The 70,677-nt window shown below is 48.1% G+C and overlaps 5 protein-coding genes across 5 annotated transcripts; all 5 read left to right on the top strand.

Moving 5' to 3' along the window:
- Window positions 1–2,024: 2,024 nt before the first annotated feature.
- On the top strand, window positions 2,025–2,906 carry LOC134362723 (melanoma inhibitory activity protein 2-like; the record flags this gene model as incomplete). Its single annotated transcript, XM_063077934.1, has 1 exon — window positions 2,025–2,906. A coding segment is annotated over exon 1 (882 nt), but the record flags the coding sequence as incomplete, so codon positions are not given.
- A 14,598-nt stretch (window positions 2,907–17,504) lies between these two features.
- Window positions 17,505–18,386, top strand: LOC134362725 (melanoma inhibitory activity protein 2-like; the record flags this gene model as incomplete). Its single annotated transcript, XM_063077936.1, has 1 exon — window positions 17,505–18,386. A coding segment is annotated over exon 1 (882 nt), but the record flags the coding sequence as incomplete, so codon positions are not given.
- A 14,610-nt stretch (window positions 18,387–32,996) lies between these two features.
- Window positions 32,997–33,878, top strand: LOC134362726 (melanoma inhibitory activity protein 2-like; the record flags this gene model as incomplete). The annotated part of the gene is made up of 1 exon (XM_063077937.1): window positions 32,997–33,878. A coding segment is annotated over exon 1 (882 nt), but the record flags the coding sequence as incomplete, so codon positions are not given.
- Window positions 33,879–48,476: 14,598 nt separating this feature from the next.
- LOC134362727 (melanoma inhibitory activity protein 2-like) lies at window positions 48,477–49,358 on the top strand (the record flags this gene model as incomplete). Its single annotated transcript, XM_063077938.1, has 1 exon — window positions 48,477–49,358. A coding segment is annotated over exon 1 (882 nt), but the record flags the coding sequence as incomplete, so codon positions are not given.
- Window positions 49,359–63,968: 14,610 nt separating this feature from the next.
- On the top strand, window positions 63,969–64,850 carry LOC134362728 (melanoma inhibitory activity protein 2-like; the record flags this gene model as incomplete). Its single annotated transcript, XM_063077939.1, has 1 exon — window positions 63,969–64,850. A coding segment is annotated over exon 1 (882 nt), but the record flags the coding sequence as incomplete, so codon positions are not given.
- Between the last annotated feature and the right edge of the window lie 5,827 nt (window positions 64,851–70,677).

Raw genomic sequence — 70,677 nt, 5'->3', positions numbered from 1 at the left:
CGCCTCTGAGCAGTGGGAGGGTGACTCTCCAGAGGGCAGCACTGGTTTGGGGGTGGGCTTCTCTGGTCCTACCTTTTCAGTTCATACAGTAAGGAAGGCCAGGCCTGTCTTGGGCAGTGTGATCAGCAAGTCTCCAAGCTGACGTATGAAACATGGGTGTATCATCGGTTGGGGGGGATCTTGACCGCCATGCTCGCTTTGGGATGAAAGGAACAGGCTTTATGTCCCGGCTTTGTCACTTTCTAGCCTGTGACTTGGGCAAACCCTTTTACTTTTCTGGGTCTCCTCCCTGTCATCATCCATAGAGTGAGATAAAGACACCTTCCTCCCAAGTCCACCGTGAAGACTCCAAACGCTCAGCGCGTCCGGGCTCCTGGAAGTGTGCTGGGAGCCACAGGAGCAGGGCTGTCCTGGCCTTGAAAGGCCAAGGGGCTCCTGGGGAGCTGTGCCCTGACCTGAGGCTTTCCCCCCGTTTCCCCAGGGGGCAGGGTGGGCTGGAAGCTTGGGCCAGACACCTGGGCAGCTGCCTCCCCTCTGGAACAGTCCTCCTTTTATTCCCCTGGGGACCTGAAAGTTGTAGCTAAGTGGCTGGCTAAAAAAAAAAAAAAAAGGAAAGGGCGAGCAAGTGCTTTGTCCATGCTGCAAGGCAGGAGGTGTCTCAGGGATCTGTTTCCATGGGAACCAGTGGCACAGGCTAGCTCCGATGGGCACCAAAAAGGGAAACTTGGCAGAGGTTTCAGGCACCTGAAGTGGGATTCATCCCAGGGATACAAGGATGGTTCAACATATGAAAGTCATTAAATGCGATACAATAAATGTAACGGGCATGCGGTCAGTATGAATCTGGCCATCACAGCTTGGGCATGAACGGTGACAATCAGCTTTGTATCCCATGAATATTCATAACCAATCAAATTTGAAAGAAAAAATAACTGGGTACAGGAGATCTTATTGGTGTGGTGAAAATGTTCTAAAACTGATTTGTGGTGATGGCTGCACAACTTGATAAACTTACTAGAACTCAGTGAATTGCATACCTGAAATGGGTGGATTACGTGATATATAAAATATTCCTCTGTGAAGTTTTTTTTTTAAACAAAGAGCATTTCACTGACATTCAGCAGAGCTCGAAATATGACACTCTTCTGCCACTAAATAGCTAAACAACCCTGGACAGGTAGTGTACTTACTGTAGACCTTTGTTCCATTACCTATAAAGAGAGAGTTGGGCCAGGTGAAGCCCAGAGTGTCTCATGGCTCTTTCCATTGCCACATTCTATGGCTATTTTGGCAAAGTTAGTCCAAAGAAAACACTTTTGTTCTTGGCAGATATCTAAGGAAGGATGCTCTTCTGAAAGAAATTAAAATCACAAAATTTCCTTTAAAAAATTGCCAAAAGAAAAGTTGATCCCCTAGAAGTAGAAAACAGAATAGTGGTTACTAGAGGCTGGGAAGGGTAGGGGGCGGAGGTGAAAGGCAGAGGTTACAGATACAAAGTTACAGCTCGATAGGAGGCACCATTTCTAGTGATCTATAGCTTTGTAAGGTGACTAGAGTCAGCACCCATTTATTAGATAATTTCAAATAGCTAAAAGAGAGGACTTTAAATTTTCCCAACACAAAGAAATGAAAACTATTTGAGTGATGAGTACGCTGATTACCCAGATTTGATCATCACACGTTATAAACATGGATTCAAATCCGGAGGTGGCCCGGCGGAAACCGAGCCGAGGTGGGGGGTGGCGAGGACAGCGCGTGTCACAGGCTCGTGCAGGGGCGGGCTCGGAACCGCGTGGCGGAAGTGACGTCACAAAGGGGCCTGGTTACCAGGGTGTGCGTGGGGGACGCCTGAGGCCGGTGGGCACCAGTGCTCCCCGGCTCCCCGCACGGCCGGCTGTGCCGTGTCTGCCGCTGTCGCCGGGGCCGGTTTGCGTTCCCAACAGAACGCAGAGCTGTCTCAGCTGCTGGTTGTGGCCTGGCCAGGCCGTGGCTACCGCGGCCACAGCCATAGCAGCCTCGGCGGCATGGAGGTGCCCGGGGCTGCCCCTCAGCCGTACTTGGGGCTGGTCCTGGGAGAGCTGTGCAGGACTGTGGCAGCATGGCCTGAAGACCTGAGACCGGGCCCTGGTTTTCCATGGGAACTGGTGACATGTGTGGCTCTTACTGCATTTTTGATTCTCTTGTTTTTGTGGAGAAGTGTTCGATCGGTGAGAAGCCGGCTGTATGTAGGAAGAGAGAAAAGACTTGCTGAAAAGCTTTCTGGACTAATTGAAGAAAAATGTAAACTACTTGACAAACTCAGCGTTGTTCAAGAGGAGTATGAAGGCTTAGAGTCAGCTGTGAAGGGTGCCAGCTTTGAGAAGGAGTCAACAGAAGCACAAAGCTTGGAGGCAACCTATGGAAAGCTGAGCAGGTCCAAATCTAAACTTGAGGATGAAATAGTCTCTCTAGCAATAGAATTAAAAGAACAGAAATCTAAACATTGTGAGCAAGACGAATTGGTGGCAGATATTTCAAAAAGGATACAGTCCCTAGAAGATGAATCGAAATCCATCCAGTCACAAGTAGCTGAAGCCAAACTAATCTGCAAAATATTTCAAATGAATGAAGAACGTCTGAAGGTGGCAATAAAAGATGCCTTGAATGAAAATTCCCAACTTCGGGAAAGCCAGAAACAGCTTTTACAAGAAGCGGAAGTATTGAAAGAACAAGTGAGTGAACTTCATAAACAGAAAATAACATTTGAAGACTCCAGAGTCCACGCAGAACAAGTTCTGAGTGAGAAAGAAAATCACATCAAGTCTCTGACTGAACGCTTGCTCAAGATGAAAGACTGGGCTGCTGTGCTTGGAGAAGACATGATGGCTGATGACTTGGAATTGGAGATGAAGAGTGAATCACAAAATGGTGCTCGCTTAGATGATCCACCAGAAGGAGCTTTGAAGAAACTGATTCACGCTGCTAGGTTACATGCTTCTTTCAAAACCCTAGAAGGAGAAAGAAACCAAATTTACACTCAGTTGTCTGAAGTAGATAAAAGAAAGGAAGAGCTTACAGAGCATATTACAGATCTCCAGACTGAACGAGCATCTTTACAGTCAGAAAACACACAGTTGGAAAGTGAAAATCAGAAGCTTCGGCAGAAACTTCAAGTAATGACTGAACTGTATCAAGAAAATGGAATGAAACTCCACAGGAAATTAATAGTAGAGGAAAAGGACCGGTTAGAGAAGGAGGAGGAACTTTCCAAAGTAGAAGAGAAGATGAGCCATGCGGCTGAGGAACTGGAGACCTACAGAAGGCGAGCCGGAGATGTGGAAGGAGAATTGGAGAGAAGCGTTCGTTCTTATCAAGGGCAGTTGACGGCCTATGAGAAAGAAGCGCATGGCAGCTGGGTGGCAGCTGAGACTGCTGAAAGACACCTCAGGTATTTAAGGAAAGTAAATGTTTACAAGAGAGAAAAATTAGCTGAAAAAGAGTTTAAATTTGAACTTTTCAAAAAAGATCCTTCTGCACTTGATGTTCCAAATACAGCATTTGGCGGAGAGCATTCCCCATGTGGTGCCTCACCAGTGGGTCGACCTTCATCCGAAACGAGAGCTTTTCTCTCTCCACTCGGACTCGCACCTTTGACTCCAGGGCGAGGAGGAGGAAGAGGCTCAAGAGGCCCAGAGAATACTCTGGACCATCAGATGACCAATGAAAGAGGAGAATCGGGCTGTGATAGGTTAACCGATTCTCATGGAGCACCTTCTGCGTTCCTGTCACCTCCATGGGAACAGCACCAGAGGATGGTGATCCCTCCACCAGGCCACCCATGTTCTGATCCAGCTCTTCTTCCACAAAGGGAAGACAGACTTGATTCTAATCCTGGTGGACCGTCTGGACCAGCAGAACTCAAAAGTTTTAATATGCCTTCTGTGGATAAAGTGGATGGGCCACAGTCTTCACAAACGGAATCCAGTAGAAATGATACCAAAGACGACCTTGGTAATGTAAATGTGCCTCATTCATCTGGACCTGCTGAAAGTGAAGCAACTGGCCCTGGCTTTGCTCCTCCACCTTTTCCTGCAATCAGAGGTCCATTGTTTCCAGTGGATATGAGGGGTCCATTCATGAGAAGAGAACCTCCTTTTCCTCCACCTCCTCCAGGAAGCATGTATGGAGCTCCTCGAAATTATTTTCTACCAAGGGTTTTCCCTGTCCGGCCACCACCTCCATCTGGGTTCCTGTCACCTCCACGGGAACAGCACCGGAGGACGGTGATCCCTCCACCAGGCCAACCATGTTCTGATCCAGCTCTTCTTCCACGAAGTCAAGACGGATTCGATTCTAATCCTGGTGGACCGTCTGGACCAGCAGATCTCAGAAGTTTTAATATGCCTTCTCTGGATAAAGTGGATGGGCCACAGTCTTCACAAAAGGAATCCGGTAGAAATGATACCAAAGACGACCTTGGTAATGTAAATGTGCCTCATTCATCTGTGCCTGCTGAAAGTGAAGCAACTGGCCCTGGCTTTGCTCCTCCACCTTTTCCTGCAATCAGAGGTCCATTGTTTCCAGTGGATATGAGGGGTCCATTCATGAGGAGAGAACCTCCTTTTCCTCCACCTCCTCCAGGAAGCATGTATGGAGCTCCTCGAAATTATTTTCTACCAAGGGTTTTCCCTGTCCGGCCACCACCTCCATCTGGGTTCCTGTCACCTCCACGGGAACAGCACCGGAGGACGGTGATCCCTCCACCAGGCCAACCATGTTCTGATCCAGCTCTTCTTCCACAAAGGGAAGACAGACTTGATTCTAATCCTGGTGGACCATCTGGACCAGCAGAACTCAAAAGTTTTAATATGCCTTCTGTGGATAAAGTGGATGGGCCAAAGTCTTCACAAACGGAATCCAGTAGCGATGATACCAAAGACGACCTTGGTAATGTAAATGTGCCTCATTCATCTGTGCCTGCTGAAAGTGAAGCAACTGGCCCTGGCTTTGCTCCTCCACCTTTTCCTGCAATCAGAGGTCCATTGTTTCCAGTGGATATGAGGGGTCCATTCATGAGGAGAGAACCTCCTTTTCCTCCACCTCCTCCAGGAAGCATGTATGGAGCTCCTCGAAATTATTTTCTACCAGGTGTTTTCCCCGTCCAGCCACCACCTCCATTTGCAATGAGAAATGTCTTTTCACTGAGGGGTTTTCCTCCTTATGTTCCTCTAAGAGCTGGATTTGAACCTCCATCCCCACCTTCTGAAAGTAGGGGTGAGTTCCCTTCAGGGTCGATTCCGCTCTCAAATGAGTCTACTCCTGAAATCCAGAACCACAGCAAGAAACCTGATGATATTTTTGGTCTCTCTTCATAAATAGTTTTGACTTATCTTTTATTTTCAGTTTAAGGAACTACCTACTTTTTTTGCTCAAATTGAAGCTTGATGGAATTATAATTCTCAGGATACTAGTTTTTAAATAAAGATGATTTACATATGAATTTTATGAGTAAATTGTTTCCGTTTTATTTTATCCTAGATTGTATAATTATTTAAATTTGATTAACTAATCCACTATTGCATAAACAATAATGGGAATTTTATTTAGGTAATCTTGCAGTTGGGGATGTTTTAAACTCCAAGGGCTGTGTCTTTTTGCCAAGAACTGTATTTACTGTCGTTGTAGACAAATGTGAAAGTAACTTTATGCTTAATTAAGTTTTCATTGATTTAAAGACTTGTTTGGTCTTGATAATAATAATAAAATCAGCTAGTTTTTTAAGTAAAACAATCACAATGTACCCCATAAATATGTACAATTGTTAGGTGTCAGTTAAACAAAATAATACATTTTTTAAGATACCAAAAAAAATTTGTGGATCTAAGACCCTTCAAGACCCTCTATTTATAAAAACTTGCTGTCGATGGATATTTTTATGCTCTTAAAACATGAAATCTAAGCCTCTATACATACCGCAATGGAAAAGTCTGTGGTGAGAAGATATGATAAGAAGATGAAGCATATTATTAACCAGTGTTTATGTGTTTCATAGTCCTTTACTATCTAGGAAGAAACTTGTAAGGAGGGCATAGTGATGCTTGTACGGTTCTAATTTAAACTTTTTATGAATAGAAAAGAGTGAGCACTGTATACAGGTAGAAAGCCATATGAAATCCTGCATATACAGGTATCTGAGGACTTCAAAATGTTTGTGGAAAAATAGCATTGAAAGGTAATATGAATCTTCCCTGAGCTTTTTGAAGTGCTTTCGTACATGGAGATGTGTTTATTATATGTTTATGCATGTGTGTGTATGATTGACCGTTAACATTTTTCTGATGATAAAAATAATACATTACTGCTAATTTTTGCTTGAAATATCTGAAGAATATGCACCAAGCAATCTTTAGGTTAAAATTAAGGATGATTTCCATGTGACCGTAACATTAAGAGTTTTAATCCATGAGAAAAAAAAAAATCATTCTACACTATAGAGCCTATGTGGGTGGTATGCATTAACTAAATAAATGAGATTTTCTTCTCATTTTTTGCATTTTTTTTTTGTGAAATAGGGGAAAATTCTCTAGAAAATTCTTTGATACTTCTTATCTAGAAAATAATTTGGTAAGTGTCATATTTATGCCTTAGAAAAAAGACAATATGTGGCATTCCACTCTGGTGGTTTGTACTCTGTCATTGCAGCTAAGCTGGGAATTAATTACATTTTCCACAATTCCCTTCCTTCTATTCTTCCAGATTAGAATTGGCCAAGAAAGAAACTTGCACCATATTTGAAAAGTGGAAATGAGGCTGTGGCCATAACCATCTACAGATCTTTTCTCAGGCAGATTCAGAGATAGACAGAAGAAGAGGTCCCTGGCAGGTGTCAGCTTGTCATCACTCTCTTGTGCTCCACATCTAGCTTTATTCCCTCAGATATTAAAGGGATTTGACAAATGCAGAATAATGTTACTCTTCTAACTAGTTTTTTGTTTTCTTTTGGAAAACAGTTATTTTTATAAGATATACTTAGGGGATTTATTTGTGCTATTTTCAAAGGAATTAATAAATACTTGAAAATTTTTCTGTTACAATTTTTAATATGATAAATATCAATAGATATAACTCACCCACGTAAAAGTTCTTTGGGGACCGCAATAATTTTGAGTGCAAAGAGTCCATAAGACCAACAAGTCTGAGAACTGCTGCTGTAAGTCATACTGAGTTCTTTTCACATCCCTTTATACACACGTCAGCTCCTGCATTTCCCAGTCTAACCTCTGCCTTTTCGATATGGATAAGTGCAATCTAAAATATTGAACAGGATTCTAATATCCAAACTACTGATTTGAGCCCAGTAGAGGGCACCTCCTTGTAAATTGCGCCACTTCGTGGGGACAAAGGGAAAGACGGGCCCAGGGTGGAGAGCCAGCGCTGCTGCACTTATCTCCAGTGATCTCTTTTTCCCTAGCTGTGCTCGTGTTTGCTCATCCATAGAACGCAGGTAACATCTTTGCTGCGGGTTGTTGTGAAGCTTAAATGAGAAACTGTTGAGTAGGCATTCAGCAAACACTGGTCGTGGTATGACACCAAAAACACCAAAAAAAAAAAAAAAAGAAAAAAAAAAGAAAAAGACAAACATCCCCAAATCCCATTACCCTGACACTTTTCCGTTTTTTCTAGTTCTTGCTTATTTATTTCATATTTTTAGAGTTGTAATGATAGCGTAGGCAATATCTCATGTTTTTTTCCCCCAAATAGTTAAAGATTCTGATACCTATCTATTTGAAAGTTCGTATGGTGCTACCAGATTTAATCTTATTACATGTTAGAAGATAGTGATCTTGATTTCTGGGTGTTTTAACATCCTGCTCATATAAAATGCCCCGTGGAGGACCAGAAATAAAACGGCTCTATTCACTGATTCACTGAGGCAACATTAGGCCTCCTTGTGGCTCGTCCCCATCTCCACCCCCGACAGGCCTTTGAAGTTAAGGTCGGTGTTGTGGGGGGCTGCGGCTTGTGGTGGTGCTGTTCCCTGAGTGCTGTGTGTGTACAGTGGGCAGCCTGGACAGGGTCAGGCACTCCCAGGACATAAGAGCCCAGGAAACAGTTCTCTTTCAAAAGAAACGAGGTTGTGCCATTTCCTGTGTGCACAACGGCCGCGCTCCTCAGAGCGGGGGTCATCCCTAGGATGCTGGCCGTCAGCCTCTCAGAGCCATGTGGGCACAGCCCAGGTTCCCCTTCTGAGGAGCAGCTTCCACTCTCTCCCCAGGACTAGCTTTCCAGGCTGCGTCCTCACTCTTCACTCTGTTACAGAATCCCCCAGCCTCTGGGGACGCCCTGGGTTGCAGAGGGCCATCCCTGCCCTCTTGTGCATATGATGGATGGTGTGGTGTTCGTCGTAACAGGAGGAGGGTTGTGGGCAACTTGAGGCTCCTCACTGGGATTTTCAGGGAAGATCGATAAGCAATATCTTAAATAAGATAAGCTTTTCAAATATTTTTTGAGCATGTTCATTGGCAAAGCGAATCGCTGTCCTGAGGGACTGGCTGGCAGTGGCTTTGCTCTTGTATAGAGGCACACGTCCTCGGCCAGACAACTTAAAAAGCCCCTCTAGGTGTTCCTTTCTCTCCAGAACCCTCTCCTGCCGTTCCATAAGGCTCCCTTCTCTGACTTTCAGGTGCCGCTCCCGGCTGATGCCCTCTCTCCCCTCTCTCCTCCTTCCCTCCCTTTCCTTCCCGGGAGCCATGCAAATTTCTCTTCTTTTTTTTTTTTATATGATTAGTTTTCCCCTTTGTCTTATTTACACATGCAAGGGTTCCATGAACACGTTCTCATGTGAAGAGTCAAATAATATGGAAAACTTGAAAGTTTCCTCAAGTGTTCCCTCTTCCAACCACTTTTTAAAAAATTATGGTAAAATACATGTAACATAAAATGTGCCATCTTAAGCATTCCTAAGTGTGTATTTACAGTCACACTCTTGTGCAACCATCGCCACCATCAGGCTCCAGAGCTGCCAGGGCTGCGGGGAGCATCGGGGCCTGGGAAGGTGTCCTTCCAGCCACCGGGCCCGGCCCCCTGCCACAGCCCCTCCTCCAGGCAGAGGAGGCTCATGGCCTCGCCCTGAAGAGCCACACACTCTGAGGAGCTCCAGGGCCAGGAAGTTCTCCCACATGTCTGCCCCAGTCCTTCTTGCTGCAGAACATCCCTGTCCCCTGGGGGGCTTCTGAGGTGGGAGCATCAGGGCTCCGGGTTTGTTCCTGTGTTGGGGCTGAGAGTCTGTGCCATAGGCTCACTGACTTTTGTCCTGTGATGTTGCAGCTCCACCAGCTCTGAGGAGACTCAGCTCTTCCACATCCCCCGGGTCGCCTCCGTGAAGCTGTAGGGTCCATTGGGTGAGTTTCCCACCTTCGTAATTCCTCGGGGCTGGGACATTGAGGGGGTGGGGAGGGAGAGGGCTGGGATTGGGGGTTTTCAGGGCCCAGGAGGGCAGGCAGGTTTGGGGACCTTGCGGGGTCTGGGTTCTGTGAGCAGCCCGCCCAGCAGTGGCACTGGCAGGTGGAGCCCAGCTCTCTCCTCCCTCCGCCTCACCTGCTTTGTTTTTAATCCATAACAGGGCAAGGTGAACCCTGGGGCTGTCTGTCCTCCCCTGACTCAGCCTGAGGATTTCTGTAGCTCTTGCCTCAGAGCCCAGGCTGGCGTCCAGGCCTGGATCGTCCCCTGACTTCACCTTACCTGGCCCCATCTTGCCCATTCCCTTCTCACCCCCTTTCCACTCATGCCCCACCCACCCTTCATTCATTCTCAAAACCATACTTCTGTTGTGCTGCAGGGCCAACAGGTTCCTCTAGGTGTCCACCGCTTACCCTCCTTGTGCGATGCATCCGCACGAGGAAGAGCTTGGGCTCCCTTGGGTGGGACAGAGGCCCTGTCCGACCCTGCTCTGTCCCCATCTGCCCTGCCCCTGTTCCCGCCTCCCTCTGCCCCTCTCCAAGCTCGTTGCTCCCGTCCTCATCCAGCCCCCGACTGGCTACAATTTCTCTCCTATACCCTCCCCAGCCCTTTGCTTTCTCCCTCCCTGGAAGTCCTTTTCTCCCTTGTCTCCTCTTTACCTCATCCCCAATGCTACCTTGCTGGCCCCCAGGGACCCCTCCTGCCCAACCAAACTAATCAGGTAAAGCCACCAAGCAGGCAGAGGCCACCATGGCCCATGTCTGGGCTGGCTGCGGGCTCTGTCTCATGGCCCCAGCCCTTCACTGCCCCAAGGCGTGGACCCTCCACAAGCCCCAGTGTGGATTTGTTGGCCCCCGGTGGGGTGAGGAAGGCCTGTCTGAAGGCTGAGCCTTCCTGTCTGCCTGTACTCGGGTTAGAAACGGTAGTGCTGGCCCTCAGCTCCTCTCTGGCCACTGGCTCCCAAGGGAAGGACTCGGGACCTGGGCCATAGTGGCCCCTACCCAGCTTTCTCAGGAGGGATCTGGTGGCCAGAACAGGATTTTGCACTATTCTCTCTATCCTGTGCATGTGGCCTAGGGTCCTCCCTAGCCTATCTCTGTGTCATCCCTGCATACTGGACCCTGAGTTCCGGAAGTGAAGAAGAGGAAGAGAAGCGAGACCTCAGATCCATTAAAGTCTTCTCACTGCCCTAAGCCTTGGCCTTGGGTCCTTGAAACCAGGTCTCCCAGCCTGGGGCCCTGTACACAGTTGGTCTTAATGAGTGTTTGTGGAGAGGAGAATTCCAAGGCCTCCTCTGACTCTAGGCATCCAGGGATTATTCCAGCAACCAGCAGATGGGGAGTGGGGCCCACCTGGGAGCATGCCGCCGGGAGCAGGCAGACCTGGATTCACAGCCTGGCTGTGACGCTTGTTAGCTGGGGCACCTTGAACGTGTTATGTGGGTTCCCTAAACCTCAGCTTCTTCATTTATAAGAGGGGGAGAATAGTCATAGCCTGCTATAGGTTGTGACAAAGCATGGGAAGTCCTTGGCAGGGGCCTGGCAGAGAACAAACGCTCGGCTGATGGGAGCTATAATCTGTGCCATCGCTGTCTGGGCCAGGGACAGAGCTGGGTCTGGGTGGGCACAAGGGAAGAGGGAGATGGGTTCTTGTTCAAAGGCAGAAAGCACTTTAAGATTCTGGTCTGCTGGGTCTCAGGGAGTGTCTATGTTTAATTGCACCTTATAAGCCAGTAACAGATTTTCTACTAGGATTAGAAATGGTGCACATGCAATGTATTGTCACTGCTGCAAGCACATTCTCAGACGAGTGTCCTTGAATGCAAAACACTTGCCTCCTTTTGTCTTTTCCCAGGGGTTTCTTTGCTTGTTACTCATCTGTTGCCCTGTGCAGGGAAAGTAGCGCCCGGCATTTTAAATTGCAATTGATGAGATTAAAACGAATGAAAAAGAAACAACTAAAAAAATCATTTCCAGTTCTCTATCAAAGTTGCCTATCTCATCTTTTATATATTTGAGCATATTAAACATAGTTATTTTAAAGTTCAGTAACTCCCTTCTATGGAGTCCCCATGAATCTGTTTCTAGTGTCTGTTGTTTCTCTTGGTTATGTTTATTAGTTCTGTCTCTTCTCCTCACATACCTGGTTATTTTTGATTGAGTACCACGTATTGTATCGGAAAACCTGGAGAAATAACTTGAGGCCTAGGATGAACTTATCTTCCTCTGTGAGGATTATGTTTACATGCAGCAGGTGCTTAGGATCTAGCACACTAGGATCACTTTAATCCACTTGCAGGAAATGAGATGATTCGCAGTGCCTTGAGGGCTGATCTACCTCTGATTCATTCATACTCCTAGGGCGAAGCCCTCTGGGGTCCAAACACAAAGCATGAAAGATTTGCCAGGCACACCCTCCTCTTGGTGGACCTAGTTTTTAGCCCCACAAGTTGCTGAAAGCCCTGCTCAGCATCTTTACAGTGTCTTCGGGAATCAGCAGACCCTCTAGGGAGAAAGTAGCCCCAGAAGCCAGGCACATGTTTCTGGGTTTCCTTCTTTCGCAGATCTTGGCCTGTGATTCCTCACTGCCCTGTTTGCTTCCTGATACCCTCAGTCAGACTTAAATATATATATATATATATATATGTGTGTATATATATATATGTATATAAATATATGTATATATATATATTTTAAAAAAATAAATATATGTCACTTAAAAAGCTGCTCAGAATGAATGTATGTGTATACACACAAACACATACACACACACACACACACACACACACACACACACACATTTGAGCAGCTTTTTAAGTTGTCCTCAGCTAGGAATTTGGTCCAAGTGATCTGGTCCATCATTGTCAGAAATAGTGGTCCTAAAAAATTGACTTTGATCTTCCCCACCCTGTGAATGGGAAAAGGCTGCCACTTTTGGAATTTAGTATCCAGGAACATTGGCCCAGCCAATTGAACACTGGCTTTACAAAGGAGGTTCGTTTGGAGAGCATCACTGTGGGCACTGGTCACCTGGGGAGGGGGTGGCACTCGGCAGTGGATAAAGAAACAGAAATAGCCACAGAGAAAAATAGATTGCCTCTTTCTCTGGTTTTAAAATCCTGGAATTCTACAATGCTAATGCTACTGTATATGTGAAGCAGAGCCCCTTCAAGGTCACAATCTCAGACGTCTCTGAAGGGGGTGAATTATCATCTGTGGTTGAGCAGATGAAGTTCCAGGAAGTTACACGGCTGGTTCAAGTTCTCATAAGTTGAAGCTCCGCCAGACTTTGGATTCAGGTCCCCTGGTCCTAGTGGCCCTGAAGGTTTCCTCCTGGTGGCACTGCCAGTCCCCATTCCCTGTGGGTGTGTGGGAGCAGGCCCTGTCTCCAAGGAGATTTGAACCAAGTGTCCTTGCTGTCTCTGTGGCAGGAGAAGTGACAGACTGGGGACCCTGGGAGTTGTGCCAGACGCTCCAGCCTTGCCACCCAGCAAAATGCCCCATGGAAGATTCTGCCAAAGAAATGCCAGATGGGCCAAGGCATCCGAGGTCTCAGGTGACTGGCCAGGGTAGCTCCAGCTGGCCGAGTTGTGCTAAGGGAGGGTCGCCTGGTGGGCGAGAGCCTGCCCATGCTACCCGAAGGGACAAGCAGTGTGAGTTAACATTTATTTATCGAGCTATGAGTATCAACCAGGAACCGTGTTAAACGCTTTACAAGGATCAACCGAGAGACAGGACTTGTTGCTTATCTACCTGATGGCTGAGAAACTAGGATGCAGAGACTGGATGTGGGCTGCATAGCAAAGGCAATACTTACCCAAAGGAATCAACGTACGATGGTGGCATTTCAGGACATAACTGAGTTCTCTGGAGTCAGCCTGAGGCCCTGCGCTGGGTGGTTGTGGCCAGTGTCCCTCCCTACCCTCTGGGCCTCCCCTCTTACCTCCTAGCACCCTGTCTCTCTGAGCCTAAATGCCAGGGACCAAACCAGGAGGCTGGCAGCCAGCCTGGTCCACACCACGGGCCCCTTCTCCATGGTCCCAAATCCTTCCTTGCACTTTCTGGACAAGCATGGAGCAGTTAGCGTCCAACCTTCTTACAAACACTGGTGACCACAGCACCATGTGGGGAGGGAGGCCGGCAGTGAGATGACCCCGCCCAGCCCCTGACCTCTGCCCACATTGATGCCGCATTTAGAGAAGAGATGGCCTGAACCCTCACCCACACCAAGGGTACCAAGGAGTCAGGTGTTGAGGTTAGAGGAGGGGATTTCAGGGAGGTGAGCTGAGACCAGAGGGTGAGATGAGATGCCCTCCTTCACATCAAGCCAGAGGAAGAGGGCTTTAGGCTTTGAGGTGTCCTCCGCAGGTGGAGAAATCCAGTGGACTGATGCCTCACCCCCACCCCCACCCCAAAGTCTAGAGGGCAAGAGACAGGCTGGCTGCTTTGACGGCGGAGCTGAGGAGAGGGCTGACGGCCCAGGTGCGGGCCTCGTGTGAGAGAGTCGGCGTGGAATCTCACAGGCCCAGTCCCAGGAGGCAGCCTGGACAGTGAACAGACGCAGGCCAAGAGAAGGTGGGGCTGCCACTACCCGTCAGGGGCTCCTTGGTTCTCTGAGGCCCACACAAAATATCCTAGTCAGGGGGACAGTGGGAACAATGGCCGGGCTCTGAAGACCCTCGGAGATGCCGATGAGAGAAAGAGGTGTAGCTTTCAACCTCCGCCAGACCCAGAGCACAGTTCAGCTGGGGGCTGACCACGCCTGCTGCCCGGCCGAGGCTTCCCACCCCACCAGGCCGGAGCTGCGGGAGCGGCCTCCACTTCAAAGCCAGGGACTTGACGATGACGTCAGGCCCTTTTTATCGTTGGGCCTGGACGTGAGCCGAGCGGTGCTGTGTGACGTGAAGTGGTGGAGACCACGTGTATTTCCCTACCAAGAAGCAGCCTGGGCCTGTCAGGTTTCCATCTGGCCGTGGGAGGACTGGCCAGCAGAAGAGGTTTCAAGGGCCAGAGGTGGACACAAATAAAGCTGCTGTAAGTGGTTTCCAGTTCCACAGCTGTGCTGGCTCAGTGTCCTGGTGACATCCCCGAGTTCTGTGGCATCCAGAGGAGGCTTTGTGGGGCAACAGGTGTTTATTGAGCTTCTTTAAAGAGCGGGCACCGCGTGCAAGGTGAGACGCACCCCCTCCCAGAGGGGCCTTGCTCACAGGCAGGGGCTCTTGGTGGGGCAGGGCCCAAACCCTGAGGGGGAATTTCTCTCTCTCTGGCCCTCAGCCAGGCCCAACAGTAGAAAGGGCCTGAGGAAAAGATACGGAAGGGCTCCACCTGCCAGCTTGGGGTCCTGGGTAGGAGGGATTTGAACTTGGGCCTGGAGTGGAGGGGGTCATGAGGAAGGTCCAGAAGACCCCAAGACTTGTGGGTGGGGCTTGCCAAGCCCCTCCCCTGCCTAGGATGAGAGTAAGAGACCCTGGTCAGCTAACGCGTCTCGTTACCGCCGCCTCCAGTGTGAAGTGCTCAGTTATTGCAACATAAGGAAACGCAGGCTTCATCCAGGCTTGAAATGATTCCTTCCCTTTCCACTTCCAAACTGCCCTGGCCTCGGGCTCCTGCCACCGTGGGAGGAAAACCACAGTTCCAACCCATCAGGCTCAAGCTCGTAGCTAACAGGGCAAGCACTCCTGCAGCCTTCCTCCCCTTTTCTGGGTCTGATAGCTGCGAAAGACTCTTGCAAAACTGACTCTCTCTTGGGGACTTTGCTAATGGCCATGTGCCCACAGCACGGCCACCGCTGAGGCCGATGCAAGGAGCCTACTCAGGCGTCCTCGATCCCCATTCCCTCCTGCCCGGAAAGGGACCCAGTGGCAGGGGGAGGGTCATGGCAGGGGGCAGGCACGTTCACATCTGTGTTGTATGAGGGGAACCCTCCAGGCTGGCTGCTGCAGTGGGAGGTTCCCAAGGCCCCAGGGCCGGGGGGGGGGGGGCGCCCAGTGGGCAGGGCAGTCGTCCTGACCTTGGTTGCACAGCTTGTTAACTTCGAAGAAAGCGCCTCTGAGCAGTGGGAGGGTGACTCTCCAGAGGGCAGCACTGGTTTGGGGGTGGGCTTCTCTGGTCCTACCTTTTCAGTTCATACAGTAAGGAAGGCCAGGCCTGTCTTGGGCAGTGTGATCAGCAAGTCTCCAAGCTGACGTATGAAACATGGGTGTATCATCGGTTGGGGGGGATCTTGACCGCCATGCTCGCTTTGGGATGAAAGGAACAGGCTTTATGTCCCGGCTTTGTCACTTTCTAGCCTGTGACTTGGGCAAACCCTTTTACTTTTCTGGGTCTCCTCCCTGTCATCATCCATAGAGTGAGATAAAGACACCTTCCTCCCAAGTCCACCGTGAAGACTCCAAACGCTCAGCGCGTCCGGGCTCCTGGAAGTGTGCTGGGAGCCACAGGAGCAGGGCTGTCCTGGCCTTGAAAGGCCAAGGGGCTCCTGGGGAGCTGTGCCCTGACCTGAGGCTTTCCCCCCGTTTCCCCAGGGGGCAGGGTGGGCTGGAAGCTTGGGCCAGACACCTGGGCAGCTGCCTCCCCTCTGGAACAGTCCTCCTTTTATTCCCCTGGGGACCTGAAAGTTGTAGCTAAGTGGCTGGCTAAAAAAAAAAAAAAAAGGAAAGGGCGAGCAAGTGCTTTGTCCATGCTGCAAGGCAGGAGGTGTCTCAGGGATCTGTTTCCATGGGAACCAGTGGCACAGGCTAGCTCCGATGGGCACCAAAAAGGGAAACTTGGCAGAGGTTTCAGGCACCTGAAGTGGGATTCATCCCAGGGATACAAGGATGGTTCAACATATGAAAGTCATTAAATGCGATACAATAAATGTAACGGGCATGCGGTCAGTATGAATCTGGCCATCACAGCTTGGGCATGAACGGTGACAATCAGCTTTGTATCCCATGAATATTCATAACCAATCAAATTTGAAAGAAAAAATAACTGGGTACAGGAGATCTTATTGGTGTGGTGAAAATGTTCTAAAACTGATTTGTGGTGATGGCTGCACAACTTGATAAACTTACTAGAACTCAGTGAATTGCATACCTGAAATGGGTGGATTACGTGATATATAAAATATTCCTCTGTGAAGTTTTTTTTTTAAACAAAGAGCATTTCACTGACATTCAGCAGAGCTCGAAATATGACACTCTTCTGCCACTAAATAGCTAAACAACCCTGGACAGGTAGTGTACTTACTGTAGACCTTTGTTCCATTACCTATAAAGAGAGAGTTGGGCCAGGTGAAGCCCAGAGTGTCTCATGGCTCTTTCCATTGCCACATTCTATGGCTATTTTGGCAAAGTTAGTCCAAAGAAAACACTTTTGTTCTTGGCAGATATCTAAGGAAGGATGCTCTTCTGAAAGAAATTAAAATCACAAAATTTCCTTTAAAAAATTGCCAAAAGAAAAGTTGATCCCCTAGAAGTAGAAAACAGAATAGTGGTTACTAGAGGCTGGGAAGGGTAGGGGGCGGAGGTGAAAGGCAGAGGTTACAGATACAAAGTTACAGCTCGATAGGAGGCACCATTTCTAGTGATCTATAGCTTTGTAAGGTGACTAGAGTCAGCACCCATTTATTAGATAATTTCAAATAGCTAAAAGAGAGGACTTTAAATTTTCCCAACACAAAGAAATGAAAACTATTTGAGTGATGAGTACGCTGATTACCCAGATTTGATCATCACACGTTATAAACATGGATTCAAATCCGGAGGTGGCCCGGCGGAAACCGAGCCGAGGTGGGGGGTGGCGAGGACAGCGCGTGTCACAGGCTCGTGCAGGGGCGGGCTCGGAACCGCGTGGCGGAAGTGACGTCACAAAGGGGCCTGGTTACCAGGGTGTGCGTGGGGGACGCCTGAGGCCGGTGGGCACCAGTGCTCCCCGGCTCCCCGCACGGCCGGCTGTGCCGTGTCTGCCGCTGTCGCCGGGGCCGGTTTGCGTTCCCAACAGAACGCAGAGCTGTCTCAGCTGCTGGTTGTGGCCTGGCCAGGCCGTGGCTACCGCGGCCACAGCCATAGCAGCCTCGGCGGCATGGAGGTGCCCGGGGCTGCCCCTCAGCCGTACTTGGGGCTGGTCCTGGGAGAGCTGTGCAGGACTGTGGCAGCATGGCCTGAAGACCTGAGACCGGGCCCTGGTTTTCCATGGGAACTGGTGACATGTGTGGCTCTTACTGCATTTTTGATTCTCTTGTTTTTGTGGAGAAGTGTTCGATCGGTGAGAAGCCGGCTGTATGTAGGAAGAGAGAAAAGACTTGCTGAAAAGCTTTCTGGACTAATTGAAGAAAAATGTAAACTACTTGACAAACTCAGCGTTGTTCAAGAGGAGTATGAAGGCTTAGAGTCAGCTGTGAAGGGTGCCAGCTTTGAGAAGGAGTCAACAGAAGCACAAAGCTTGGAGGCAACCTATGGAAAGCTGAGCAGGTCCAAATCTAAACTTGAGGATGAAATAGTCTCTCTAGCAATAGAATTAAAAGAACAGAAATCTAAACATTGTGAGCAAGACGAATTGGTGGCAGATATTTCAAAAAGGATACAGTCCCTAGAAGATGAATCGAAATCCATCCAGTCACAAGTAGCTGAAGCCAAACTAATCTGCAAAATATTTCAAATGAATGAAGAACGTCTGAAGGTGGCAATAAAAGATGCCTTGAATGAAAATTCCCAACTTCGGGAAAGCCAGAAACAGCTTTTACAAGAAGCGGAAGTATTGAAAGAACAAGTGAGTGAACTTCATAAACAGAAAATAACATTTGAAGACTCCAGAGTCCACGCAGAACAAGTTCTGAGTGAGAAAGAAAATCACATCAAGTCTCTGACTGAACGCTTGCTCAAGATGAAAGACTGGGCTGCTGTGCTTGGAGAAGACATGATGGCTGATGACTTGGAATTGGAGATGAAGAGTGAATCACAAAATGGTGCTCGCTTAGATGATCCACCAGAAGGAGCTTTGAAGAAACTGATTCACGCTGCTAGGTTACATGCTTCTTTCAAAACCCTAGAAGGAGAAAGAAACCAAATTTACACTCAGTTGTCTGAAGTAGATAAAAGAAAGGAAGAGCTTACAGAGCATATTACAGATCTCCAGACTGAACGAGCATCTTTACAGTCAGAAAACACACAGTTGGAAAGTGAAAATCAGAAGCTTCGGCAGAAACTTCAAGTAATGACTGAACTGTATCAAGAAAATGGAATGAAACTCCACAGGAAATTAATAGTAGAGGAAAAGGACCGGTTAGAGAAGGAGGAGGAACTTTCCAAAGTAGAAGAGAAGATGAGCCATGCGGCTGAGGAACTGGAGACCTACAGAAGGCGAGCCGGAGATGTGGAAGGAGAATTGGAGAGAAGCGTTCGTTCTTATCAAGGGCAGTTGACGGCCTATGAGAAAGAAGCGCATGGCAGCTGGGTGGCAGCTGAGACTGCTGAAAGACACCTCAGGTATTTAAGGAAAGTAAATGTTTACAAGAGAGAAAAATTAGCTGAAAAAGAGTTTAAATTTGAACTTTTCAAAAAAGATCCTTCTGCACTTGATGTTCCAAATACAGCATTTGGCGGAGAGCATTCCCCATGTGGTGCCTCACCAGTGGGTCGACCTTCATCCGAAACGAGAGCTTTTCTCTCTCCACTCGGACTCGCACCTTTGACTCCAGGGCGAGGAGGAGGAAGAGGCTCAAGAGGCCCAGAGAATACTCTGGACCATCAGATGACCAATGAAAGAGGAGAATCGGGCTGTGATAGGTTAACCGATTCTCATGGAGCACCTTCTGCGTTCCTGTCACCTCCATGGGAACAGCACCAGAGGATGGTGATCCCTCCACCAGGCCACCCATGTTCTGATCCAGCTCTTCTTCCACAAAGGGAAGACAGACTTGATTCTAATCCTGGTGGACCGTCTGGACCAGCAGAACTCAAAAGTTTTAATATGCCTTCTGTGGATAAAGTGGATGGGCCACAGGCTTCACAAACGGAATCCAGTAGAAATGATACCAAAGACGACCTTGGTAATGTAAATGTGCCTCATTCATCTGGACCTGCTGAAAGTGAAGCAACTGGCCCTGGCTTTGCTCCTCCACCTTTTCCTGCAATCAGAGGTCCATTGTTTCCAGTGGATATGAGGGGTCCATTCATGAGAAGAGAACCTCCTTTTCCTCCACCTCCTCCAGGAAGCATGTATGGAGCTCCTCGAAATTATTTTCTACCAAGGGTTTTCCCTGTCCGGCCACCACCTCCATCTGGGTTCCTGTCACCTCCACGGGAACAGCACCGGAGGACGGTGATCCCTCCACCAGGCCAACCATGTTCTGATCCAGCTCTTCTTCCACGAAGTCAAGACGGATTCGATTCTAATCCTGGTGGACCGTCTGGACCAGCAGATCTCAGAAGTTTTAATATGCCTTCTCTGGATAAAGTGGATGGGCCACAGTCTTCACAAAAGGAATCCGGTAGAAATGATACCAAAGACGACCTTGGTAATGTAAATGTGCCTCATTCATCTGTGCCTGCTGAAAGTGAAGCAACTGGCCCTGGCTTTGCTCCTCCACCTTTTCCTGCAATCAGAGGTCCATTGTTTCCAGTGGATATGAGGGGTCCATTCATGAGAAGAGAACCTCCTTTTCCTCCACCTCCTCCAGGAAGCATGTATGGAGCTCCTCGAAATTATTTTCTACCAAGGGTTTTCCCTGTCCGGACACCACCTCCATCTGGGTTCCTGTCACCTCCACGGGAACAGCACCGGAGGACGGTGATCCCTCCACCAGGCCAACCATGTTCTGATCCAGCTCTTCTTCCACAAAGGGAAGACAGACTTGATTCTAATCCTGGTGGACCGTCTGGACCAGCAGAACTCAAAAGTTTTAATATGCCTTCTGTGGATAAAGTGGATGGGCCAAAGTCTTCACAAACGGAATCCGGTAGAAATGATACCAAAGACGACCTTGGTAATGTAAATGTGCCTCATTCATCTGTGCCTGCTGAAAGTGAAGCAACTGGCCCTGGCTTTGCTCCTCCACCTTTTCCTGCAATCAGAGGTCCATTGTTTCCAGTGGATATGAGGGGTCCATTCATGAGGAGAGAACCTCCTTTTCCTCCACCTCCTCCAGGAAGCATGTATGGAGCTCCTCGAAATTATTTTCTACCAGGTGTTTTCCCCGTCCAGCCACCACCTCCATTTGCAATGAGAAATGTCTTTTCACTGAGGGGTTTTCCTCCTTATGTTCCTCTAAGAGCTGGATTTGAACCTCCATCCCCACCTTCTGAAAGTAGGGCTGAGTTCCCTTCAGGGTCGATTCCGCTCTCAAATGAGTCTGCTCCTGAAATCCAGAACCACAGCAAGAAACCTGATGATATTTTTGGTCTCTCTTCATAAATAGTTTTGACTTATCTTTTATTTTCAGTTTAAGGAACTACCTACTTTTTTTGCTCAAATTGAAGCTTGATGGAATTATAATTCTCAGGATACTAGTTTTTAAATAAAGATGATTTACATATGAATTTTATGAGTAAATTGTTTCCGTTTTATTTTATCCTAGATTGTATAATTATTTAAATTTGATTAACTAATCCACTATTGCATAAACAATAATGGGAATTTTATTTAGGTAATCTTGCAGTTGGGGATGTTTTAAACTCCAAGGGCTGTGTCTTTTTGCCAAGAACTGTATTTACTGTCGTTGTAGACAAATGTGAAAGTAACTTTATGCTTAATTAAGTTTTCATTGATTTAAAGACTTGTTTGGTCTTGATAATAATAATAAAATCAGCTAGTTTTTTAAGTAAAACAATCACAATGTACCCCATAAATATGTACAATTGTTAGGTGTCAGTTAAACAAAATAATACATTTTTTAAGATACCAAAAAAAATTTGTGGATCTAAGACCCTTCAAGACCCTCTATTTATAAAAACTTGCTGTCGATGGATATTTTTATGCTCTTAAAACATGAAATCTAAGCCTCTATACATACCGCAATGGAAAAGTCTGTGGTGAGAAGATATGATAAGAAGATGAAGCATATTATTAACCAGTGTTTATGTGTTTCATAGTCCTTTACTATCTAGGAAGAAACCTGTAAGGAGGGCATAGTGATGCTTCTACGGTTCTAATTTAAACTTTTTATGAATAGAAAAGAGTGAGCACTGTATACAGGTAGAAAGCCATATGAAATCCTGCATATACAGGTATCTGAGGACTTCAAAATGTTTGTGGAAAAATAGCATTGAAAGGTAATATGAATCTTCCCTGAGCTTTTTGAAGTGCCCTCGTACATGGAGATGTGTTTATTATATGTTTATGCATGTGTGTGTATGATTGACAGTTAACATTTTTCTGATGATAAAAATAATACATTACTGCTAATTTTTGCTTGAAATATCTGAAGAATATGCACCAAGCAATGTTTAGGTTAAAATTAAGGATGATTTCCATGTGACCGTAACGTTAAGAGTTTTAATCCTTGAGAAAAAAAAAATCATTCTACACTATAGAGCCTATGTGGGTGGTATGCATTAACTAAATAAATGAGATTTTCTTCTCATTTTTTGCATTTTTTTTGTAAAATAGGGGAAAATTCTCTAGAAAATTCTTTGATACTTCTTATCTAGAAAATAATTTGGTAAGTGTCATATTTATGCCTTAGAAAAAAGACAATATGTGGCATTCCACTCTGGTGGTTTGTACTCTGTCATTGCAGCTAAGCTGGGAATTAATTACATTTTCCACAATTCCCTTCCTTCTATTCTTCCAGATTAGAATTGGCCAAGAAAGAAACTTGCACCATATTTGAAAAGTGGAAATGAGGCTGTGGCCATAACCATCTACAGATCTTTTCTCAGGCAGATTCAGAGATAGACAGAAGAAGAGGTCCCTGGCAGGTGTCAGCTTGTCATCACTCTCTTGTGCTCCACATCTAGCTTTATTCCCTCAGATATTAAAGGGATTTGACAAATGCAGAATAATGTTACTCTTCTAACTAGTTTTTTGTTTTCTTTTGGAAAACAGTTATTTTTATAAGATATACTTAGGGGATTTATTTGTGCTATTTTCAAAGGAATTAATAAATACTTGAAAATTTTTCTGTTACAATTTTTAATATGATAAATATCAATAGATATAACTCACCCACGTAAAAGTTCTTTGGGGACCGCAATAATTTTGAGTGCAAAGAGTCCATAAGACCAACAAGTCTGAGAACTGCTGCTGTAAGTCATACTGAGTTCTTTTCACATCCCTTTATACACACGTCAGCTCCTGCATTTCCCAGTCTAACCTCTGCCTTTTCGATATGGATAAGTGCAATCTAAAATATTGAACAGGATTCTAATATCCAAACTACTGATTTGAGCCCAGTAGAGGGCACCTCCTTGTAAATTGCGCCACTTCGTGGGGACAAAGGGAAAGACGGGCCCAGGGTGGAGAGCCAGCGCTGCTGCACTTATCTCCAGTGATCTCTTTTTCCCTAGCTGTGCTCGTGTTTGCTCATCCATAGAACGCAGGTAACATCTTTGCTGCGGGTTGTTGTGAAGCTTAAATGAGAAACTGTTGAGTAGGCATTCAGCAAACACTGGTCGTGGTATGACACCAAAAACACCAAAAAAAAAAAAAAAAAAAAAAAAAGGAAAAAGACAAACATCCCCAAATCCCATTACCCTGACACTTTTCCGTTTTTTCTAGTTCTTGCTTATTTATTTCATATTTTTAGAGTTGTAATGATAGCGTAGGCAATATCTCATGTTTTTTTCCCCCAAATAGTTAAAGATTCTGATACCTATCTATTTGAAAGTTCGTATGGTGCTACCAGATTTAATCTTATTACATGTTAGAAGATAGTGATCTTGATTTCTGGGTGTTTTAACATCCTGCTCATATAAAATGCCCCGTGGAGGACCAGAAATAAAACGGCTCTATTCACTGATTCACTGAGGCAACATTAGGCCTCCTTGTGGCTCGTCCCCATCTCCACCCCCGACAGGCCTTTGAAGTTAAGGTCGGTGTTGTGGGGGGCTGCGGCTTGTGGTGGTGCTGTTCCCTGAGTGCTGTGTGTGTACAGTGGGCAGCCTGGACAGGGTCAGGCACTCCCAGGACATAAGAGCCCAGGAAACAGTTCTCTTTCAAAAGAAACGAGGTTGTGCCATTTCCTGTGTGCACAACGGCCGCGCTCCTCAGAGCGGGGGTCATCCCTAGGATGCTGGCCGTCAGCCTCTCAGAGCCATGTGGGCACAGCCCAGGTTCCCCTTCTGAGGAGCAGCTTCCACTCTCTCCCCAGGACTAGCTTTCCAGGCTGCGTCCTCACTCTTCACTCTGTTACAGAATCCCCCAGCCTCTGGGGACGCCCTGGGTTGCAGAGGGCCATCCCTGCCCTCTTGTGCATATGATGGATGGTGTGGTGTTCGTCGTAACAGGAGGAGGGTTGTGGGCAACTTGAGGCTCCTCGCTGGAATTTTCAGGGAATATTGAAAAGCAATATCTGAAATGAGATAAGCTTTTCAAATATTTTTTGAGCATGTTCATTGGCAAACAGAAGCGCTGTCCTGAGGGTCTGGCTGGCAGTGGCTTTGCTCTTGTATAGAGGCACACGTCCTCGGCCAGACAACTTAAAAAGCCCCTCTAGGTGTTCCTTTCTCTCCAGAACCCTCTCCTGCCCTTCCATAAGGCTCCCTTCTCTGACTTTCAGGTGCCGCTCCCGGCTGATGCCCTCTCTCCCCTCTCTCCTCCTTCCCTCCCTTTCCTTCCCGGGAGCCATGCAAATTTCTCTTCTTTTTTTTTTTTAATATGATTAGTTTTCCCCTTTGTCTTATTTACACATGCAAGGGTTTCATGAACACGTTCTCATGTGAAGAGTCAAATAATATGGAAAACTTGAAAGTTTCCTCAAGTGTTCCCTCTTCCAACCACTTTTTAAAAAATTATGGTAAAATACATGTAACATAAAATGTGCCATCTTAAGCATTCCTAAGTGTGTATTTACAGTCACACTCTTGTGCAACCATCGCCACCATCAGGCTCCAGAGCTGCCAGGGCTGCGGGGAGCATCGGGGCCTGGGAAGGTGTCCTTCCAGCCACCGGGCCCGGCCCCCTGCCACAGCCCCTCCTCCAGGCAGAGGAGGCTCATGGCCTCGCCCTGAAGAGCCACACACTCTGAGGAGCTCCAGGGCCAGGAAGTTCTCCCACATGTCTGCCCCAGTCCTTCTTGCTGCAGAACATCCCTGTCCCCTGGGGGGCTTCTGAGGTGGGAGCATCAGGGCTCCGGGTTTGTTCCTGTGTTGGGGCTGAGAGTCTGTGCCATAGGCTCACTGACTTTTGTCCTGTGATGTTGCAGCTCCACCAGCTCTGAGGAGACTCAGCTCTTCCACATCCCCCGGGTCGCCTCCGTGAAGCTGTAGGGTCCATTGGGTGAGTTTCCCACCTTCGTAATTCCTCGGGGCTGGGACATTGAGGGGGTGGGGAGGGAGAGGGCTGGGATTGGGGGTTTTCAGGGCCCAGGAGGGCAGGCAGGTTTGGGGACCTTGCGGGGTCTGGGTTCTGTGAGCAGCCCGCCCAGCAGTGGCACTGGCAGGTGGAGCCCAGCTCTCTCCTCCCTCCGCCTCACCTGCTTTGTTTTTAATCCATAACAGGGCAAGGTGAACCCTGGGGCTGTCTGTCCTCCCCTGACTCAGCCTGAGGATTTCTGTAGCTCTTGCCTCAGAGCCCAGGCTGGCGTCCAGGCCTGGATCGTCCCCTGACTTCACCTTACCTGGCCCCATCTTGCCCATTCCCTTCTCACCCCCTTTCCACTCATGCCCCACCCACCCTTCATTCATTCTCAAAACCATACTTCTGTTGTGCTGCAGGGCCAACAGGTTCCTCTAGGTGTCCACCGCTTACCCTCCTTGTGCGATGCATCCGCACGAGGAAGAGCTTGGGCTCCCTTGGGTGGGACAGAGGCCCTGTCCGACCCTGCTCTGTCCCCATCTGCCCTGCCCCTGTTCCCGCCTCCCTCTGCCCCTCTCCAAGCTCGTTGCTCCCGTCCTCATCCAGCCCCCGACTGGCTACAATTTCTCTCCTATACCCTCCCCAGCCCTTTGCTTTCTCCCTCCCTGGAAGTCCTTTTCTCCCTTGTCTCCTCTTTACCTCATCCCCAATGCTACCTTGCTGGCCCCCAGGGACCCCTCCTGCCCAACCAAACTAATCAGGTAAAGCCACCAAGCAGGCAGAGGCCACCATGGCCCATGTCTGGGCTGGCTGCGGGCTCTGTCTCATGGCCCCAGCCCTTCACTGCCCCAAGGCGTGGACCCTCCACAAGCCCCAGTGTGGATTTGTTGGCCCCCGGTGGGGTGAGGAAGGCCTGTCTGAAGGCTGAGCCTTCCTGTCTGCCTGTACTCGGGTTAGAAACGGTAGTGCTGGCCCTCAGCTCCTCTCTGGCCACTGGCTCCCAAGGGAAGGACTCGGGACCTGGGCCATAGTGGCCCCTACCCAGCTTTCTCAGGAGGGATCTGGTGGCCAGAACAGGATTTTGCACTATTCTCTCTATCCTGTGCATGTGGCCTAGGGTCCTCCCTAGCCTATCTCTGTGTCATCCCTGCATACTGGACCCTGAGTTCCGGAAGTGAAGAAGAGGAAGAGAAGCGAGACCTCAGATCCATTAAAGTCTTCTCACTGCCCTAAGCCTTGGCCTTGGGTCCTTGAAACCAGGTCTCCCAGCCTGGGGCCCTGTACACAGTTGGTCTTAATGAGTGTTTGTGGAGAGGAGAATTCCAAGGCCTCCTCTGACTCTAGGCATCCAGGGATTATTCCAGCAACCAGCAGATGGGGAGTGGGGCCCACCTGGGAGCATGCCGCCGGGAGCAGGCAGACCTGGATTCACAGCCTGGCTGTGACGCTTGTTAGCTGGGGCACCTTGAACGTGTTATGTGGGTTCCCTAAACCTCAGCTTCTTCATTTATAAGAGGGGGAGAATAGTCATAGCCTGCTATAGGTTGTGACAAAGCATGGGAAGTCCTTGGCAGGGGCCTGGCAGAGAACAAACGCTCGGCTGATGGGAGCTATAATCTGTGCCATCGCTGTCTGGGCCAGGGACAGAGCTGGGTCTGGGTGGGCACAAGGGAAGAGGGAGATGGGTTCTTGTTCAAAGGCAGAAAGCACTTTAAGATTCTGGTCTGCTGGGTCTCAGGGAGTGTCTATGTTTAATTGCACCTTATAAGCCAGTAACAGATTTTCTACTAGGATTAGAAATGGTGCACATGCAATGTATTGTCACTGCTGCAAGCACATTCTCAGACGAGTGTCCTTGAATGCAAAACACTTGCCTCCTTTTGTCTTTTCCCAGGGGTTTCTTTGCTTGTTACTCATCTGTTGCCCTGTGCAGGGAAAGTAGCGCCCGGCATTTTAAATTGCAATTGATGAGATTAAAACGAATGAAAAAGAAACAACTAAAAAAATCATTTCCAGTTCTCTATCAAAGTTGCCTATCTCATCTTTTATATATTTGAGCATATTAAACATAGTTATTTTAAAGTTCAGTAACTCCCTTCTATGGAGTCCCCATGAATCTGTTTCTAGTGTCTGTTGTTTCTCTTGGTTATGTTTATTAGTTCTGTCTCTTCTCCTCACATACCTGGTTATTTTTGATTGAGTACCACGTATTGTATCGGAAAACCTGGAGAAATAACTTGAGGCCTAGGATGAACTTATCTTCCTCTGTGAGGATTATGTTTACATGCAGCAGGTGCTTAGGATCTAGCACACTAGGATCACTTTAATCCACTTGCAGGAAATGAGATGATTCGCAGTGCCTTGAGGGCTGATCTACCTCTGATTCATTCATACTCCTAGGGCGAAGCCCTCTGGGGTCCAAACACAAAGCATGAAAGATTTGCCAGGCACACCCTCCTCTTGGTGGACCTAGTTTTTAGCCCCACAAGTTGCTGAAAGCCCTGCTCAGCATCTTTACAGTGTCTTCGGGAATCAGCAGACCCTCTAGGGAGAAAGTAGCCCCAGAAGCCAGGCACATGTTTCTGGGTTTCCTTCTTTCGCAGATCTTGGCCTGTGATTCCTCACTGCCCTGTTTGCTTCCTGATACCCTCAGTCAGACTTAAATATATATATATATATATATATGTGTGTATATATATATATGTATATAAATATATGTATATATATATATTTTAAAAAAATAAATATATGTCACTTAAAAAGCTGCTCAGAATGAATGTATGTGTATACACACAAACACATACACACACACACACACACACACACACACACACACACACACACACACACACACACATTTGAGCAGCTTTTTAAGTTGTCCTCAGCTAGGAATTTGGTCCAAGTGATCTGGTCCATCATTGTCAGAAATAGTGGTCCTAAAAAATTGACTTTGATCTTCCCCACCCTGTGAATGGGAAAAGGCTGCCACTTTTGGAATTTAGTATCCAGGAACATTGGCCCAGCCAATTGAACACTGGCTTTACAAAGGAGGTTCGTTTGGAGAGCATCACTGTGGGCACTGGTCACCTGGGGAGGGGGTGGCACTCGGCAGTGGATAAAGAAACAGAAATAGCCACAGAGAAAAATAGATTGCCTCTTTCTCTGGTTTTAAAATCCTGGAATTCTACAATGCTAATGCTACTGTATATGTGAAGCAGAGCCCCTTCAAGGTCACAATCTCAGACGTCTCTGAAGGGGGTGAATTATCATCTGTGGTTGAGCAGATGAAGTTCCAGGAAGTTACACGGCTGGTTCAAGTTCTCATAAGTTGAAGCTCCGCCAGACTTTGGATTCAGGTCCCCTGGTCCTAGTGGCCCTGAAGGTTTCCTCCTGGTGGCACTGCCAGTCCCCATTCCCTGTGGGTGTGTGGGAGCAGGCCCTGTCTCCAAGGAGATTTGAACCAAGTGTCCTTGCTGTCTCTGTGGCAGGAGAAGTGACAGACTGGGGACCCTGGGAGTTGTGCCAGACGCTCCAGCCTTGCCACCCAGCAAAATGCCCCATGGAAGATTCTGCCAAAGAAATGCCAGATGGGCCAAGGCATCCGAGGTCTCAGGTGACTGGCCAGGGTAGCTCCAGCTGGCCGAGTTGTGCTAAGGGAGGGTCGCCTGGTGGGCGAGAGCCTGCCCATGCTACCCGAAGGGACAAGCAGTGTGAGTTAACATTTATTTATCGAGCTATGAGTATCAACCAGGAACCGTGTTAAACGCTTTACAAGGATCAACCGAGAGACAGGACTTGTTGCTTATCTACCTGATGGCTGAGAAACTAGGATGCAGAGACTGGATGTGGGCTGCATAGCAAAGGCAATACTTACCCAAAGGAATCAACGTACGATGGTGGCATTTCAGGACATAACTGAGTTCTCTGGAGTCAGCCTGAGGCCCTGCGCTGGGTGGTTGTGGCCAGTGTCCCTCCCTACCCTCTGGGCCTCCCCTCTTACCTACTAGCACCCTGTCTCTCTGAGCCTAAATGCCAGGGACCAAACCAGGAGGCTGGCAGCCAGCCTGGTCCACACCACGGGCCCCTTCTCCATGGTCCCAAATCCTTCCTTGCACTTTCTGGACAAGCATGGAGCAGTTAGCGTCCAACCTTCTTACAAACACTGGTGACCACAGCACCATGTGGGGAGGGAGGCCGGCAGTGAGATGACCCCGCCCAGCCCCTGACCTCTGCCCACATTGATGCCGCATTTAGAGAAGAGATGGCCTGAACCCTCACCCACACCAAGGGTACCAAGGAGTCAGGTGTTGAGGTTAGAGGAGGGGATTTCAGGGAGGTGAGCTGAGACCAGAGGGTGAGATGAGATGCCCTCCTTCACATCAAGCCAGAGGAAGAGGGCTTTAGGCTTTGAGGTGTCCTCCGCAGGTGGAGAAATCCAGTGGACTGATGCCTCACCCCCACCCCCACCCCAAAGTCTAGAGGGCAAGAGACAGGCTGGCTGCTTTGACGGCGGAGCTGAGGAGAGGGCTGACGGCCCAGGTGCGGGCCTCGTGTGAGAGAGTCGGCGTGGAATCTCACAGGCCCAGTCCCAGGAGGCAGCCTGGACAGTGAACAGACGCAGGCCAAGAGAAGGTGGGGCTGCCACTATCCGTCAGGGGCTCCTTGGTTCTCTGAGGCCCACACAAAATATCCTAGTCAGGGGGACAGTGGGAACAATGGCCGGGCTCTGAAGACCCTCGGAGATGCCGATGAGAGAAAGAGGTGTAGCTTTCAACCTCCGCCAGACCCAGAGCACAGTTCAGCTGGGGGCTGACCACGCCTGCTGCCCGGCCGAGGCTTCCCACCCCACCAGGCCGGAGCTGCGGGAGCGGCCTCCACTTCAAAGCCAGGGACTTGACGATGACGTCAGGCCCTTTTTATCGTTGGGCCTGGACGTGAGCCGAGCGGTGCTGTGTGACGTGAAGTGGTGGAGACCACGTGTATTTCCCTACCAAGAAGCAGCCTGGGCCTGTCAGGTTTCCATCTGGCCGTGGGAGGACTGGCCAGCAGAAGAGGTTTCAAGGGCCAGAGGTGGACACAAATAAAGCTGCTGTAAGTGGTTTCCAGTTCCACAGCTGTGCTGGCTCAGTGTCCTGGTGACATCCCCGAGTTCTGTGGCATCCAGAGGAGGCTTTGTGGGGCAACAGGTGTTTATTGAGCTTCTTTAAAGAGCGGGCACCGCGTGCAAGGTGAGACGCACCCCCTCCCAGAGGGGCCTTGCTCACAGGCAGGGGCTCTTGGTGGGGCAGGGCCCAAACCCTGAGGGGGAATTTCTCTCTCTCTGGCCCTCAGCCAGGCCCAACAGTAGAAAGGGCCTGAGGAAAAGATACGGAAGGGCTCCACCTGCCAGCTTGGGGTCCTGGGTAGGAGGGATTTGAACTTGGGCCTGGAGTGGAGGGGGTCATGAGGAAGGTCCAGAAGACCCCAAGACTTGTGGGTGGGGCTTGCCAAGCCCCTCCCCTGCCTAGGATGAGAGTAAGAGACCCTGGTCAGCTAACGCGTCTCGTTACCGCCGCCTCCAGTGTGAAGTGCTCAGTTATTGCAACATAAGGAAACGCAGGCTTCATCCAGGCTTGAAATGATTCCTTCCCTTTCCACTTCCAAACTGCCCTGGCCTCGGGCTCCTGCCACCGTGGGAGGAAAACCACAGTTCCAACCCATCAGGCTCAAGCTCGTAGCTAACAGGGCAAGCACTCCTGCAGCCTTCCTCCCCTTTTCTGGGTCTGATAGCTGCGAAAGACTCTTGCAAAACTGACTCTCTCTTGGGGACTTTGCTAATGGCCATGTGCCCACAGCACGGCCACCGCTGAGGCCGATGCAAGGAGCCTACTCAGGCGTCCTCGATCCCCATTCCCTCCTGCCCGGAAAGGGACCCAGTGGCAGGGGGAGGGTCATGGCAGGGGGCAGGCACGTTCACATCTGTGTTGTATGAGGGGAACCCTCCAGGCTGGCTGCTGCAGTGGGAGGTTCCCAAGGCCCCAGGGCCGGGGGGGGGGCGCCCAGTGGGCAGGGCAGTCGTCCTGACCTTGGTTGCACAGCTTGTTAACTTCGAAGAAAGCGCCTCTGAGCAGTGGGAGGGTGACTCTCCAGAGGGCAGCACTGGTTTGGGGGTGGGCTTCTCTGGTCCTACCTTTTCAGTTCATACAGTAAGGAAGGCCAGGCCTGTCTTGGGCAGTGTGATCAGCAAGTCTCCAAGCTGACGTATGAAACATGGGTGTATCATCGGTTGGGGGGGATCTTGACCGCCATGCTCGCTTTGGGATGAAAGGAACAGGCTTTATGTCCCGGCTTTGTCACTTTCTAGCCTGTGACTTGGGCAAACCCTTTTACTTTTCTGGGTCTCCTCCCTGTCATCATCCATAGAGTGAGATAAAGACACCTTCCTCCCAAGTCCACCGTGAAGACTCCAAACGCTCAGCGCGTCCGGGCTCCTGGAAGTGTGCTGGGAGCCACAGGAGCAGGGCTGTCCTGGCCTTGAAAGGCCAAGGGGCTCCTGGGGAGCTGTGCCCTGACCTGAGGCTTTCCCCCCGTTTCCCCAGGGGGCAGGGTGGGCTGGAAGCTTGGGCCAGACACCTGGGCAGCTGCCTCCCCTCTGGAACAGTCCTCCTTTTATTCCCCTGGGGACCTGAAAGTTGTAGCTAAGTGGCTGGCTAAAAAAAAAAAAAAAAGGAAAGGGCGAGCAAGTGCTTTGTCCATGCTGCAAGGCAGGAGGTGTCTCAGGGATCTGTTTCCATGGGAACCAGTGGCACAGGCTAGCTCCGATGGGCACCAAAAAGGGAAACTTGGCAGAGGTTTCAGGCACCTGAAGTGGGATTCATCCCAGGGATACAAGGATGGTTCAACATATGAAAGTCATTAAATGCGATACAATAAATGTAACGGGCATGCGGTCAGTATGAATCTGGCCATCACAGCTTGGGCATGAACGGTGACAATCAGCTTTGTATCCCATGAATATTCATAACCAATCAAATTTGAAAGAAAAAATAACTGGGTACAGGAGATCTTATTGGTGTGGTGAAAATGTTCTAAAACTGATTTGTGGTGATGGCTGCACAACTTGATAAACTTACTAGAACTCAGTGAATTGCATACCTGAAATGGGTGGATTACGTGATATATAAAATATTCCTCTGTGAAGTTTTTTTTTTAAACAAAGAGCATTTCACTGACATTCAGCAGAGCTCGAAATATGACACTCTTCTGCCACTAAATAGCTAAACAACCCTGGACAGGTAGTGTACTTACTGTAGACCTTTGTTCCATTACCTATAAAGAGAGAGTTGGGCCAGGTGAAGCCCAGAGTGTCTCATGGCTCTTTCCATTGCCACATTCTATGGCTATTTTGGCAAAGTTAGTCCAAAGAAAACACTTTTGTTCTTGGCAGATATCTAAGGAAGGATGCTCTTCTGAAAGAAATTAAAATCACAAAATTTCCTTTAAAAAATTGCCAAAAGAAAAGTTGATCCCCTAGAAGTAGAAAACAGAATAGTGGTTACTAGAGGCTGGGAAGGGTAGGGGGCGGAGGTGAAAGGCAGAGGTTACAGATACAAAGTTACAGCTCGATAGGAGGCACCATTTCTAGTGATCTATAGCTTTGTAAGGTGACTAGAGTCAGCACCCATTTATTAGATAATTTCAAATAGCTAAAAGAGAGGACTTTAAATTTTCCCAACACAAAGAAATGAAAACTATTTGAGTGATGAGTACGCTGATTACCCAGATTTGATCATCACACGTTATAAACATGGATTCAAATCCGGAGGTGGCCCGGCGGAAACCGAGCCGAGGTGGGGGGTGGCGAGGACAGCGCGTGTCACAGGCTCGTGCAGGGGCGGGCTCGGAACCGCGTGGCGGAAGTGACGTCACAAAGGGGCCTGGTTACCAGGGTGTGCGTGGGGGACGCCTGAGGCCGGTGGGCACCAGTGCTCCCCGGCTCCCCGCACGGCCGGCTGTGCCGTGTCTGCCGCTGTCGCCGGGGCCGGTTTGCGTTCCCAACAGAACGCAGAGCTGTCTCAGCTGCTGGTTGTGGCCTGGCCAGGCCGTGGCTACCGCGGCCACAGCCATAGCAGCCTCGGCGGCATGGAGGTGCCCGGGGCTGCCCCTCAGCCGTACTTGGGGCTGGTCCTGGGAGAGCTGTGCAGGACTGTGGCAGCATGGCCTGAAGACCTGAGACCGGGCCCTGGTTTTCCATGGGAACTGGTGACATGTGTGGCTCTTACTGCATTTTTGATTCTCTTGTTTTTGTGGAGAAGTGTTCGATCGGTGAGAAGCCGGCTGTATGTAGGAAGAGAGAAAAGACTTGCTGAAAAGCTTTCTGGACTAATTGAAGAAAAATGTAAACTACTTGACAAACTCAGCGTTGTTCAAGAGGAGTATGAAGGCTTAGAGTCAGCTGTGAAGGGTGCCAGCTTTGAGAAGGAGTCAACAGAAGCACAAAGCTTGGAGGCAACCTATGGAAAGCTGAGCAGGTCCAAATCTAAACTTGAGGATGAAATAGTCTCTCTAGCAATAGAATTAAAAGAACAGAAATCTAAACATTGTGAGCAAGACGAATTGGTGGCAGATATTTCAAAAAGGATACAGTCCCTAGAAGATGAATCGAAATCCATCCAGTCACAAGTAGCTGAAGCCAAACTAATCTGCAAAATATTTCAAATGAATGAAGAACGTCTGAAGGTGGCAATAAAAGATGCCTTGAATGAAAATTCCCAACTTCGGGAAAGCCAGAAACAGCTTTTACAAGAAGCGGAAGTATTGAAAGAACAAGTGAGTGAACTTCATAAACAGAAAATAACATTTGAAGACTCCAGAGTCCACGCAGAACAAGTTCTGAGTGAGAAAGAAAATCACATCAAGTCTCTGACTGAACGCTTGCTCAAGATGAAAGACTGGGCTGCTGTGCTTGGAGAAGACATGATGGCTGATGACTTGGAATTGGAGATGAAGAGTGAATCACAAAATGGTGCTCGCTTAGATGATCCACCAGAAGGAGCTTTGAAGAAACTGATTCACGCTGCTAGGTTACATGCTTCTTTCAAAACCCTAGAAGGAGAAAGAAACCAAATTTACACTCAGTTGTCTGAAGTAGATAAAAGAAAGGAAGAGCTTACAGAGCATATTACAGATCTCCAGACTGAACGAGCATCTTTACAGTCAGAAAACACACAGTTGGAAAGTGAAAATCAGAAGCTTCGGCAGAAACTTCAAGTAATGACTGAACTGTATCAAGAAAATGGAATGAAACTCCACAGGAAATTAATAGTAGAGGAAAAGGACCGGTTAGAGAAGGAGGAGGAACTTTCCAAAGTAGAAGAGAAGATGAGCCATGCGGCTGAGGAACTGGAGACCTACAGAAGGCGAGCCGGAGATGTGGAAGGAGAATTGGAGAGAAGCGTTCGTTCTTATCAAGGGCAGTTGACGGCCTATGAGAAAGAAGCGCATGGCAGCTGGGTGGCAGCTGAGACTGCTGAAAGACACCTCAGGTATTTAAGGAAAGTAAATGTTTACAAGAGAGAAAAATTAGCTGAAAAAGAGTTTAAATTTGAACTTTTCAAAAAAGATCCTTCTGCACTTGATGTTCCAAATACAGCATTTGGCGGAGAGCATTCCCCATGTGGTGCCTCACCAGTGGGTCGACCTTCATCCGAAACGAGAGCTTTTCTCTCTCCACTCGGACTCGCACCTTTGACTCCAGGGCGAGGAGGAGGAAGAGGCTCAAGAGGCCCAGAGAATACTCTGGACCATCAGATGACCAATGAAAGAGGAGAATCGGGCTGTGATAGGTTAACCGATTCTCATGGAGCACCTTCTGCGTTCCTGTCACCTCCATGGGAACAGCACCAGAGGATGGTGATCCCTCCACCAGGCCACCCATGTTCTGATCCAGCTCTTCTTCCACAAAGGGAAGACAGACTTGATTCTAATCCTGGTGGACCGTCTGGACCAGCAGAACTCAAAAGTTTTAATATGCCTTCTGTGGATAAAGTGGATGGGCCACAGTCTTCACAAACGGAATCCAGTAGAAATGATACCAAAGACGACCTTGGTAATGTAAATGTGCCTCATTCATCTGGACCTGCTGAAAGTGAAGCAACTGGCCCTGGCTTTGCTCCTCCACCTTTTCCTGCAATCAGAGGTCCATTGTTTCCAGTGGATATGAGGGGTCCATTCATGAGAAGAGAACCTCCTTTTCCTCCACCTCCTCCAGGAAGCATGTATGGAGCTCCTCGAAATTATTTTCTACCAAGGGTTTTCCCTGTCCGGCCACCACCTCCATCTGGGTTCCTGTCACCTCCACGGGAACAGCACCGGAGGACGGTGATCCCTCCACCAGGCCAACCATGTTCTGATCCAGCTCTTCTTCCACGAAGTCAAGACGGATTCGATTCTAATCCTGGTGGACCGTCTGGACCAGCAGATCTCAGAAGTTTTAATATGCCTTCTCTGGATAAAGTGGATGGGCCACAGTCTTCACAAAAGGAATCCGGTAGAAATGATACCAAAGACGACCTTGGTAATGTAAATGTGCCTCATTCATCTGTGCCTGCTGAAAGTGAAGCAACTGGCCCTGGCTTTGCTCCTCCACCTTTTCCTGCAATCAGAGGTCCATTGTTTCCAGTGGATATGAGGGGTCCATTCATGAGGAGAGAACCTCCTTTTCCTCCACCTCCTCCAGGAAGCATGTATGGAGCTCCTCGAAATTATTTTCTACCAAGGGTTTTCCCTGTCCGGCCACCACCTCCATCTGGGTTCCTGTCACCTCCACGGGAACAGCACCGGAGGACGGTGATCCCTCCACCAGGCCAACCATGTTCTGATCCAGCTCTTCTTCCACAAAGGGAAGACAGACTTGATTCTAATCCTGGTGGACCATCTGGACCAGCAGAACTCAAAAGTTTTAATATGCCTTCTGTGGATAAAGTGGATGGGCCAAAGTCTTCACAAACGGAATCCAGTAGCGATGATACCAAAGACGACCTTGGTAATGTAAATGTGCCTCATTCATCTGTGCCTGCTGAAAGTGAAGCAACTGGCCCTGGCTTTGCTCCTCCACCTTTTCCTGCAATCAGAGGTCCATTGTTTCCAGTGGATATGAGGGGTCCATTCATGAGGAGAGAACCTCCTTTTCCTCCACCTCCTCCAGGAAGCATGTATGGAGCTCCTCGAAATTATTTTCTACCAGGTGTTTTCCCCGTCCAGCCACCACCTCCATTTGCAATGAGAAATGTCTTTTCACTGAGGGGTTTTCCTCCTTATGTTCCTCTAAGAGCTGGATTTGAACCTCCATCCCCACCTTCTGAAAGTAGGGGTGAGTTCCCTTCAGGGTCGATTCCGCTCTCAAATGAGTCTACTCCTGAAATCCAGAACCACAGCAAGAAACCTGATGATATTTTTGGTCTCTCTTCATAAATAGTTTTGACTTATCTTTTATTTTCAGTTTAAGGAACTACCTACTTTTTTTGCTCAAATTGAAGCTTGATGGAATTATAATTCTCAGGATACTAGTTTTTAAATAAAGATGATTTACATATGAATTTTATGAGTAAATTGTTTCCGTTTTATTTTATCCTAGATTGTATAATTATTTAAATTTGATTAACTAATCCACTATTGCATAAACAATAATGGGAATTTTATTTAGGTAATCTTGCAGTTGGGGATGTTTTAAACTCCAAGGGCTGTGTCTTTTTGCCAAGAACTGTATTTACTGTCGTTGTAGACAAATGTGAAAGTAACTTTATGCTTAATTAAGTTTTCATTGATTTAAAGACTTGTTTGGTCTTGATAATAATAATAAAATCAGCTAGTTTTTTAAGTAAAACAATCACAATGTACCCCATAAATATGTACAATTGTTAGGTGTCAGTTAAACAAAATAATACATTTTTTAAGATACCAAAAAAAATTTGTGGATCTAAGACCCTTCAAGACCCTCTATTTATAAAAACTTGCTGTCGATGGATATTTTTATGCTCTTAAAACATGAAATCTAAGCCTCTATACATACCGCAATGGAAAAGTCTGTGGTGAGAAGATATGATAAGAAGATGAAGCATATTATTAACCAGTGTTTATGTGTTTCATAGTCCTTTACTATCTAGGAAGAAACTTGTAAGGAGGGCATAGTGATGCTTGTACGGTTCTAATTTAAACTTTTTATGAATAGAAAAGAGTGAGCACTGTATACAGGTAGAAAGCCATATGAAATCCTGCATATACAGGTATCTGAGGACTTCAAAATGTTTGTGGAAAAATAGCATTGAAAGGTAATATGAATCTTCCCTGAGCTTTTTGAAGTGCTTTCGTACATGGAGATGTGTTTATTATATGTTTATGCATGTGTGTGTATGATTGACCGTTAACATTTTTCTGATGATAAAAATAATACATTACTGCTAATTTTTGCTTGAAATATCTGAAGAATATGCACCAAGCAATCTTTAGGTTAAAATTAAGGATGATTTCCATGTGACCGTAACATTAAGAGTTTTAATCCATGAGAAAAAAAAAAATCATTCTACACTATAGAGCCTATGTGGGTGGTATGCATTAACTAAATAAATGAGATTTTCTTCTCATTTTTTGCATTTTTTTTTTGTGAAATAGGGGAAAATTCTCTAGAAAATTCTTTGATACTTCTTATCTAGAAAATAATTTGGTAAGTGTCATATTTATGCCTTAGAAAAAAGACAATATGTGGCATTCCACTCTGGTGGTTTGTACTCTGTCATTGCAGCTAAGCTGGGAATTAATTACATTTTCCACAATTCCCTTCCTTCTATTCTTCCAGATTAGAATTGGCCAAGAAAGAAACTTGCACCATATTTGAAAAGTGGAAATGAGGCTGTGGCCATAACCATCTACAGATCTTTTCTCAGGCAGATTCAGAGATAGACAGAAGAAGAGGTCCCTGGCAGGTGTCAGCTTGTCATCACTCTCTTGTGCTCCACATCTAGCTTTATTCCCTCAGATATTAAAGGGATTTGACAAATGCAGAATAATGTTACTCTTCTAACTAGTTTTTTGTTTTCTTTTGGAAAACAGTTATTTTTATAAGATATACTTAGGGGATTTATTTGTGCTATTTTCAAAGGAATTAATAAATACTTGAAAATTTTTCTGTTACAATTTTTAATATGATAAATATCAATAGATATAACTCACCCACGTAAAAGTTCTTTGGGGACCGCAATAATTTTGAGTGCAAAGAGTCCATAAGACCAACAAGTCTGAGAACTGCTGCTGTAAGTCATACTGAGTTCTTTTCACATCCCTTTATACACACGTCAGCTCCTGCATTTCCCAGTCTAACCTCTGCCTTTTCGATATGGATAAGTGCAATCTAAAATATTGAACAGGATTCTAATATCCAAACTACTGATTTGAGCCCAGTAGAGGGCACCTCCTTGTAAATTGCGCCACTTCGTGGGGACAAAGGGAAAGACGGGCCCAGGGTGGAGAGCCAGCGCTGCTGCACTTATCTCCAGTGATCTCTTTTTCCCTAGCTGTGCTCGTGTTTGCTCATCCATAGAACGCAGGTAACATCTTTGCTGCGGGTTGTTGTGAAGCTTAAATGAGAAACTGTTGAGTAGGCATTCAGCAAACACTGGTCGTGGTATGACACCAAAAACACCAAAAAAAAAAAAAAAAGAAAAAAAAAAGAAAAAGACAAACATCCCCAAATCCCATTACCCTGACACTTTTCCGTTTTTTCTAGTTCTTGCTTATTTATTTCATATTTTTAGAGTTGTAATGATAGCGTAGGCAATATCTCATGTTTTTTTCCCCCAAATAGTTAAAGATTCTGATACCTATCTATTTGAAAGTTCGTATGGTGCTACCAGATTTAATCTTATTACATGTTAGAAGATAGTGATCTTGATTTCTGGGTGTTTTAACATCCTGCTCATATAAAATGCCCCGTGGAGGACCAGAAATAAAACGGCTCTATTCACTGATTCACTGAGGCAACATTAGGCCTCCTTGTGGCTCGTCCCCATCTCCACCCCCGACAGGCCTTTGAAGTTAAGGTCGGTGTTGTGGGGGGCTGCGGCTTGTGGTGGTGCTGTTCCCTGAGTGCTGTGTGTGTACAGTGGGCAGCCTGGACAGGGTCAGGCACTCCCAGGACATAAGAGCCCAGGAAACAGTTCTCTTTCAAAAGAAACGAGGTTGTGCCATTTCCTGTGTGCACAACGGCCGCGCTCCTCAGAGCGGGGGTCATCCCTAGGATGCTGGCCGTCAGCCTCTCAGAGCCATGTGGGCACAGCCCAGGTTCCCCTTCTGAGGAGCAGCTTCCACTCTCTCCCCAGGACTAGCTTTCCAGGCTGCGTCCTCACTCTTCACTCTGTTACAGAATCCCCCAGCCTCTGGGGACGCCCTGGGTTGCAGAGGGCCATCCCTGCCCTCTTGTGCATATGATGGATGGTGTGGTGTTCGTCGTAACAGGAGGAGGGTTGTGGGCAACTTGAGGCTCCTCACTGGGATTTTCAGGGAAGATCGATAAGCAATATCTTAAATAAGATAAGCTTTTCAAATATTTTTTGAGCATGTTCATTGGCAAAGCGAATCGCTGTCCTGAGGGACTGGCTGGCAGTGGCTTTGCTCTTGTATAGAGGCACACGTCCTCGGCCAGACAACTTAAAAAGCCCCTCTAGGTGTTCCTTTCTCTCCAGAACCCTCTCCTGCCGTTCCATAAGGCTCCCTTCTCTGACTTTCAGGTGCCGCTCCCGGCTGATGCCCTCTCTCCCCTCTCTCCTCCTTCCCTCCCTTTCCTTCCCGGGAGCCATGCAAATTTCTCTTCTTTTTTTTTTTTATATGATTAGTTTTCCCCTTTGTCTTATTTACACATGCAAGGGTTCCATGAACACGTTCTCATGTGAAGAGTCAAATAATATGGAAAACTTGAAAGTTTCCTCAAGTGTTCCCTCTTCCAACCACTTTTTAAAAAATTATGGTAAAATACATGTAACATAAAATGTGCCATCTTAAGCATTCCTAAGTGTGTATTTACAGTCACACTCTTGTGCAACCATCGCCACCATCAGGCTCCAGAGCTGCCAGGGCTGCGGGGAGCATCGGGGCCTGGGAAGGTGTCCTTCCAGCCACCGGGCCCGGCCCCCTGCCACAGCCCCTCCTCCAGGCAGAGGAGGCTCATGGCCTCGCCCTGAAGAGCCACACACTCTGAGGAGCTCCAGGGCCAGGAAGTTCTCCCACATGTCTGCCCCAGTCCTTCTTGCTGCAGAACATCCCTGTCCCCTGGGGGGCTTCTGAGGTGGGAGCATCAGGGCTCCGGGTTTGTTCCTGTGTTGGGGCTGAGAGTCTGTGCCATAGGCTCACTGACTTTTGTCCTGTGATGTTGCAGCTCCACCAGCTCTGAGGAGACTCAGCTCTTCCACATCCCCCGGGTCGCCTCCGTGAAGCTGTAGGGTCCATTGGGTGAGTTTCCCACCTTCGTAATTCCTCGGGGCTGGGACATTGAGGGGGTGGGGAGGGAGAGGGCTGGGATTGGGGGTTTTCAGGGCCCAGGAGGGCAGGCAGGTTTGGGGACCTTGCGGGGTCTGGGTTCTGTGAGCAGCCCGCCCAGCAGTGGCACTGGCAGGTGGAGCCCAGCTCTCTCCTCCCTCCGCCTCACCTGCTTTGTTTTTAATCCATAACAGGGCAAGGTGAACCCTGGGGCTGTCTGTCCTCCCCTGACTCAGCCTGAGGATTTCTGTAGCTCTTGCCTCAGAGCCCAGGCTGGCGTCCAGGCCTGGATCGTCCCCTGACTTCACCTTACCTGGCCCCATCTTGCCCATTCCCTTCTCACCCCCTTTCCACTCATGCCCCACCCACCCTTCATTCATTCTCAAAACCATACTTCTGTTGTGCTGCAGGGCCAACAGGTTCCTCTAGGTGTCCACCGCTTACCCTCCTTGTGCGATGCATCCGCACGAGGAAGAGCTTGGGCTCCCTTGGGTGGGACAGAGGCCCTGTCCGACCCTGCTCTGTCCCCATCTGCCCTGCCCCTGTTCCCGCCTCCCTCTGCCCCTCTCCAAGCTCGTTGCTCCCGTCCTCATCCAGCCCCCGACTGGCTACAATTTCTCTCCTATACCCTCCCCAGCCCTTTGCTTTCTCCCTCCCTGGAAGTCCTTTTCTCCCTTGTCTCCTCTTTACCTCATCCCCAATGCTACCTTGCTGGCCCCCAGGGACCCCTCCTGCCCAACCAAACTAATCAGGTAAAGCCACCAAGCAGGCAGAGGCCACCATGGCCCATGTCTGGGCTGGCTGCGGGCTCTGTCTCATGGCCCCAGCCCTTCACTGCCCCAAGGCGTGGACCCTCCACAAGCCCCAGTGTGGATTTGTTGGCCCCCGGTGGGGTGAGGAAGGCCTGTCTGAAGGCTGAGCCTTCCTGTCTGCCTGTACTCGGGTTAGAAACGGTAGTGCTGGCCCTCAGCTCCTCTCTGGCCACTGGCTCCCAAGGGAAGGACTCGGGACCTGGGCCATAGTGGCCCCTACCCAGCTTTCTCAGGAGGGATCTGGTGGCCAGAACAGGATTTTGCACTATTCTCTCTATCCTGTGCATGTGGCCTAGGGTCCTCCCTAGCCTATCTCTGTGTCATCCCTGCATACTGGACCCTGAGTTCCGGAAGTGAAGAAGAGGAAGAGAAGCGAGACCTCAGATCCATTAAAGTCTTCTCACTGCCCTAAGCCTTGGCCTTGGGTCCTTGAAACCAGGTCTCCCAGCCTGGGGCCCTGTACACAGTTGGTCTTAATGAGTGTTTGTGGAGAGGAGAATTCCAAGGCCTCCTCTGACTCTAGGCATCCAGGGATTATTCCAGCAACCAGCAGATGGGGAGTGGGGCCCACCTGGGAGCATGCCGCCGGGAGCAGGCAGACCTGGATTCACAGCCTGGCTGTGACGCTTGTTAGCTGGGGCACCTTGAACGTGTTATGTGGGTTCCCTAAACCTCAGCTTCTTCATTTATAAGAGGGGGAGAATAGTCATAGCCTGCTATAGGTTGTGACAAAGCATGGGAAGTCCTTGGCAGGGGCCTGGCAGAGAACAAACGCTCGGCTGATGGGAGCTATAATCTGTGCCATCGCTGTCTGGGCCAGGGACAGAGCTGGGTCTGGGTGGGCACAAGGGAAGAGGGAGATGGGTTCTTGTTCAAAGGCAGAAAGCACTTTAAGATTCTGGTCTGCTGGGTCTCAGGGAGTGTCTATGTTTAATTGCACCTTATAAGCCAGTAACAGATTTTCTACTAGGATTAGAAATGGTGCACATGCAATGTATTGTCACTGCTGCAAGCACATTCTCAGACGAGTGTCCTTGAATGCAAAACACTTGCCTCCTTTTGTCTTTTCCCAGGGGTTTCTTTGCTTGTTACTCATCTGTTGCCCTGTGCAGGGAAAGTAGCGCCCGGCATTTTAAATTGCAATTGATGAGATTAAAACGAATGAAAAAGAAACAACTAAAAAAATCATTTCCAGTTCTCTATCAAAGTTGCCTATCTCATCTTTTATATATTTGAGCATATTAAACATAGTTATTTTAAAGTTCAGTAACTCCCTTCTATGGAGTCCCCATGAATCTGTTTCTAGTGTCTGTTGTTTCTCTTGGTTATGTTTATTAGTTCTGTCTCTTCTCCTCACATACCTGGTTATTTTTGATTGAGTACCACGTATTGTATCGGAAAACCTGGAGAAATAACTTGAGGCCTAGGATGAACTTATCTTCCTCTGTGAGGATTATGTTTACATGCAGCAGGTGCTTAGGATCTAGCACACTAGGATCACTTTAATCCACTTGCAGGAAATGAGATGATTCGCAGTGCCTTGAGGGCTGATCTACCTCTGATTCATTCATACTCCTAGGGCGAAGCCCTCTGGGGTCCAAACACAAAGCATGAAAGATTTGCCAGGCACACCCTCCTCTTGGTGGACCTAGTTTTTAGCCCCACAAGTTGCTGAAAGCCCTGCTCAGCATCTTTACAGTGTCTTCGGGAATCAGCAGACCCTCTAGGGAGAAAGTAGCCCCAGAAGCCAGGCACATGTTTCTGGGTTTCCTTCTTTCGCAGATCTTGGCCTGTGATTCCTCACTGCCCTGTTTGCTTCCTGATACCCTCAGTCAGACTTAAATATATATATATATATATATATGTGTGTATATATATATATGTATATAAATATATGTATATATATATATTTTAAAAAAATAAATATATGTCACTTAAAAAGCTGCTCAGAATGAATGTATGTGTATACACACAAACACATACACACACACACACACACACACACACACACACACACATTTGAGCAGCTTTTTAAGTTGTCCTCAGCTAGGAATTTGGTCCAAGTGATCTGGTCCATCATTGTCAGAAATAGTGGTCCTAAAAAATTGACTTTGATCTTCCCCACCCTGTGAATGGGAAAAGGCTGCCACTTTTGGAATTTAGTATCCAGGAACATTGGCCCAGCCAATTGAACACTGGCTTTACAAAGGAGGTTCGTTTGGAGAGCATCACTGTGGGCACTGGTCACCTGGGGAGGGGGTGGCACTCGGCAGTGGATAAAGAAACAGAAATAGCCACAGAGAAAAATAGATTGCCTCTTTCTCTGGTTTTAAAATCCTGGAATTCTACAATGCTAATGCTACTGTATATGTGAAGCAGAGCCCCTTCAAGGTCACAATCTCAGACGTCTCTGAAGGGGGTGAATTATCATCTGTGGTTGAGCAGATGAAGTTCCAGGAAGTTACACGGCTGGTTCAAGTTCTCATAAGTTGAAGCTCCGCCAGACTTTGGATTCAGGTCCCCTGGTCCTAGTGGCCCTGAAGGTTTCCTCCTGGTGGCACTGCCAGTCCCCATTCCCTGTGGGTGTGTGGGAGCAGGCCCTGTCTCCAAGGAGATTTGAACCAAGTGTCCTTGCTGTCTCTGTGGCAGGAGAAGTGACAGACTGGGGACCCTGGGAGTTGTGCCAGACGCTCCAGCCTTGCCACCCAGCAAAATGCCCCATGGAAGATTCTGCCAAAGAAATGCCAGATGGGCCAAGGCATCCGAGGTCTCAGGTGACTGGCCAGGGTAGCTCCAGCTGGCCGAGTTGTGCTAAGGGAGGGTCGCCTGGTGGGCGAGAGCCTGCCCATGCTACCCGAAGGGACAAGCAGTGTGAGTTAACATTTATTTATCGAGCTATGAGTATCAACCAGGAACCGTGTTAAACGCTTTACAAGGATCAACCGAGAGACAGGACTTGTTGCTTATCTACCTGATGGCTGAGAAACTAGGATGCAGAGACTGGATGTGGGCTGCATAGCAAAGGCAATACTTACCCAAAGGAATCAACGTACGATGGTGGCATTTCAGGACATAACTGAGTTCTCTGGAGTCAGCCTGAGGCCCTGCGCTGGGTGGTTGTGGCCAGTGTCCCTCCCTACCCTCTGGGCCTCCCCTCTTACCTCCTAGCACCCTGTCTCTCTGAGCCTAAATGCCAGGGACCAAACCAGGAGGCTGGCAGCCAGCCTGGTCCACACCACGGGCCCCTTCTCCATGGTCCCAAATCCTTCCTTGCACTTTCTGGACAAGCATGGAGCAGTTAGCGTCCAACCTTCTTACAAACACTGGTGACCACAGCACCATGTGGGGAGGGAGGCCGGCAGTGAGATGACCCCGCCCAGCCCCTGACCTCTGCCCACATTGATGCCGCATTTAGAGAAGAGATGGCCTGAACCCTCACCCACACCAAGGGTACCAAGGAGTCAGGTGTTGAGGTTAGAGGAGGGGATTTCAGGGAGGTGAGCTGAGACCAGAGGGTGAGATGAGATGCCCTCCTTCACATCAAGCCAGAGGAAGAGGGCTTTAGGCTTTGAGGTGTCCTCCGCAGGTGGAGAAATCCAGTGGACTGATGCCTCACCCCCACCCCCACCCCAAAGTCTAGAGGGCAAGAGACAGGCTGGCTGCTTTGACGGCGGAGCTGAGGAGAGGGCTGACGGCCCAGGTGCGGGCCTCGTGTGAGAGAGTCGGCGTGGAATCTCACAGGCCCAGTCCCAGGAGGCAGCCTGGACAGTGAACAGACGCAGGCCAAGAGAAGGTGGGGCTGCCACTACCCGTCAGGGGCTCCTTGGTTCTCTGAGGCCCACACAAAATATCCTAGTCAGGGGGACAGTGGGAACAATGGCCGGGCTCTGAAGACCCTCGGAGATGCCGATGAGAGAAAGAGGTGTAGCTTTCAACCTCCGCCAGACCCAGAGCACAGTTCAGCTGGGGGCTGACCACGCCTGCTGCCCGGCCGAGGCTTCCCACCCCACCAGGCCGGAGCTGCGGGAGCGGCCTCCACTTCAAAGCCAGGGACTTGACGATGACGTCAGGCCCTTTTTATCGTTGGGCCTGGACGTGAGCCGAGCGGTGCTGTGTGACGTGAAGTGGTGGAGACCACGTGTATTTCCCTACCAAGAAGCAGCCTGGGCCTGTCAGGTTTCCATCTGGCCGTGGGAGGACTGGCCAGCAGAAGAGGTTTCAAGGGCCAGAGGTGGACACAAATAAAGCTGCTGTAAGTGGTTTCCAGTTCCACAGCTGTGCTGGCTCAGTGTCCTGGTGACATCCCCGAGTTCTGTGGCATCCAGAGGAGGCTTTGTGGGGCAACAGGTGTTTATTGAGCTTCTTTAAAGAGCGGGCACCGCGTGCAAGGTGAGACGCACCCCCTCCCAGAGGGGCCTTGCTCACAGGCAGGGGCTCTTGGTGGGGCAGGGCCCAAACCCTGAGGGGGAATTTCTCTCTCTCTGGCCCTCAGCCAGGCCCAACAGTAGAAAGGGCCTGAGGAAAAGATACGGAAGGGCTCCACCTGCCAGCTTGGGGTCCTGGGTAGGAGGGATTTGAACTTGGGCCTGGAGTGGAGGGGGTCATGAGGAAGGTCCAGAAGACCCCAAGACTTGTGGGTGGGGCTTGCCAAGCCCCTCCCCTGCCTAGGATGAGAGTAAGAGACCCTGGTCAGCTAACGCGTCTCGTTACCGCCGCCTCCAGTGTGAAGTGCTCAGTTATTGCAACATAAGGAAACGCAGGCTTCATCCAGGCTTGAAATGATTCCTTCCCTTTCCACTTCCAAACTGCCCTGGCCTCGGGCTCCTGCCACCGTGGGAGGAAAACCACAGTTCCAACCCATCAGGCTCAAGCTCGTAGCTAACAGGGCAAGCACTCCTGCAGCCTTCCTCCCCTTTTCTGGGTCTGATAGCTGCGAAAGACTCTTGCAAAACTGACTCTCTCTTGGGGACTTTGCTAATGGCCATGTGCCCACAGCACGGCCACCGCTGAGGCCGATGCAAGGAGCCTACTCAGGCGTCCTCGATCCCCATTCCCTCCTGCCCGGAAAGGGACCCAGTGGCAGGGGGAGGGTCATGGCAGGGGGCAGGCACGTTCACATCTGTGTTGTATGAGGGGAACCCTCCAGGCTGGCTGCTGCAGTGGGAGGTTCCCAAGGCCCCAGGGCCGGGGGGGGGGGGGCGCCCAGTGGGCAGGGCAGTCGTCCTGACCTTGGTTGCACAGCTTGTTAACTTCGAAGAAAGCGCCTCTGAGCAGTGGGAGGGTGACTCTCCAGAGGGCAGCACTGGTTTGGGGGTGGGCTTCTCTGGTCCTACCTTTTCAGTTCATACAGTAAGGAAGGCCAGGCCTGTCTTGGGCAGTGTGATCAGCAAGTCTCCAAGCTGACGTATGAAACATGGGTGTATCATCGGTTGGGGGGGATCTTGACCGCCATGCTCGCTTTGGGATGAAAGGAACAGGCTTTATGTCCCGGCTTTGTCACTTTCTAGCCTGTGACTTGGGCAAACCCTTTTACTTTTCTGGGTCTCCTCCCTGTCATCATCCATAGAGTGAGATAAAGACACCTTCCTCCCAAGTCCACCGTGAAGACTCCAAACGCTCAGCGCGTCCGGGCTCCTGGAAGTGTGCTGGGAGCCACAGGAGCAGGGCTGTCCTGGCCTTGAAAGGCCAAGGGGCTCCTGGGGAGCTGTGCCCTGACCTGAGGCTTTCCCCCCGTTTCCCCAGGGGGCAGGGTGGGCTGGAAGCTTGGGCCAGACACCTGGGCAGCTGCCTCCCCTCTGGAACAGTCCTCCTTTTATTCCCCTGGGGACCTGAAAGTTGTAGCTAAGTGGCTGGCTAAAAAAAAAAAAAAAAGGAAAGGGCGAGCAAGTGCTTTGTCCATGCTGCAAGGCAGGAGGTGTCTCAGGGATCTGTTTCCATGGGAACCAGTGGCACAGGCTAGCTCCGATGGGCACCAAAAAGGGAAACTTGGCAGAGGTTTCAGGCACCTGAAGTGGGATTCATCCCAGGGATACAAGGATGGTTCAACATATGAAAGTCATTAAATGCGATACAATAAATGTAACGGGCATGCGGTCAGTATGAATCTGGCCATCACAGCTTGGGCATGAACGGTGACAATCAGCTTTGTATCCCATGAATATTCATAACCAATCAAATTTGAAAGAAAAAATAACTGGGTACAGGAGATCTTATTGGTGTGGTGAAAATGTTCTAAAACTGATTTGTGGTGATGGCTGCACAACTTGATAAACTTACTAGAACTCAGTGAATTGCATACCTGAAATGGGTGGATTACGTGATATATAAAATATTCCTCTGTGAAGTTTTTTTTTTAAACAAAGAGCATTTCACTGACATTCAGCAGAGCTCGAAATATGACACTCTTCTGCCACTAAATAGCTAAACAACCCTGGACAGGTAGTGTACTTACTGTAGACCTTTGTTCCATTACCTATAAAGAGAGAGTTGGGCCAGGTGAAGCCCAGAGTGTCTCATGGCTCTTTCCATTGCCACATTCTATGGCTATTTTGGCAAAGTTAGTCCAAAGAAAACACTTTTGTTCTTGGCAGATATCTAAGGAAGGATGCTCTTCTGAAAGAAATTAAAATCACAAAATTTCCTTTAAAAAATTGCCAAAAGAAAAGTTGATCCCCTAGAAGTAGAAAACAGAATAGTGGTTACTAGAGGCTGGGAAGGGTAGGGGGCGGAGGTGAAAGGCAGAGGTTACAGATACAAAGTTACAGCTCGATAGGAGGCACCATTTCTAGTGATCTATAGCTTTGTAAGGTGACTAGAGTCAGCACCCATTTATTAGATAATTTCAAATAGCTAAAAGAGAGGACTTTAAATTTTCCCAACACAAAGAAATGAAAACTATTTGAGTGATGAGTACGCTGATTACCCAGATTTGATCATCACACGTTATAAACATGGATTCAAATCCGGAGGTGGCCCGGCGGAAACCGAGCCGAGGTGGGGGGTGGCGAGGACAGCGCGTGTCACAGGCTCGTGCAGGGGCGGGCTCGGAACCGCGTGGCGGAAGTGACGTCACAAAGGGGCCTGGTTACCAGGGTGTGCGTGGGGGACGCCTGAGGCCGGTGGGCACCAGTGCTCCCCGGCTCCCCGCACGGCCGGCTGTGCCGTGTCTGCCGCTGTCGCCGGGGCCGGTTTGCGTTCCCAACAGAACGCAGAGCTGTCTCAGCTGCTGGTTGTGGCCTGGCCAGGCCGTGGCTACCGCGGCCACAGCCATAGCAGCCTCGGCGGCATGGAGGTGCCCGGGGCTGCCCCTCAGCCGTACTTGGGGCTGGTCCTGGGAGAGCTGTGCAGGACTGTGGCAGCATGGCCTGAAGACCTGAGACCGGGCCCTGGTTTTCCATGGGAACTGGTGACATGTGTGGCTCTTACTGCATTTTTGATTCTCTTGTTTTTGTGGAGAAGTGTTCGATCGGTGAGAAGCCGGCTGTATGTAGGAAGAGAGAAAAGACTTGCTGAAAAGCTTTCTGGACTAATTGAAGAAAAATGTAAACTACTTGACAAACTCAGCGTTGTTCAAGAGGAGTATGAAGGCTTAGAGTCAGCTGTGAAGGGTGCCAGCTTTGAGAAGGAGTCAACAGAAGCACAAAGCTTGGAGGCAACCTATGGAAAGCTGAGCAGGTCCAAATCTAAACTTGAGGATGAAATAGTCTCTCTAGCAATAGAATTAAAAGAACAGAAATCTAAACATTGTGAGCAAGACGAATTGGTGGCAGATATTTCAAAAAGGATACAGTCCCTAGAAGATGAATCGAAATCCATCCAGTCACAAGTAGCTGAAGCCAAACTAATCTGCAAAATATTTCAAATGAATGAAGAACGTCTGAAGGTGGCAATAAAAGATGCCTTGAATGAAAATTCCCAACTTCGGGAAAGCCAGAAACAGCTTTTACAAGAAGCGGAAGTATTGAAAGAACAAGTGAGTGAACTTCATAAACAGAAAATAACATTTGAAGACTCCAGAGTCCACGCAGAACAAGTTCTGAGTGAGAAAGAAAATCACATCAAGTCTCTGACTGAACGCTTGCTCAAGATGAAAGACTGGGCTGCTGTGCTTGGAGAAGACATGATGGCTGATGACTTGGAATTGGAGATGAAGAGTGAATCACAAAATGGTGCTCGCTTAGATGATCCACCAGAAGGAGCTTTGAAGAAACTGATTCACGCTGCTAGGTTACATGCTTCTTTCAAAACCCTAGAAGGAGAAAGAAACCAAATTTACACTCAGTTGTCTGAAGTAGATAAAAGAAAGGAAGAGCTTACAGAGCATATTACAGATCTCCAGACTGAACGAGCATCTTTACAGTCAGAAAACACACAGTTGGAAAGTGAAAATCAGAAGCTTCGGCAGAAACTTCAAGTAATGACTGAACTGTATCAAGAAAATGGAATGAAACTCCACAGGAAATTAATAGTAGAGGAAAAGGACCGGTTAGAGAAGGAGGAGGAACTTTCCAAAGTAGAAGAGAAGATGAGCCATGCGGCTGAGGAACTGGAGACCTACAGAAGGCGAGCCGGAGATGTGGAAGGAGAATTGGAGAGAAGCGTTCGTTCTTATCAAGGGCAGTTGACGGCCTATGAGAAAGAAGCGCATGGCAGCTGGGTGGCAGCTGAGACTGCTGAAAGACACCTCAGGTATTTAAGGAAAGTAAATGTTTACAAGAGAGAAAAATTAGCTGAAAAAGAGTTTAAATTTGAACTTTTCAAAAAAGATCCTTCTGCACTTGATGTTCCAAATACAGCATTTGGCGGAGAGCATTCCCCATGTGGTGCCTCACCAGTGGGTCGACCTTCATCCGAAACGAGAGCTTTTCTCTCTCCACTCGGACTCGCACCTTTGACTCCAGGGCGAGGAGGAGGAAGAGGCTCAAGAGGCCCAGAGAATACTCTGGACCATCAGATGACCAATGAAAGAGGAGAATCGGGCTGTGATAGGTTAACCGATTCTCATGGAGCACCTTCTGCGTTCCTGTCACCTCCATGGGAACAGCACCAGAGGATGGTGATCCCTCCACCAGGCCACCCATGTTCTGATCCAGCTCTTCTTCCACAAAGGGAAGACAGACTTGATTCTAATCCTGGTGGACCGTCTGGACCAGCAGAACTCAAAAGTTTTAATATGCCTTCTGTGGATAAAGTGGATGGGCCACAGGCTTCACAAACGGAATCCAGTAGAAATGATACCAAAGACGACCTTGGTAATGTAAATGTGCCTCATTCATCTGGACCTGCTGAAAGTGAAGCAACTGGCCCTGGCTTTGCTCCTCCACCTTTTCCTGCAATCAGAGGTCCATTGTTTCCAGTGGATATGAGGGGTCCATTCATGAGAAGAGAACCTCCTTTTCCTCCACCTCCTCCAGGAAGCATGTATGGAGCTCCTCGAAATTATTTTCTACCAAGGGTTTTCCCTGTCCGGCCACCACCTCCATCTGGGTTCCTGTCACCTCCACGGGAACAGCACCGGAGGACGGTGATCCCTCCACCAGGCCAACCATGTTCTGATCCAGCTCTTCTTCCACGAAGTCAAGACGGATTCGATTCTAATCCTGGTGGACCGTCTGGACCAGCAGATCTCAGAAGTTTTAATATGCCTTCTCTGGATAAAGTGGATGGGCCACAGTCTTCACAAAAGGAATCCGGTAGAAATGATACCAAAGACGACCTTGGTAATGTAAATGTGCCTCATTCATCTGTGCCTGCTGAAAGTGAAGCAACTGGCCCTGGCTTTGCTCCTCCACCTTTTCCTGCAATCAGAGGTCCATTGTTTCCAGTGGATATGAGGGGTCCATTCATGAGAAGAGAACCTCCTTTTCCTCCACCTCCTCCAGGAAGCATGTATGGAGCTCCTCGAAATTATTTTCTACCAAGGGTTTTCCCTGTCCGGACACCACCTCCATCTGGGTTCCTGTCACCTCCACGGGAACAGCACCGGAGGACGGTGATCCCTCCACCAGGCCAACCATGTTCTGATCCAGCTCTTCTTCCACAAAGGGAAGACAGACTTGATTCTAATCCTGGTGGACCGTCTGGACCAGCAGAACTCAAAAGTTTTAATATGCCTTCTGTGGATAAAGTGGATGGGCCAAAGTCTTCACAAACGGAATCCGGTAGAAATGATACCAAAGACGACCTTGGTAATGTAAATGTGCCTCATTCATCTGTGCCTGCTGAAAGTGAAGCAACTGGCCCTGGCTTTGCTCCTCCACCTTTTCCTGCAATCAGAGGTCCATTGTTTCCAGTGGATATGAGGGGTCCATTCATGAGGAGAGAACCTCCTTTTCCTCCACCTCCTCCAGGAAGCATGTATGGAGCTCCTCGAAATTATTTTCTACCAGGTGTTTTCCCCGTCCAGCCACCACCTCCATTTGCAATGAGAAATGTCTTTTCACTGAGGGGTTTTCCTCCTTATGTTCCTCTAAGAGCTGGATTTGAACCTCCATCCCCACCTTCTGAAAGTAGGGCTGAGTTCCCTTCAGGGTCGATTCCGCTCTCAAATGAGTCTGCTCCTGAAATCCAGAACCACAGCAAGAAACCTGATGATATTTTTGGTCTCTCTTCATAAATAGTTTTGACTTATCTTTTATTTTCAGTTTAAGGAACTACCTACTTTTTTTGCTCAAATTGAAGCTTGATGGAATTATAATTCTCAGGATACTAGTTTTTAAATAAAGATGATTTACATATGAATTTTATGAGTAAATTGTTTCCGTTTTATTTTATCCTAGATTGTATAATTATTTAAATTTGATTAACTAATCCACTATTGCATAAACAATAATGGGAATTTTATTTAGGTAATCTTGCAGTTGGGGATGTTTTAAACTCCAAGGGCTGTGTCTTTTTGCCAAGAACTGTATTTACTGTCGTTGTAGACAAATGTGAAAGTAACTTTATGCTTAATTAAGTTTTCATTGATTTAAAGACTTGTTTGGTCTTGATAATAATAATAAAATCAGCTAGTTTTTTAAGTAAAACAATCACAATGTACCCCATAAATATGTACAATTGTTAGGTGTCAGTTAAACAAAATAATACATTTTTTAAGATACCAAAAAAAATTTGTGGATCTAAGACCCTTCAAGACCCTCTATTTATAAAAACTTGCTGTCGATGGATATTTTTATGCTCTTAAAACATGAAATCTAAGCCTCTATACATACCGCAATGGAAAAGTCTGTGGTGAGAAGATATGATAAGAAGATGAAGCATATTATTAACCAGTGTTTATGTGTTTCATAGTCCTTTACTATCTAGGAAGAAACCTGTAAGGAGGGCATAGTGATGCTTCTACGGTTCTAATTTAAACTTTTTATGAATAGAAAAGAGTGAGCACTGTATACAGGTAGAAAGCCATATGAAATCCTGCATATACAGGTATCTGAGGACTTCAAAATGTTTGTGGAAAAATAGCATTGAAAGGTAATATGAATCTTCCCTGAGCTTTTTGAAGTGCCCTCGTACATGGAGATGTGTTTATTATATGTTTATGCATGTGTGTGTATGATTGACAGTTAACATTTTTCTGATGATAAAAATAATACATTACTGCTAATTTTTGCTTGAAATATCTGAAGAATATGCACCAAGCAATGTTTAGGTTAAAATTAAGGATGATTTCCATGTGACCGTAACGTTAAGAGTTTTAATCCTTGAGAAAAAAAAAATCATTCTACACTATAGAGCCTATGTGGGTGGTATGCATTAACTAAATAAATGAGATTTTCTTCTCATTTTTTGCATTTTTTTTGTAAAATAGGGGAAAATTCTCTAGAAAATTCTTTGATACTTCTTATCTAGAAAATAATTTGGTAAGTGTCATATTTATGCCTTAGAAAAAAGACAATATGTGGCATTCCACTCTGGTGGTTTGTACTCTGTCATTGCAGCTAAGCTGGGAATTAATTACATTTTCCACAATTCCCTTCCTTCTATTCTTCCAGATTAGAATTGGCCAAGAAAGAAACTTGCACCATATTTGAAAAGTGGAAATGAGGCTGTGGCCATAACCATCTACAGATCTTTTCTCAGGCAGATTCAGAGATAGACAGAAGAAGAGGTCCCTGGCAGGTGTCAGCTTGTCATCACTCTCTTGTGCTCCACATCTAGCTTTATTCCCTCAGATATTAAAGGGATTTGACAAATGCAGAATAATGTTACTCTTCTAACTAGTTTTTTGTTTTCTTTTGGAAAACAGTTATTTTTATAAGATATACTTAGGGGATTTATTTGTGCTATTTTCAAAGGAATTAATAAATACTTGAAAATTTTTCTGTTACAATTTTTAATATGATAAATATCAATAGATATAACTCACCCACGTAAAAGTTCTTTGGGGACCGCAATAATTTTGAGTGCAAAGAGTCCATAAGACCAACAAGTCTGAGAACTGCTGCTGTAAGTCATACTGAGTTCTTTTCACATCCCTTTATACACACGTCAGCTCCTGCATTTCCCAGTCTAACCTCTGCCTTTTCGATATGGATAAGTGCAATCTAAAATATTGAACAGGATTCTAATATCCAAACTACTGATTTGAGCCCAGTAGAGGGCACCTCCTTGTAAATTGCGCCACTTCGTGGGGACAAAGGGAAAGACGGGCCCAGGGTGGAGAGCCAGCGCTGCTGCACTTATCTCCAGTGATCTCTTTTTCCCTAGCTGTGCTCGTGTTTGCTCATCCATAGAACGCAGGTAACATCTTTGCTGCGGGTTGTTGTGAAGCTTAAATGAGAAACTGTTGAGTAGGCATTCAGCAAACACTGGTCGTGGTATGACACCAAAAACACCAAAAAAAAAAAAAAAAAAAAAAAAAGGAAAAAGACAAACATCCCCAAATCCCATTACCCTGACACTTTTCCGTTTTTTCTAGTTCTTGCTTATTTATTTCATATTTTTAGAGTTGTAATGATAGCGTAGGCAATATCTCATGTTTTTTTCCCCCAAATAGTTAAAGATTCTGATACCTATCTATTTGAAAGTTCGTATGGTGCTACCAGATTTAATCTTATTACATGTTAGAAGATAGTGATCTTGATTTCTGGGTGTTTTAACATCCTGCTCATATAAAATGCCCCGTGGAGGACCAGAAATAAAACGGCTCTATTCACTGATTCACTGAGGCAACATTAGGCCTCCTTGTGGCTCGTCCCCATCTCCACCCCCGACAGGCCTTTGAAGTTAAGGTCGGTGTTGTGGGGGGCTGCGGCTTGTGGTGGTGCTGTTCCCTGAGTGCTGTGTGTGTACAGTGGGCAGCCTGGACAGGGTCAGGCACTCCCAGGACATAAGAGCCCAGGAAACAGTTCTCTTTCAAAAGAAACGAGGTTGTGCCATTTCCTGTGTGCACAACGGCCGCGCTCCTCAGAGCGGGGGTCATCCCTAGGATGCTGGCCGTCAGCCTCTCAGAGCCATGTGGGCACAGCCCAGGTTCCCCTTCTGAGGAGCAGCTTCCACTCTCTCCCCAGGACTAGCTTTCCAGGCTGCGTCCTCACTCTTCACTCTGTTACAGAATCCCCCAGCCTCTGGGGACGCCCTGGGTTGCAGAGGGCCATCCCTGCCCTCTTGTGCATATGATGGATGGTGTGGTGTTCGTCGTAACAGGAGGAGGGTTGTGGGCAACTTGAGGCTCCTCGCTGGAATTTTCAGGGAATATTGAAAAGCAATATCTGAAATGAGATAAGCTTTTCAAATATTTTTTGAGCATGTTCATTGGCAAACAGAAGCGCTGTCCTGAGGGTCTGGCTGGCAGTGGCTTTGCTCTTGTATAGAGGCACACGTCCTCGGCCAGACAACTTAAAAAGCCCCTCTAGGTGTTCCTTTCTCTCCAGAACCCTCTCCTGCCCTTCCATAAGGCTCCCTTCTCTGACTTTCAGGTGCCGCTCCCGGCTGATGCCCTCTCTCCCCTCTCTCCTCCTTCCCTCCCTTTCCTTCCCGGGAGCCATGCAAATTTCTCTTCTTTTTTTTTTTTAATATGATTAGTTTTCCCCTTTGTCTTATTTACACATGCAAGGGTTTCATGAACACGTTCTCATGTGAAGAGTCAAATAATATGGAAAACTTGAAAGTTTCCTCAAGTGTTCCCTCTTCCAACCACTTTTTAAAAAATTATGGTAAAATACATGTAACATAAAATGTGCCATCTTAAGCATTCCTAAGTGTGTATTTACAGTCACACTCTTGTGCAACCATCGCCACCATCAGGCTCCAGAGCTGCCAGGGCTGCGGGGAGCATCGGGGCCTGGGAAGGTGTCCTTCCAGCCACCGGGCCCGGCCCCCTGCCACAGCCCCTCCTCCAGGCAGAGGAGGCTCATGGCCTCGCCCTGAAGAGCCACACACTCTGAGGAGCTCCAGGGCCAGGAAGTTCTCCCACATGTCTGCCCCAGTCCTTCTTGCTGCAGAACATCCCTGTCCCCTGGGGGGCTTCTGAGGTGGGAGCATCAGGGCTCCGGGTTTGTTCCTGTGTTGGGGCTGAGAGTCTGTGCCATAGGCTCACTGACTTTTGTCCTGTGATGTTGCAGCTCCACCAGCTCTGAGGAGACTCAGCTCTTCCACATCCCCCGGGTCGCCTCCGTGAAGCTGTAGGGTCCATTGGGTGAGTTTCCCACCTTCGTAATTCCTCGGGGCTGGGACATTGAGGGGGTGGGGAGGGAGAGGGCTGGGATTGGGGGTTTTCAGGGCCCAGGAGGGCAGGCAGGTTTGGGGACCTTGCGGGGTCTGGGTTCTGTGAGCAGCCCGCCCAGCAGTGGCACTGGCAGGTGGAGCCCAGCTCTCTCCTCCCTCCGCCTCACCTGCTTTGTTTTTAATCCATAACAGGGCAAGGTGAACCCTGGGGCTGTCTGTCCTCCCCTGACTCAGCCTGAGGATTTCTGTAGCTCTTGCCTCAGAGCCCAGGCTGGCGTCCAGGCCTGGATCGTCCCCTGACTTCACCTTACCTGGCCCCATCTTGCCCATTCCCTTCTCACCCCCTTTCCACTCATGCCCCACCCACCCTTCATTCATTCTCAAAACCATACTTCTGTTGTGCTGCAGGGCCAACAGGTTCCTCTAGGTGTCCACCGCTTACCCTCCTTGTGCGATGCATCCGCACGAGGAAGAGCTTGGGCTCCCTTGGGTGGGACAGAGGCCCTGTCCGACCCTGCTCTGTCCCCATCTGCCCTGCCCCTGTTCCCGCCTCCCTCTGCCCCTCTCCAAGCTCGTTGCTCCCGTCCTCATCCAGCCCCCGACTGGCTACAATTTCTCTCCTATACCCTCCCCAGCCCTTTGCTTTCTCCCTCCCTGGAAGTCCTTTTCTCCCTTGTCTCCTCTTTACCTCATCCCCAATGCTACCTTGCTGGCCCCCAGGGACCCCTCCTGCCCAACCAAACTAATCAGGTAAAGCCACCAAGCAGGCAGAGGCCACCATGGCCCATGTCTGGGCTGGCTGCGGGCTCTGTCTCATGGCCCCAGCCCTTCACTGCCCCAAGGCGTGGACCCTCCACAAGCCCCAGTGTGGATTTGTTGGCCCCCGGTGGGGTGAGGAAGGCCTGTCTGAAGGCTGAGCCTTCCTGTCTGCCTGTACTCGGGTTAGAAACGGTAGTGCTGGCCCTCAGCTCCTCTCTGGCCACTGGCTCCCAAGGGAAGGACTCGGGACCTGGGCCATAGTGGCCCCTACCCAGCTTTCTCAGGAGGGATCTGGTGGCCAGAACAGGATTTTGCACTATTCTCTCTATCCTGTGCATGTGGCCTAGGGTCCTCCCTAGCCTATCTCTGTGTCATCCCTGCATACTGGACCCTGAGTTCCGGAAGTGAAGAAGAGGAAGAGAAGCGAGACCTCAGATCCATTAAAGTCTTCTCACTGCCCTAAGCCTTGGCCTTGGGTCCTTGAAACCAGGTCTCCCAGCCTGGGGCCCTGTACACAGTTGGTCTTAATGAGTGTTTGTGGAGAGGAGAATTCCAAGGCCTCCTCTGACTCTAGGCATCCAGGGATTATTCCAGCAACCAGCAGATGGGGAGTGGGGCCCACCTGGGAGCATGCCGCCGGGAGCAGGCAGACCTGGATTCACAGCCTGGCTGTGACGCTTGTTAGCTGGGGCACCTTGAACGTGTTATGTGGGTTCCCTAAACCTCAGCTTCTTCATTTATAAGAGGGGGAGAATAGTCATAGCCTGCTATAGGTTGTGACAAAGCATGGGAAGTCCTTGGCAGGGGCCTGGCAGAGAACAAACGCTCGGCTGATGGGAGCTATAATCTGTGCCATCGCTGTCTGGGCCAGGGACAGAGCTGGGTCTGGGTGGGCACAAGGGAAGAGGGAGATGGGTTCTTGTTCAAAGGCAGAAAGCACTTTAAGATTCTGGTCTGCTGGGTCTCAGGGAGTGTCTATGTTTAATTGCACCTTATAAGCCAGTAACAGATTTTCTACTAGGATTAGAAATGGTGCACATGCAATGTATTGTCACTGCTGCAAGCACATTCTCAGACGAGTGTCCTTGAATGCAAAACACTTGCCTCCTTTTGTCTTTTCCCAGGGGTTTCTTTGCTTGTTACTCATCTGTTGCCCTGTGCAGGGAAAGTAGCGCCCGGCATTTTAAATTGCAATTGATGAGATTAAAACGAATGAAAAAGAAACAACTAAAAAAATCATTTCCAGTTCTCTATCAAAGTTGCCTATCTCATCTTTTATATATTTGAGCATATTAAACATAGTTATTTTAAAGTTCAGTAACTCCCTTCTATGGAGTCCCCATGAATCTGTTTCTAGTGTCTGTTGTTTCTCTTGGTTATGTTTATTAGTTCTGTCTCTTCTCCTCACATACCTGGTTATTTTTGATTGAGTACCACGTATTGTATCGGAAAACCTGGAGAAATAACTTGAGGCCTAGGATGAACTTATCTTCCTCTGTGAGGATTATGTTTACATGCAGCAGGTGCTTAGGATCTAGCACACTAGGATCACTTTAATCCACTTGCAGGAAATGAGATGATTCGCAGTGCCTTGAGGGCTGATCTACCTCTGATTCATTCATACTCCTAGGGCGAAGCCCTCTGGGGTCCAAACACAAAGCATGAAAGATTTGCCAGGCACACCCTCCTCTTGGTGGACCTAGTTTTTAGCCCCACAAGTTGCTGAAAGCCCTGCTCAGCATCTTTACAGTGTCTTCGGGAATCAGCAGACCCTCTAGGGAGAAAGTAGCCCCAGAAGCCAGGCACATGTTTCTGGGTTTCCTTCTTTCGCAGATCTTGGCCTGTGATTCCTCACTGCCCTGTTTGCTTCCTGATACCCTCAGTCAGACTTAAATATATATATATATATATATATGTGTGTATATATATATATGTATATAAATATATGTATATATATATATTTTAAAAAAATAAATATATGTCACTTAAAAAGCTGCTCAGAATGAATGTATGTGTATACACACAAACACATACACACACACACACACACACACACACACACACACACACACACACACACACACACATTTGAGCAGCTTTTTAAGTTGTCCTCAGCTAGGAATTTGGTCCAAGTGATCTGGTCCATCATTGTCAGAAATAGTGGTCCTAAAAAATTGACTTTGATCTTCCCCACCCTGTGAATGGGAAAAGGCTGCCACTTTTGGAATTTAGTATCCAGGAACATTGGCCCAGCCAATTGAACACTGGCTTTACAAAGGAGGTTCGTTTGGAGAGCATCACTGTGGGCACTGGTCACCTGGGGAGGGGGTGGCACTCGGCAGTGGATAAAGAAACAGAAATAGCCACAGAGAAAAATAGATTGCCTCTTTCTCTGGTTTTAAAATCCTGGAATTCTACAATGCTAATGCTACTGTATATGTGAAGCAGAGCCCCTTCAAGGTCACAATCTCAGACGTCTCTGAAGGGGGTGAATTATCATCTGTGGTTGAGCAGATGAAGTTCCAGGAAGTTACACGGCTGGTTCAAGTTCTCATAAGTTGAAGCTCCGCCAGACTTTGGATTCAGGTCCCCTGGTCCTAGTGGCCCTGAAGGTTTCCTCCTGGTGGCACTGCCAGTCCCCATTCCCTGTGGGTGTGTGGGAGCAGGCCCTGTCTCCAAGGAGATTTGAACCAAGTGTCCTTGCTGTCTCTGTGGCAGGAGAAGTGACAGACTGGGGACCCTGGGAGTTGTGCCAGACGCTCCAGCCTTGCCACCCAGCAAAATGCCCCATGGAAGATTCTGCCAAAGAAATGCCAGATGGGCCAAGGCATCCGAGGTCTCAGGTGACTGGCCAGGGTAGCTCCAGCTGGCCGAGTTGTGCTAAGGGAGGGTCGCCTGGTGGGCGAGAGCCTGCCCATGCTACCCGAAGGGACAAGCAGTGTGAGTTAACATTTATTTATCGAGCTATGAGTATCAACCAGGAACCGTGTTAAACGCTTTACAAGGATCAACCGAGAGACAGGACTTGTTGCTTATCTACCTGATGGCTGAGAAACTAGGATGCAGAGACTGGATGTGGGCTGCATAGCAAAGGCAATACTTACCCAAAGGAATCAACGTACGATGGTGGCATTTCAGGACATAACTGAGTTCTCTGGAGTCAGCCTGAGGCCCTGCGCTGGGTGGTTGTGGCCAGTGTCCCTCCCTACCCTCTGGGCCTCCCCTCTTACCTACTAGCACCCTGTCTCTCTGAGCCTAAATGCCAGGGACCAAACCAGGAGGCTGGCAGCCAGCCTGGTCCACACCACGGGCCCCTTCTCCATGGTCCCAAATCCTTCCTTGCACTTTCTGGACAAGCATGGAGCAGTTAGCGTCCAACCTTCTTACAAACACTGGTGACCACAGCACCATGTGGGGAGGGAGGCCGGCAGTGAGATGACCCCGCCCAGCCCCTGACCTCTGCCCACATTGATGCCGCATTTAGAGAAGAGATGGCCTGAACCCTCACCCACACCAAGGGTACCAAGGAGTCAGGTGTTGAGGTTAGAGGAGGGGATTTCAGGGAGGTGAGCTGAGACCAGAGGGTGAGATGAGATGCCCTCCTTCACATCAAGCCAGAGGAAGAGGGCTTTAGGCTTTGAGGTGTCCTCCGCAGGTGGAGAAATCCAGTGGACTGATGCCTCACCCCCACCCCCACCCCAAAGTCTAGAGGGCAAGAGACAGGCTGGCTGCTTTGACGGCGGAGCTGAGGAGAGGGCTGACGGCCCAGGTGCGGGCCTCGTGTGAGAGAGTCGGCGTGGAATCTCACAGGCCCAGTCCCAGGAGGCAGCCTGGACAGTGAACAGACGCAGGCCAAGAGAAGGTGGGGCTGCCACTATCCGTCAGGGGCTCCTTGGTTCTCTGAGGCCCACACAAAATATCCTAGTCAGGGGGACAGTGGGAACAATGGCCGGGCTCTGAAGACCCTCGGAGATGCCGATGAGAGAAAGAGGTGTAGCTTTCAACCTCCGCCAGACCCAGAGCACAGTTCAGCTGGGGGCTGACCACGCCTGCTGCCCGGCCGAGGCTTCCCACCCCACCAGGCCGGAGCTGCGGGAGCGGCCTCCACTTCAAAGCCAGGGACTTGACGATGACGTCAGGCCCTTTTTATCGTTGGGCCTGGACGTGAGCCGAGCGGTGCTGTGTGACGTGAAGTGGTGGAGACCACGTGTATTTCCCTACCAAGAAGCAGCCTGGGCCTGTCAGGTTTCCATCTGGCCGTGGGAGGACTGGCCAGCAGAAGAGGTTTCAAGGGCCAGAGGTGGACACAAATAAAGCTGCTGTAAGTGGTTTCCAGTTCCACAGCTGTGCTGGCTCAGTGTCCTGGTGACATCCCCGAGTTCTGTGGCATCCAGAGGAGGCTTTGTGGGGCAACAGGTGTTTATTGAGCTTCTTTAAAGAGCGGGCACCGCGTGCAAGGTGAGACGCACCCCCTCCCAGAGGGGCCTTGCTCACAGGCAGGGGCTCTTGGTGGGGCAGGGCCCAAACCCTGAGGGGGAATTTCTCTCTCTCTGGCCCTCAGCCAGGCCCAACAGTAGAAAGGGCCTGAGGAAAAGATACGGAAGGGCTCCACCTGCCAGCTTGGGGTCCTGGGTAGGAGGGATTTGAACTTGGGCCTGGAGTGGAGGGGGTCATGAGGAAGGTCCAGAAGACCCCAAGACTTGTGGGTGGGGCTTGCCAAGCCCCTCCCCTGCCTAGGATGAGAGTAAGAGACCCTGGTCAGCTAACGCGTCTCGTTACCGCCGCCTCCAGTGTGAAGTGCTCAGTTATTGCAACATAAGGAAACGCAGGCTTCATCCAGGCTTGAAATGATTCCTTCCCTTTCCACTTCCAAACTGCCCTGGCCTCGGGCTCCTGCCACCGTGGGAGGAAAACCACAGTTCCAACCCATCAGGCTCAAGCTCGTAGCTAACAGGGCAAGCACTCCTGCAGCCTTCCTCCCCTTTTCTGGGTCTGATAGCTGCGAAAGACTCTTGCAAAACTGACTCTCTCTTGGGGACTTTGCTAATGGCCATGTGCCCACAGCACGGCCACCGCTGAGGCCGATGCAAGGAGCCTACTCAGGCGTCCTCGATCCCCATTCCCTCCTGCCCGGAAAGGGACCCAGTGGCAGGGGGAGGGTCATGGCAGGGGGCAGGCACGTTCACATCTGTGTTGTATGAGGGGAACCCTCCAGGCTGGCTGCTGCAGTGGGAGGTTCCCAAGGCCCCAGGGCCGGGGGGGGGGCGCCCAGTGGGCAGGGCAGTCGTCCTGACCTTGGTTGCACAGCTTGTTAACTTCGAAGAAAGCGCCTCTGAGCAGTGGGAGGGTGACTCTCCAGAGGGCAGCACTGGTTTGGGGGTGGGCTTCTCTGGTCCTACCTTTTCAGTTCATACAGTAAGGAAGGCCAGGCCTGTCTTGGGCAGTGTGATCAGCAAGTCTCCAAGCTGACGTATGAAACATGGGTGTATCATCGGTTGGGGGGGATCTTGACCGCCATGCTCGCTTTGGGATGAAAGGAACAGGCTTTATGTCCCGGCTTTGTCACTTTCTAGCCTGTGACTTGGGCAAACCCTTTTACTTTTCTGGGTCTCCTCCCTGTCATCATCCATAGAGTGAGATAAAGACACCTTCCTCCCAAGTCCACCGTGAAGACTCCAAACGCTCAGCGCGTCCGGGCTCCTGGAAGTGTGCTGGGAGCCACAGGAGCAGGGCTGTCCTGGCCTTGAAAGGCCAAGGGGCTCCTGGGGAGCTGTGCCCTGACCTGAGGCTTTCCCCCCGTTTCCCCAGGGGGCAGGGTGGGCTGGAAGCTTGGGCCAGACACCTGGGCAGCTGCCTCCCCTCTGGAACAGTCCTCCTTTTATTCCCCTGGGGACCTGAAAGTTGTAGCTAAGTGGCTGGCTAAAAAAAAAAAAAAAAGGAAAGGGCGAGCAAGTGCTTTGTCCATGCTGCAAGGCAGGAGGTGTCTCAGGGATCTGTTTCCATGGGAACCAGTGGCACAGGCTAGCTCCGATGGGCACCAAAAAGGGAAACTTGGCAGAGGTTTCAGGCACCTGAAGTGGGATTCATCCCAGGGATACAAGGATGGTTCAACATATGAAAGTCATTAAATGCGATACAATAAATGTAACGGGCATGCGGTCAGTATGAATCTGGCCATCACAGCTTGGGCATGAACGGTGACAATCAGCTTTGTATCCCATGAATATTCATAACCAATCAAATTTGAAAGAAAAAATAACTGGGTACAGGAGATCTTATTGGTGTGGTGAAAATGTTCTAAAACTGATTTGTGGTGATGGCTGCACAACTTGATAAACTTACTAGAACTCAGTGAATTGCATACCTGAAATGGGTGGATTACGTGATATATAAAATATTCCTCTGTGAAGTTTTTTTTTTAAACAAAGAGCATTTCACTGACATTCAGCAGAGCTCGAAATATGACACTCTTCTGCCACTAAATAGCTAAACAACCCTGGACAGGTAGTGTACTTACTGTAGACCTTTGTTCCATTACCTATAAAGAGAGAGTTGGGCCAGGTGAAGCCCAGAGTGTCTCATGGCTCTTTCCATTGCCACATTCTATGGCTATTTTGGCAAAGTTAGTCCAAAGAAAACACTTTTGTTCTTGGCAGATATCTAAGGAAGGATGCTCTTCTGAAAGAAATTAAAATCACAAAATTTCCTTTAAAAAATTGCCAAAAGAAAAGTTGATCCCCTAGAAGTAGAAAACAGAATAGTGGTTACTAGAGGCTGGGAAGGGTAGGGGGCGGAGGTGAAAGGCAGAGGTTACAGATACAAAGTTACAGCTCGATAGGAGGCACCATTTCTAGTGATCTATAGCTTTGTAAGGTGACTAGAGTCAGCACCCATTTATTAGATAATTTCAAATAGCTAAAAGAGAGGACTTTAAATTTTCCCAACACAAAGAAATGAAAACTATTTGAGTGATGAGTACGCTGATTACCCAGATTTGATCATCACACGTTATAAACATGGATTCAAATCCGGAGGTGGCCCGGCGGAAACCGAGCCGAGGTGGGGGGTGGCGAGGACAGCGCGTGTCACAGGCTCGTGCAGGGGCGGGCTCGGAACCGCGTGGCGGAAGTGACGTCACAAAGGGGCCTGGTTACCAGGGTGTGCGTGGGGGACGCCTGAGGCCGGTGGGCACCAGTGCTCCCCGGCTCCCCGCACGGCCGGCTGTGCCGTGTCTGCCGCTGTCGCCGGGGCCGGTTTGCGTTCCCAACAGAACGCAGAGCTGTCTCAGCTGCTGGTTGTGGCCTGGCCAGGCCGTGGCTACCGCGGCCACAGCCATAGCAGCCTCGGCGGCATGGAGGTGCCCGGGGCTGCCCCTCAGCCGTACTTGGGGCTGGTCCTGGGAGAGCTGTGCAGGACTGTGGCAGCATGGCCTGAAGACCTGAGACCGGGCCCTGGTTTTCCATGGGAACTGGTGACATGTGTGGCTCTTACTGCATTTTTGATTCTCTTGTTTTTGTGGAGAAGTGTTCGATCGGTGAGAAGCCGGCTGTATGTAGGAAGAGAGAAAAGACTTGCTGAAAAGCTTTCTGGACTAATTGAAGAAAAATGTAAACTACTTGACAAACTCAGCGTTGTTCAAGAGGAGTATGAAGGCTTAGAGTCAGCTGTGAAGGGTGCCAGCTTTGAGAAGGAGTCAACAGAAGCACAAAGCTTGGAGGCAACCTATGGAAAGCTGAGCAGGTCCAAATCTAAACTTGAGGATGAAATAGTCTCTCTAGCAATAGAATTAAAAGAACAGAAATCTAAACATTGTGAGCAAGACGAATTGGTGGCAGATATTTCAAAAAGGATACAGTCCCTAGAAGATGAATCGAAATCCATCCAGTCACAAGTAGCTGAAGCCAAACTAATCTGCAAAATATTTCAAATGAATGAAGAACGTCTGAAGGTGGCAATAAAAGATGCCTTGAATGAAAATTCCCAACTTCGGGAAAGCCAGAAACAGCTTTTACAAGAAGCGGAAGTATTGAAAGAACAAGTGAGTGAACTTCATAAACAGAAAATAACATTTGAAGACTCCAGAGTCCACGCAGAACAAGTTCTGAGTGAGAAAGAAAATCACATCAAGTCTCTGACTGAACGCTTGCTCAAGATGAAAGACTGGGCTGCTGTGCTTGGAGAAGACATGATGGCTGATGACTTGGAATTGGAGATGAAGAGTGAATCACAAAATGGTGCTCGCTTAGATGATCCACCAGAAGGAGCTTTGAAGAAACTGATTCACGCTGCTAGGTTACATGCTTCTTTCAAAACCCTAGAAGGAGAAAGAAACCAAATTTACACTCAGTTGTCTGAAGTAGATAAAAGAAAGGAAGAGCTTACAGAGCATATTACAGATCTCCAGACTGAACGAGCATCTTTACAGTCAGAAAACACACAGTTGGAAAGTGAAAATCAGAAGCTTCGGCAGAAACTTCAAGTAATGACTGAACTGTATCAAGAAAATGGAATGAAACTCCACAGGAAATTAATAGTAGAGGAAAAGGACCGGTTAGAGAAGGAGGAGGAACTTTCCAAAGTAGAAGAGAAGATGAGCCATGCGGCTGAGGAACTGGAGACCTACAGAAGGCGAGCCGGAGATGTGGAAGGAGAATTGGAGAGAAGCGTTCGTTCTTATCAAGGGCAGTTGACGGCCTATGAGAAAGAAGCGCATGGCAGCTGGGTGGCAGCTGAGACTGCTGAAAGACACCTCAGGTATTTAAGGAAAGTAAATGTTTACAAGAGAGAAAAATTAGCTGAAAAAGAGTTTAAATTTGAACTTTTCAAAAAAGATCCTTCTGCACTTGATGTTCCAAATACAGCATTTGGCGGAGAGCATTCCCCATGTGGTGCCTCACCAGTGGGTCGACCTTCATCCGAAACGAGAGCTTTTCTCTCTCCACTCGGACTCGCACCTTTGACTCCAGGGCGAGGAGGAGGAAGAGGCTCAAGAGGCCCAGAGAATACTCTGGACCATCAGATGACCAATGAAAGAGGAGAATCGGGCTGTGATAGGTTAACCGATTCTCATGGAGCACCTTCTGCGTTCCTGTCACCTCCATGGGAACAGCACCAGAGGATGGTGATCCCTCCACCAGGCCACCCATGTTCTGATCCAGCTCTTCTTCCACAAAGGGAAGACAGACTTGATTCTAATCCTGGTGGACCGTCTGGACCAGCAGAACTCAAAAGTTTTAATATGCCTTCTGTGGATAAAGTGGATGGGCCACAGGCTTCACAAACGGAATCCAGTAGAAATGATACCAAAGACGACCTTGGTAATGTAAATGTGCCTCATTCATCTGGACCTGCTGAAAGTGAAGCAACTGGCCCTGGCTTTGCTCCTCCACCTTTTCCTGCAATCAGAGGTCCATTGTTTCCAGTGGATATGAGGGGTCCATTCATGAGAAGAGAACCTCCTTTTCCTCCACCTCCTCCAGGAAGCATGTATGGAGCTCCTCGAAATTATTTTCTACCAAGGGTTTTCCCTGTCCGGCCACCACCTCCATCTGGGTTCCTGTCACCTCCACGGGAACAGCACCGGAGGACGGTGATCCCTCCACCAGGCCAACCATGTTCTGATCCAGCTCTTCTTCCACGAAGTCAAGACGGATTCGATTCTAATCCTGGTGGACCGTCTGGACCAGCAGATCTCAGAAGTTTTAATATGCCTTCTCTGGATAAAGTGGATGGGCCACAGTCTTCACAAAAGGAATCCGGTAGAAATGATACCAAAGACGACCTTGGTAATGTAAATGTGCCTCATTCATCTGTGCCTGCTGAAAGTGAAGCAACTGGCCCTGGCTTTGCTCCTCCACCTTTTCCTGCAATCAGAGGTCCATTGTTTCCAGTGGATATGAGGGGTCCATTCATGAGAAGAGAACCTCCTTTTCCTCCACCTCCTCCAGGAAGCATGTATGGAGCTCCTCGAAATTATTTTCTACCAAGGGTTTTCCCTGTCCGGACACCACCTCCATCTGGGTTCCTGTCACCTCCACGGGAACAGCACCGGAGGACGGTGATCCCTCCACCAGGCCAACCATGTTCTGATCCAGCTCTTCTTCCACAAAGGGAAGACAGACTTGATTCTAATCCTGGTGGACCGTCTGGACCAGCAGAACTCAAAAGTTTTAATATGCCTTCTGTGGATAAAGTGGATGGGCCAAAGTCTTCACAAACGGAATCCGGTAGAAATGATACCAAAGACGACCTTGGTAATGTAAATGTGCCTCATTCATCTGTGCCTGCTGAAAGTGAAGCAACTGGCCCTGGCTTTGCTCCTCCACCTTTTCCTGCAATCAGAGGTCCATTGTTTCCAGTGGATATGAGGGGTCCATTCATGAGGAGAGAACCTCCTTTTCCTCCACCTCCTCCAGGAAGCATGTATGGAGCTCCTCGAAATTATTTTCTACCAGGTGTTTTCCCCGTCCAGCCACCACCTCCATTTGCAATGAGAAATGTCTTTTCACTGAGGGGTTTTCCTCCTTATGTTCCTCTAAGAGCTGGATTTGAACCTCCATCCCCACCTTCTGAAAGTAGGGCTGAGTTCCCTTCAGGGTCGATTCCGCTCTCAAATGAGTCTGCTCCTGAAATCCAGAACCACAGCAAGAAACCTGATGATATTTTTGGTCTCTCTTCATAAATAGTTTTGACTTATCTTTTATTTTCAGTTTAAGGAACTACCTACTTTTTTTGCTCAAATTGAAGCTTGATGGAATTATAATTCTCAGGATACTAGTTTTTAAATAAAGATGATTTACATATGAATTTTATGAGTAAATTGTTTCCGTTTTATTTTATCCTAGATTGTATAATTATTTAAATTTGATTAACTAATCCACTATTGCATAAACAATAATGGGAATTTTATTTAGGTAATCTTGCAGTTGGGGATGTTTTAAACTCCAAGGGCTGTGTCTTTTTGCCAAGAACTGTATTTACTGTCGTTGTAGACAAATGTGAAAGTAACTTTATGCTTAATTAAGTTTTCATTGATTTAAAGACTTGTTTGGTCTTGATAATAATAATAAAATCAGCTAGTTTTTTAAGTAAAACAATCACAATGTACCCCATAAATATGTACAATTGTTAGGTGTCAGTTAAACAAAATAATACATTTTTTAAGATACCAAAAAAAATTTGTGGATCTAAGACCCTTCAAGACCCTCTATTTATAAAAACTTGCTGTCGATGGATATTTTTATGCTCTTAAAACATGAAATCTAAGCCTCTATACATACCGCAATGGAAAAGTCTGTGGTGAGAAGATATGATAAGAAGATGAAGCATATTATTAACCAGTGTTTATGTGTTTCATAGTCCTTTACTATCTAGGAAGAAACCTGTAAGGAGGGCATAGTGATGCTTCTACGGTTCTAATTTAAACTTTTTATGAATAGAAAAGAGTGAGCACTGTATACAGGTAGAAAGCCATATGAAATCCTGCATATACAGGTATCTGAGGACTTCAAAATGTTTGTGGAAAAATAGCATTGAAAGGTAATATGAATCTTCCCTGAGCTTTTTGAAGTGCCCTCGTACATGGAGATGTGTTTATTATATGTTTATGCATGTGTGTGTATGATTGACAGTTAACATTTTTCTGATGATAAAAATAATACATTACTGCTAATTTTTGCTTGAAATATCTGAAGAATATGCACCAAGCAATGTTTAGGTTAAAATTAAGGATGATTTCCATGTGACCGTAACGTTAAGAGTTTTAATCCTTGAGAAAAAAAAAATCATTCTACACTATAGAGCCTATGTGGGTGGTATGCATTAACTAAATAAATGAGATTTTCTTCTCATTTTTTGCATTTTTTTTGTAAAATAGGGGAAAATTCTCTAGAAAATTCTTTGATACTTCTTATCTAGAAAATAATTTGGTAAGTGTCATATTTATGCCTTAGAAAAAAGACAATATGTGGCATTCCACTCTGGTGGTTTGTACTCTGTCATTGCAGCTAAGCTGGGAATTAATTACATTTTCCACAATTCCCTTCCTTCTATTCTTCCAGATTAGAATTGGCCAAGAAAGAAACTTGCACCATATTTGAAAAGTGGAAATGAGGCTGTGGCCATAACCATCTACAGATCTTTTCTCAGGCAGATTCAGAGATAGACAGAAGAAGAGGTCCCTGGCAGGTGTCAGCTTGTCATCACTCTCTTGTGCTCCACATCTAGCTTTATTCCCTCAGATATTAAAGGGATTTGACAAATGCAGAATAATGTTACTCTTCTAACTAGTTTTTTGTTTTCTTTTGGAAAACAGTTATTTTTATAAGATATACTTAGGGGATTTATTTGTGCTATTTTCAAAGGAATTAATAAATACTTGAAAATTTTTCTGTTACAATTTTTAATATGATAAATATCAATAGATATAACTCACCCACGTAAAAGTTCTTTGGGGACCGCAATAATTTTGAGTGCAAAGAGTCCATAAGACCAACAAGTCTGAGAACTGCTGCTGTAAGTCATACTGAGTTCTTTTCACATCCCTTTATACACACGTCAGCTCCTGCATTTCCCAGTCTAACCTCTGCCTTTTCGATATGGATAAGTGCAATCTAAAATATTGAACAGGATTCTAATATCCAAACTACTGATTTGAGCCCAGTAGAGGGCACCTCCTTGTAAATTGCGCCACTTCGTGGGGACAAAGGGAAAGACGGGCCCAGGGTGGAGAGCCAGCGCTGCTGCACTTATCTCCAGTGATCTCTTTTTCCCTAGCTGTGCTCGTGTTTGCTCATCCATAGAACGCAGGTAACATCTTTGCTGCGGGTTGTTGTGAAGCTTAAATGAGAAACTGTTGAGTAGGCATTCAGCAAACACTGGTCGTGGTATGACACCAAAAACACCAAAAAAAAAAAAAAAAAAAAAAAAGGAAAAAGACAAACATCCCCAAATCCCATTACCCTGACACTTTTCCGTTTTTTCTAGTTCTTGCTTATTTATTTCATATTTTTAGAGTTGTAATGATAGCGTAGGCAATATCTCATGTTTTTTTCCCCCAAATAGTTAAAGATTCTGATACCTATCTATTTGAAAGTTCGTATGGTGCTACCAGATTTAATCTTATTACATGTTAGAAGATAGTGATCTTGATTTCTGGGTGTTTTAACATCCTGCTCATATAAAATGCCCCGTGGAGGACCAGAAATAAAACGGCTCTATTCACTGATTCACTGAGGCAACATTAGGCCTCCTTGTGGCTCGTCCCCATCTCCACCCCCGACAGGCCTTTGAAGTTAAGGTCGGTGTTGTGGGGGGCTGCGGCTTGTGGTGGTGCTGTTCCCTGAGTGCTGTGTGTGTACAGTGGGCAGCCTGGACAGGGTCAGGCACTCCCAGGACATAAGAGCCCAGGAAACAGTTCTCTTTCAAAAGAAACGAGGTTGTGCCATTTCCTGTGTGCACAACGGCCGCGCTCCTCAGAGCGGGGGTCATCCCTAGGATGCTGGCCGTCAGCCTCTCAGAGCCATGTGGGCACAGCCCAGGTTCCCCTTCTGAGGAGCAGCTTCCACTCTCTCCCCAGGACTAGCTTTCCAGGCTGCGTCCTCACTCTTCACTCTGTTACAGAATCCCCCAGCCTCTGGGGACGCCCTGGGTTGCAGAGGGCCATCCCTGCCCTCTTGTGCATATGATGGATGGTGTGGTGTTCGTCATAACAGGAGGAGGGTTGTGGGCAACTTGAGGCTCCTCGCTGGAATTTTCAGGGAATATTGAAAAGCAATATCTGAAATGAGATAAGCTTTTCAAATATTTTTTGAGCATGTTCATTGGCAAACAGAAGCGCTGTCCTGAGGGTCTGGCTGGCAGTGGCTTTGCTCTTGTATAGAGGCACACGTCCTCGGCCAGACAACTTAAAAAGCCCCTCTAGGTGTTCCTTTCTCTCCAGAACCCTCTCCTGCCGTTCCATAAGGCTCCCTTCTCTGACTTTCAGGTGCCGCTCCCGGCTGATGCCCTCTCTCCCCTCTCTCCTCCTTCCCTCCCTTTCCTTCCCGGGAGCCATGCAAATT

Source organism: Cynocephalus volans, chromosome 14 (assembly GCF_027409185.1).
Source record: "Cynocephalus volans isolate mCynVol1 chromosome 14, mCynVol1.pri, whole genome shotgun sequence".
In the NCBI taxonomy this organism is placed as follows: domain Eukaryota; kingdom Metazoa; phylum Chordata; class Mammalia; order Dermoptera; family Cynocephalidae; genus Cynocephalus; species Cynocephalus volans.
Note: the sequence above shows the minus strand (reverse complement) of the source record. Positions and strands in the feature narration are given on the sequence as shown.